Source organism: Equus przewalskii, chromosome 9, assembly GCF_037783145.1.
Source record: "Equus przewalskii isolate Varuska chromosome 9, EquPr2, whole genome shotgun sequence".
NCBI lineage: Eukaryota > Metazoa > Chordata > Mammalia > Perissodactyla > Equidae > Equus > Equus przewalskii.
In genome coordinates, this window is record NC_091839.1 from 27,923,777 (window position 1) to 27,995,622 (window position 71,846).

The 71,846-nt window shown below is 39.9% G+C and overlaps 3 protein-coding genes, 2 long non-coding RNA genes and 1 other non-coding gene across 9 annotated transcripts in view; 2 read left to right on the forward strand and 4 right to left on the reverse strand.

The window, feature by feature from the left end:
• The window catches only part of CGAS (cyclic GMP-AMP synthase), a 24,483-nt gene extending 18,142 nt beyond the window's left edge, over positions 1-6,341 (reverse strand). Inside the window, exon 1 of the mRNA XM_008537321.2 lies at positions 5,632-6,341. Within this exon, the coding sequence (XP_008535543.2) occupies positions 5,632-6,255 (624 nt within the window). The 5' untranslated portion in view covers positions 6,256-6,341. The remainder of the gene's footprint in view (positions 1-5,631) is intronic.
• A 9,996-nt stretch (positions 6,342-16,337) lies between these two features.
• MTO1 (mitochondrial tRNA translation optimization 1) lies at positions 16,338-45,480 on the forward strand. 4 transcript variants are annotated; one of them, XR_011522498.1, is made up of 13 exons: positions 16,338-16,682; positions 21,354-21,553; positions 21,634-21,751; positions 25,251-25,540; positions 27,500-27,612; positions 27,707-27,897; positions 28,123-28,253; positions 28,873-29,077; positions 29,159-29,330; positions 29,822-30,221; positions 32,883-33,001; positions 41,842-42,002; positions 43,329-45,480. XR_011522498.1 is itself a non-coding variant. In XM_070558921.1 (12 exons), the coding sequence occupies exons 1-12, from the start codon at positions 16,466-16,468 to the stop codon at positions 43,485-43,487; spliced, it is 2,076 nt and encodes a 691-aa protein (XP_070415022.1). In that variant the 5' UTR covers positions 16,340-16,465; the 3' UTR covers positions 43,488-45,480. The 4 variants fall into 4 exon arrangements, 1 of the variants encoding a protein (XP_070415022.1); XR_011522499.1 differs by having other exon boundaries at positions 41,871-42,002; XR_011522497.1 differs by lacking the exon at positions 29,822-30,221 and having other exon boundaries at positions 16,339-16,682; positions 41,871-42,002.
• On the reverse strand, positions 19,904-43,420 carry LOC139073596 (uncharacterized). Its single transcript, XR_011522500.1, has 2 exons — positions 43,299-43,420; positions 19,904-20,142 (listed from the first exon to the last, which is right to left on the reverse strand). It is a non-coding gene; the product is annotated as an uncharacterized lncRNA (long non-coding RNA).
• On the reverse strand, positions 28,522-30,017 carry LOC103562293 (uncharacterized). Its single transcript, XR_547651.2, has 2 exons — positions 29,908-30,017; positions 28,522-29,269 (listed from the first exon to the last, which is right to left on the reverse strand). It is a non-coding gene; the product is annotated as an uncharacterized lncRNA (long non-coding RNA).
• On the forward strand, positions 29,900-30,007 carry LOC139073751 (U6 spliceosomal RNA). The gene has a single exon (XR_011522739.1). It is a non-coding gene; the product is annotated as a U6 spliceosomal RNA (small nuclear RNA).
• A 16,324-nt stretch (positions 45,481-61,804) lies between the features above and the next one.
• LOC103562295 (elongation factor 1-alpha 1) lies at positions 61,805-65,600 on the reverse strand. The gene is made up of 8 exons (XM_070558924.1): positions 64,962-65,600; positions 64,138-64,315; positions 63,651-63,830; positions 63,236-63,532; positions 62,999-63,149; positions 62,648-62,904; positions 62,325-62,559; positions 61,805-62,215 (listed from the first exon to the last, which is right to left on the reverse strand). Exons 2-8 carry the CDS (start codon positions 64,279-64,281, stop codon positions 62,091-62,093), a joined length of 1,389 nt encoding a protein of 462 aa, XP_070415025.1. The 5' UTR covers positions 64,282-64,315; positions 64,962-65,600; the 3' UTR covers positions 61,805-62,090.
• Between the last annotated feature and the right edge of the window lie 6,246 nt (positions 65,601-71,846).

Genomic DNA, 71,846 nt, shown 5'->3' on the forward strand with positions numbered 1-71,846 from the left:
AAGAGAACGGATTAGCGGTTACCAGAGGGGAAGGGGCTTGGGGAGTGGGCATAAGGGGCGAAGAGGCACATTTATCTGGTGACTGACAAATAATAATGTACACCAGAAATTTCACAATTTTAGAGACTATCACGCCCTTTAAAAAATGTGAAAAACAAGTTCCACTTTGAAAATCAAAATTCCTAATATTTATACCCTTTGGGAGTGGGACTAATGGAGCTGAGAGAATATTATTGGTTTTACTTTGTAGGATCTATGTTCATTTTTTTTACCATGAGAATGCATTATTTTTATAATTTAATACAATTTTAAATGATAGCATGTAAGCTTTCAAAATCTGTGCCAGTTTTTTTCCGAGTTTAAAGCTTAATAAAATTAAAGACCTTTAAGATGCTATCTTTTATGTCACAAGATACACACTGCAGCCACCCTCCTGTCACAATGGTCTCAAAAATCTGAGTAGTCACCTGCTGGCTAGTTGAGCAAGGGCCATCTCACTTACAGCTACCAGTCCCCACGTGAGTGTGAGCTGCGAGTCGTGGACTACATTAGTGTGTTTGACCCATAGCATTTTAGGAGCTTCAAAGAATCTTTTTCTTCTTCACAATAATAATAATTACAGCAATTATAATAAATGATTATCTTTCCTATATCAAAAATGCCACAAGTTTCATTAGTTAGGAATACGCTTCAAATACAGCCATTGGACTGTAATATTCAGCATGGTACCTAGTGGCCACATATGTCTCTTGATCGGGTGACATGTGGCTAGTCCAAACTGAGACGTACTGTGCTGTGTACTGAACTATTCTCCCAAAATTCTTATGTTGAAGCCCTAACCCCCAGCATGACTGTACTTGGAGATAGGACTTTTAGGAGGCAGTTAAGCTTAAATGAGATCATGAGGTTGGGGTCCTAATCTGATAGGGCTTGTGGCCTTATAAGAAGAAATGAGAGAGAGATCGCTTTCTCTCTGCACACGTGCACCGAGGAACACGGTGAGGACACAGGGAGTAGGTGGCTGTCTACAAGCCATGAAGAGAGCCCACACCAGAATCTAACCATGCTGGCACCCTCATCGTGGACTTCTAGCCTCCAGAACTATGAGAAAATAAATTTCCGTTGTTTAAGCCACTCAGTCTATGGTATTTTTTTGTGGCAGGCCAAGCTGACTAGGACATATTATAAGGGTGATACAAACACTTGGAGTGACGTCAGTGGGAATGAAGAAGACCCTCTGAAAACCCACTCTTTCATAAAAGCAACAAGAACATGGGCAGAAATAGTCAAATCCAACTTTTTCAGATCTCTGTAAATTAACCAAAGTTTTGCAACAATCCAAAGAGGATTTACTCAAGAAAAATGGCTGAATCCTAGCAAGAACAGTGAGCTCTGCAGGCATTCTAAATTGCCCTATTCCCATCCCCAGCAACATAGAAGGTTCTCTCATTTCCACTCCCTGTCAGAACCCCCCACCAAAAATAGCCCCTACCCTGACTTCTAACACCACAGATTAAGTTCGCCTGTTTGGGAAGATCATATAAACTGAATCATATAGTATGTACTCTTTTATATCTGACTTCTTTTGTTCAACATTATCTTTGTGAGATTCATCCATATTATTACAGGTATAGTTTGTTGGTTTTCATTCTCTCTAGCATTCCAAGTTAATGGAATATACCAAAATATATTTAGTTATTCTGTTGTTGAGTGTAGGCTCGTTTCCAGTGTTTAAGTATTACAATTAGTTCTGAGTTTAATTATTACAAAGCTGTTCTGAGCATTCTTCCATATGCCTTTTGTCGGACATGAGCACTCGTTTCTATTGTACATATATCTGGGAGTGGAACTGCTGGACCACAGGATAGGCGTATCTTTAACTTTAGAAGAAATCGTCAATTTTCTAAAGAAGTAGTATCAGTTTATCCTACCATCAATATAAGGGAGTTTCAGTTGTTCCACACCTTCTTCAACACTTGGAATTGTCCAGTCTTTAAAAATTTCAGCTATTCTGGTGGATAGATGTGTGGTATAAGCTCACCATGGTTTTAACTAACATTTTCCTGATGATTAATGACACTGAGAACCTTTCATATGTTAACTGCTATTTGCATTGCATACTAAAGTGTCTGTTCAAGTCCTCTGCCAAATTTTAAATCGATTCGTCTGTCTTTCTCTTACTGATCTGTACTAGTCCTTTGCCAGGTGTACATACTGAAAGCATCTTCTCCCAGTCTGTGGCTTGCATTTTCACTCTCAGTGGTGTCTTCTGATGAAGAGAAGTTCTTCATTCTAATGAAGTCCAATTTATCTGTCTTTTATGGTTAGCAATTTTAGTGTCTTATTTAAGAAATATTTGCACATCCCAAAATTATGAAGATACTCTTCTATGCTTTTTTGCACAAGTTTTATTGTTTTATCTTTCACCTTTAGGTCTATGATATATCTCAAGTTAATTTTTGTGTCCGATGTGTGGTAGGTGTCACGGGTCATGTTTTTTCCCTTATGGATGTGCAATTGCCCAAGCACCGATTATTGAAAGGACCATCCTTTCCTCCACTGAATTACATTACTGCATACATTGTCTACTGTACATTGAATTATAGATGCAGGTCTGTTTCTGGACTTTCTATTCAAGTGGCCTGTCTATCATTGCACCAGTAACAGCTGCTTGATTAGAACAGCTTTATAGTAAGTCTCACTCTTTGCTAGGGTAAATCCTTCAACATTTTTTCTGCTTTAGAATTGCCTTGGATATTTTAATTCCTTTGCATTTCCATATAAGACTTACAATCAGCTTGTCAATTTAAACAAAAAATTGATGGGATTTTGACTGAGATTGCACCGAATCTATAGATCAACTTGAGGAAAACTGAACATGATATGGTTTTCCATTTGTTTAGTCCTTCTTCAAATTTATTCAGTAATGTTTTGAAGTTTTAAACATCTTTTAACAAGATTTATTCCTAAATATTTGTTTTTGATACTATTATAATTGGTATCATAATTTTTAAATTTTCATTGTCACTTGTTTTTTTGCTAGTATATTGAAATTTTTTCATTTATTGACTTTGTATCCAGCAAACTTGCTAAATTCACTGACTTGTACAAAAATGTAATCAAGTCATCTGCACATAAGTTTTATTACTCCTTTTTTGCTCTTATGCATTTTATTTCTTTTCTCTGCTTTGTTGCATTGGCTGTATGTATTCCTTTGCCTTGCCTTTTTTTGTTCAACATTATGTTTGTAAGATTCATTCATGTTGTTGCATGTTGCCGTAGTTTATTCCTTTTCTTTACTGGTTAATGTGCCATTGGCTAATGGCACCACAGGTGATTTCTAGACAACCTTTTCACTCAGTCCAAATCATAACTAGCAAAGTGCATTAACATCTAGGACAAAAAGAACATTATGGGCTGGCAATTTTACAGGGACTTTCTATAAGACATTTTCACCTAGAACTTGATAACATTACAATAAAATATATGAATGGAAATGTGTCAATATAGAACCAAGTAAATAAATTACTGAGAAGTGTGTTTTGTCTATCCTTTTACCAATTATAAAGAGTCTAGAATCCAATTTTGAAATCCAAGTGTATGCATAAAAAGAAAATACACCAAATAAACAGAAACAATATTGTTCTTCTATATGCTTTTCTGAATTTTCCTGGGACATGGACAGGGAACAGGGGCAGATATGGGAGAAGCTGAGGAAAGAAGTAAGGAGGCAAGGTGCCATTGCGCTGTGGGAGCCTGCTGGAGGCACGCAGTGGGTCACCTCTACAATGAACACGTATATATGTTATAATCAGTTAAAAAACAATAAATACATTTTAGATTTTTTAAATTGCATTGAACTTCTTTCCATCAGCATGGAGTGGCTCTGAGGAGACTGTTCTCTAAATGTCTTCTGGTTCTCTAGTTCTAACTAATAACTTTCTTTTTCCTTTGTACCCTCCATGATATTGAACCCTCCATGATATTTATGTAGTAAGAATCACACTCAAGACAGATAGAGTGACGAAAGTTTTGCTCACTTGGCTTCCAAGAAACTGTAGATGGAATTTTATGAGTGGTCTTCAGTGCTAAAAGAGTTACAGATCCAAAGACTGATACATACACTGTCTTTTTGGCAATAAACAAATTTCACTGAGTGTACACCAATGACATGAGTGGTTGTACAGGGTACACAGTTGTGTCTAACATTCCATGAGAATGGGGCTCACAAACTAGGTAGGAAGCCAAAACAAAAATATACGAAAGGTTTAATTTCCACTGAAGGTTACTGGGTTATATACTTACTATGGGAATGAAATCTGAATTTGCTACCCTGAGAAGGCAGGGGTCTTGAGAGAGAGCAACCATCCTTTCTTCTTGAACACATTCATTCATTCATTCATTCACTTGAATGCTTGCTAAGTGTTAAGGCTTAGAGATACAAAAATGCATAACGTTTGGCCTGCTCTCTTAAGAGTTTACAATCCTAAGGTCTGGCCCCGTGGCTAAGTGGTTAAGTTTGCACACTCTGCTGCAAGTGGCCCAGTGTTTCACTGGTTCAAATCCTGGGCACGGGCATGGCACTGCTCCTCAAACCATGCTGAGGCAGCGTCCCACATGCCACAACTAGAAGGACCCACAACAAAGAATATACAACTATGTACTGGGGGGCTTTGGGGAGAAAAAGGAAAAAATAAAATCTTTTTTAAAAAAAGTTTATAACCCTAAAACCTTAAATCTAAAGTTTTAAAATCATCCACCTTCTGGAGGAAAGTAGTTAATTGAATAAAGGCAATATGTAACTCTAAAATAAATTATGATTATCTAATAAAGATATGCCGTCAGCCTCTATATCTGTTCGTGCTACACCCAAGATCTTACACAGAGCAATGGAGGTGCACAGCCCCGCGCTCGGAAAACTAACTAGACCACAAATAACTAAAGAAACCCGCCACGCGTGGGGAAACAGCCTTCAGTAAGGAAGCTGCTCCTAAACCTTCAGTCTATGTTGGAATAATGACTTAAGGACTCAACCGCACACGAGCAAATGGAGCTGTGCAATACAAACTTAATTACATCGGATGCGTATTTAGGAAGTCTGCTTTTTAGTATCTGTAGGAGATTTTCTCTTAATTTGTTTTAACATCACTCACTGTGAGCTTCCAATGACCTCTGTTTAAAAAATTGAGGGGGAGAGAGTGCCTGCGGGGGCTGGGAGGACAGACAAGCTATTTCTCCGAAGGAGTACAGACGTCCTCCGTATAGGAGGATGTTTCTTAGCTATACCGATTTTATGGACTCTTTCGCAGACTACTCCTATTCAAGTCAGAATCCGCCCACGGGGCACCAAGGGCGGCGCTGTTACACAAACACACAGGTCGGCGTGCGTGAACGAATCCATACATCCGAATTCCCTCAAGAGCAGCGCCTTGACTGTAGCTGGCAATCCCTATAGGCTGGCTCTACGTGCACTGGATGCACAGATGAATAAATGAATCCGTGTTCGTCCTTTTAAGTAGAACTATGTCACACATCACAAAAGAACGAGCGCCTAGGCTACTTCGGAAGGGAAGTGGGGGACCGCGACCCGCGGGAGGCGGGAACAGGGGGCGGGGGCGGCCGGGGGCTCACCTTCACGCGCTCGTAGTAGCTCCCGGTGTGCAGCAGCGCGACCCCTCTGAACTCGGACTCGCGGCGCTGCAGCCTCTGCAGCAGGTGGTCCACCACCCTGTTCACCACCTCCGCCGCCGCCGAGACCTCCTGGCGGCTCAGCCTCAGCTTCTCCAGCACCGCCCGAGGCTCCCAGGCGCCGGGCGGCGCTCCCCTCCGGCCAAGACTCGGGGCTGGGACCAGCGCGCCGACGCCGCCGAGCTCCGCGGGCCCGGGCTGGGGCCTCGCCGTCTCCGCGGAGCGCGCGCCCCGCTCGCGGCGAGAGCCTGCCCTGGAAAGGGCCGGCCCCTCCGCCGGACCCGCCGGACCCGCCGGACCCGCCGCGCTCGACGGCTCCTGCCCGGCGCGGGCGCTCTGCGCGCGGCGCGGCGGCCTCTCCCGCGGGCCCGGCGCGCTCTTCTTCCGCAGGGAGCCCGGCGCGCTGGCGGGCTCGCCGCTCTGCGCGCGGGGCCGGGCGGCCGCGGGGACGGCGGGGCACACGTCGGGCTCCGTCAGCGCGCCCCTCCCGCCCTGCGCCGAAGCCTTGGGCGCCGCGGCCCCCGCCTTGGGAGCGGTGCGCGCCGCCGGCCCGCGCCGAGGGTCCATGGCCGGCGCCCCTGGACCTCCGAGAGCAGCCTGGGCTCCGACAGGCCTGCGGGCAGGAGCCGGCGGGCGCGGCGGGAAACGAAAGTGACGAGCCTGGCGGGAGTGACGCCTCGAGGGCCCCGCCCCGGCCCGCCCGCCGCGAGGGGCGCGCGCCGCACCCCGCGAGCCCGAGGGAGGCGAGGTGCGCTCGGCAGCCTGGAGAGCCGGACGCATTTGCTGGCGCACCGCCTAAGATGGTTTTGGACAACCACGAACCTTCTCGCACATTGAAGTTGACAGAGAAACTTCTTCAATGGAAGTTTAAATAAAGGTTATTTTTTTAATTAATGGGAAATTGAAAATGTTCAACTTTTACAAGATGGAATGAAATGAGGATTGATTGCCATTGGAATAAATATTTCATTTTATTTGCCTTTTTAAAAGCACACGTAATCTTCAGTTGTGTAGAGTTCTTACCCGCGAGATGTATCCATTAGTGTTAAAAGGCCATCAAAGAGTGGCGCTCACATTTGTAGTAACTCATGCTGCTTTGGCCGCTGCGATTTCAGAGTATCTCGACAGGGGCTTTCAAATATATATTTCTAAAGCCAAGCCCTTTACAGAAATACCTATTAGACAGGAACGCCCTGGGTTTAGAATGCCCTGGTTACTTTTTTTCTTTTTTTGCTATCCTAACCATTTTTAAGTATACAGTTCAGTGACATTAAATACATTAAGATAGTTGTGCTACCATCGCCACCATCCATCTCCAGAACTCTTCATCTTGCAAAACTGAAACTCACCCATTAAACAATGTCTCCATTCCCACCTCTCCCCAGCCCCTGGCAACCAACATTCTACTTTCCGTCTCTACGAATCTGACTGCTCTAGGGGCCTCATGTCAGTGGAGTCATACAGCATTTGTCCTTATGTGACTGGCCTATTTACTTCGTGTAATGTCCTCGAGGTTCATCCATGTTGTAGCGTGTGTCAGTCTTCCTGTTTCAGGCTGAATAATCCCACCGTATACATACACCACATTTTGTTTGATTACTTTTTTAAAAGGTTTCCCTGAAACTTGATACATCCTTCTCTTGATACAAAGAGGTTTTTTTACACCCCAGGGCAATGAGCCCTAGTTTGAACTGTGATTGGAGAGAGACATATTTTTCTTTCGTAAAAGGGAAGGAGGACTATTGTGTAATCAGGTTTCTTCTTAAGCAGACCAATTTCAGGGAATAGTAAAATGGAAGTTGAAAGGTGGAAATCCATTTCCTTCAAATTGCAAGTGCACTTGGGCAGTCTCCCAGGATGCCCAGGGGTATGCTCACCCCATTCTGAAGACCTCTGCTCTATGGTCCTATTATTTTCCTGCAAGGGCTCCAACTGCTTGTCTTGGAATCCTGTAAATGACTCCACAGCCAGCTGAATGCTGTCTTCCAGCCAAAGTCTTCTAAAGTCCACCAGTGTTTGCTTAACCAAAAACGCGCAAGCAACAATCCGCTGGACCAGGATCAAATGCCTCTGCTGCTGATCTGTCAAAGCAGGAAAACTTGTTCCTTCCTCAATCTTGTCCGGCAACCAGTGTCCAGATAATAGAGGGAATGACTTCTTAGTTGAGTCTTAATATGGATCTGGGACTTTATCATAGGAAAAACCAGGAGGTTTGTTTGTGGGTATATATTTTACCTAGTTGTTTTTGCACCTTATCTTTTATATCTCATGTTTGTGTCAGCAATTCACTTAACAAATATTTGAGTGCCTACTATGTGCCAGGCTCTATTCTAAGCTCTTGGGATATATTGATAAACAAAGATCCTTGCCCTCCTGGAGCTGACATTCTGGCACGGAGAAACAGACAGTAAACATAATACATAAATTATCTTACATAGTAGAAGATAATAAGCTGTACTGAAAAAGGAAAAAACAGTGGAAGAGGGATCAGGAATGAGGAATGGTAGAATACTAAAATACTGAGAGAGTGACCTTTGAGCAAAGATTCAAAGGAGGGGATATCCACAGGAAGAGTGTTTCAAGCAGAAAGAAAAGCTAATACAAGGATCTAAGGTGGCACTATGCCTAGTAGTTCAAACAACAGCAAGTGTGGCTGGAGCTTGCGATGTTAGAGATGATGTGTCAGTTATCAACTTATTGCCTCTCAGCTCCAAATATGCCCTTCAATATATGCTCTCTGATAAACAATAGAATTCCTTAAAACAATGTAATTCTCTTTTAAAGTGCCCACTACATTAGGTTTTCTCAGTAGAGGTTCTGGAGGAACGCTGCAGAGGGAAGAGGTTTCCTGCAATTTCCAGCATAGTGGGAAAAGTGGAAGGAGGCTGACGGGGGAAAGGTCACTTTATGGGTGTAAGAGCATCTGAAAGAGCCTATCCCAGCTACAGGCCCAGAAAGTGGTCCCTCTGGGACCTTGCAACCATGGCCTGGCCATAACCTGTCTACAGCTTACTGGACAGAGAAACTAAGATTCCTGCCTGGCCTACATATAGCTGCATGGGGTCCTGAGGGTCCTGAGGGTCACACACAAGGCAGCTGACCCTTCTGCAAGCCCTGTCTGTAGGACAAGGACTGAGAATATTCATTTCTGTAAATCCAACCTTTCTTCAAAATGGTAGTAAAATTGACTAATTTGTAGTTGACCTTCTTTCTCCTCTGATGCTTGTCCCCTGCCTGAACTGCCTGTGAAACGATATGCCTCTCAGAAACAGAGATTTGACTTCCTACTTTTCTCCTTACTCAACAACTGGTAGAAACTAGTAACTTGAAATTAAGTATAGAAGGAAAAGAAATTTAGTAACAACTAAATTATCTGTTCTTTAAATTTTTTTATAATGCCCCCAAATTCCTGGTGACATGTACTTTATTATTCTTCCAAATTCTCTTTTCTGTAATCATGGTAGTAAAAGAAGGCTTTTACAATCCAGGGCCCTTGAGACTGTGTTTCCAGGTGTCCTGTAATTTTGGTAGATCATTTCTTAACAGAAAAATCAAGCCTGAGGTAAAGATTAAGAATATAAAACAGTCCAACTTAAGACCAGTTATTATTACCTTGACTCTTAAAAAGGGTGTGCAGTAAAGGGTTAACTTAGCACGTTTATGGTGTTCAAACTCTGCACATCCCAAAGAAACAACTGGCCTCTGATAGGCACCTGGGACATAATTTCTAAGCCCTTTGAATCTCCTGCCTGATAAAACTGTCTTTGTATATACCTGGGACTTTGGGCCATGCCAGATACTTTATACAAACAATCTGATTTATGATGAGCCCTGGGGCCATGCTGTATCAGTCTGATCTCTAGAGGGGCTGGAGACTGAGTAACTAAGGTCAGTCATGCAGGCACAGCGTTACGAGACTCCCAATAAAAGCCCTAAATACCAAGGCTTGGGCTAGCTTCCCAGGTTGGCAATACCTTGTCATTGCCAGGAAAGATAAGAACTATCTGTATGACTCCCCTGGGAGGACAACTGGAAGCTCATGCCTGGTGGCTTCTAGACTCTGCCCTATGTGTCTTTTGCCTTTGCTTAATTTAATCTGTATCCTTTCACTGTAGGTAACCACAACCATAAATAAAACAGCTTTTCTGAGTTCTGTGAGCCCTTCTAGCTTATCGTTAAACTGGAGGACAATCTTTGGGATCCCCAACACAAAGGTAAAAGGCTAACTTCATCATAAAGAAGAGCTTTACCATCTTTTACAGCAGAAATCAAGTTAATCATATACCTATCCCTGTCTAAACACCTTATCTTTGGGTCTCATTGAAAAACATGCCACATGAGAGATTAGTGAAATTGAAAATGTAGGCCTCTGGTTCCCTAATTAAAGGCTCAAGCTATTGATTTTCAAATATTTATTAAGGGATGCAGCAAAAGTAGTACTAAGAGGGAACTCTATAGCAAGATAGGCCGACCTCAAGAAACAAGAAAAATCTCAAATAAACAATCTAACATAAGACCTAAAAGAACTATAAAAAGAAGAACAAGTGAAACCAAAGTTAGTACAAGGAAGGAAATAATAAAAATAAGAGCAGAAATAAATGAAATAGAGACTAAAAAGACAATAGAAAAGATCAATGAAACTAAGAGCTGCTTCTTTGAGAAGATAAACAAAATTGACAAACTCTTAGCCTGATTCACTAAGAAAAAAATAGAGAAGGCTCAAATAAATAAAATTAGAACTGAAAGTGGAGAAATTACAATGGATACCACAGAAATACAAAGGATTATAAGAGAATACTATGAAAAACTATATGGCAACAAATTGGATAACCTAGAATAAATGGATACATTCTTAGACTAATACAACCTCCCAAAACGGAATCAAGAAGAAATAGAGAATCTGAATAGACCAAGCACAAGTAAAGAGATTGAAATGGTAATCAAAAACCTCCCAAAAAACAAGAGTCCAGGACCAGACGACTTCTCTGGAGAATTCCATCAAACATTCAAAGAAGCTTATCCTTCTCAAACTATCCCAAAAAATTGAAGACGGAAAGCTTCCTAACTCATTCTACGAGGTCAAACATCACCCTGATACCAAAACCAGACAAGGACAATACAAAGAAGGAAAATTATAGGCCAGTTATCTCTAATGAACATAAATGCAAAAATCCTCAACAAAATATTGGCAAACCAAATAAAGAAAGACATTAAAAGGATCATACACCATGATCAAGTGGGACACAAGGATGGTTCAACATCCACAAATCAATCAACATGATACACCACATTAACAAAATGAGGATCAAAAACCACATGATCATCTCAATAGATGCAGAAAAAGCATCTGACAAGATTCAACATCCATTTATGATAAAAATTCTCAATAAATGGGTATAGAAGGAAAGTACCTCAACATAATAAAGGCCATATAGGACAACCCACATCAGTATCCTTCTTAATGGTCAAAAGCTGAAAGCTATCCTTCTGAGAACAGGAACAAGACAAGGGTGCTCACTCTCACCACTCTTATTCAACATAGTACTGGAGGTCTTGGCCAGAGCAATTAGGCAAGAAAAAGAAATAAAAGTATCCAAATTGGAAAGGAAGAAGTAGAACTCTCGCTGTTTGTGGATGAGATGATCCAACATATAGAAAACTCTAATGAATCCATCAGAAAACTATTAAAAATAATCAACAACTACAGCAAAGTTGCAGGTACAAAATCAACTTACAAAAATCAGTTGCATTTCTATACACTAATAATGAACTAGCAGAAAGAGAAGTCAAGAATATAATCCCATTTACAATTGCAATAAAAAGAATAAAATATCTAGGAATAAATTTAACCATGGAGGTTGAAAAACCTGTACATGGAAAACTATAACACATTATTGAAAGAAATTGAACATGACATTAAGAAGAGGAAAGATATTGTATGCTCATGGATTGGAAGAATAAACATAGTTAAAATGTCCATATTACCTAAAGCAATCTACAGATTCAAGGCAATCCCACTCAGAATCCCAAAGACATTCTTCATGAAAATAGAACAAAGCATCCTAAAAGTATAAGGAACAAGAAAAGACCCCAAATAGCCAAAACAGTCCTGAGAAAAAAGAACAAAGCTGGAAGCATCACACTCCCTGACATCAAAATATACTACAAAACTATAGTAATCAAAACAGCATGGTACTGGTACAAAAACAGACACACAGATCAATGGAAAGTAATTGAAAGCCCAGACATAAAACCACACATCTACGGAGAGCTAATCTTTGACAAAGGAGCCAAGAACATAAAATGCAGAAAGGAAAGTCACTCTAATAAATGGCGTTGGGAAAACTGGACAGCCACATGTAAAAGGGTGAAAGCAGACCATTATCTTACACCATTCACAAAAATTAACTCAAAGTGGATTCAAGACTCGAATGTAAGGCCTGAAACCATAAAGCTCCTAGAAGAAATTATAAGTACTAACTCTTTGACATCAATCTTAGCAGCATCTTTTGAATACTATGTCTACCCATGCACGGGAAACAAAAGAAAAAATAAACAGTTGGGACTACATCCAACTAAAAAGCTTCTGCAAGGCAAAAGAAACCATGAACAAAACAAAAACACAACCCACCAACTGGGAGAAAATATTTGCAAATTATATATCAGACAAGGGGTTAATTTCCAAAATACTTAAAGAACTCATATATCTCCACAACAAAAAAACTAACAACCCGATCAAAAACTGGGCAGAGGATCTGAACAGACATTTTTCTGAAGAAGATATACAGATGGCCAACAGGCACATGAAAAGATGTTCAACATCACTAATCATCAGGGAAATGCAAATCAAAACTACAATGAGATATCACCTGACACCTATTAGAATGGCTGTAATTACCAAGACAAAAAATAACAAATGTTGGAGAGGATGTGGAGAAATGGGAACCCTAATACACTGCTGCGGGAATGCAAACTGGTGCAGCCACTATGGAAAACAGTATGGAGATTTCTCAAAGACTTAAAAAAAGAAGTACCGTACAATCCAGCTATCCTACTACTGAGTATTTATCCAAAGAACTTGAAATCAACAATTCAAAAAGATTTATGCACCCTATGTTCATTGCAGCATTATTCACAATAGCCAAGACATGGATGCATCCTGAGTGCCCATCAACTGATGAATGGATAAAGATGTGGTATATATATACAATGAAATAATACTCAGCTATTAACAAAAGACAAAATCGTCCCATTTGCAACAACATGGATGGACCCTGAGGGTATTATGTTAAGCAAAATAAGCCAGACACAGAAAGACAAACACTGTATGATTTCACTCATATGTGGAAGAGAAACAAACACATGAATAAAGAGAACAGATTATTGGTTACCAGAGGAGATGTAGGTGCACGCATGGCAACTAGACTTTCGGTGGTGTACACAACGCATCCATACAGAAGCCAAATATTATTAATGTATACCTGAAATTTATATAATGTTATAAACCAGTGTGACTGCAACAAAATAAAATATTTATTGGTAAAATAGTGTATTTGGTAGCTCCAGAAAATGACATACATCTGTATTTATTGTCATAGAAAATGACCATGATAATCTATTATGTGAAAAAATAGATTACTAAACAATGTATATAGTATGATCCTATTTTCATTAAAAAATCAAATATATATTTATTGTTAAAACAATTAAAATCCAATGCTGAGTACAGTGTGAAAAAATAATGTTACACACTGTTAGTGCAACATGACACAAAGTTTCTAGAAAGTTACTTTATCACTTATCTATTAAAAATTAAAACCTTGAAGGGGCCAGCCTGGTGGTGCAGCAGTTAAGTGCGCACATTCCGCTTCAGCGGCCCGGGGTTCACCGGTTTGGACCCCAGGTGTGGACATGGCACCGCTTGGCAAGCCATGCTGTGGTAGGTGTCCCACATATAAAGTAGAGGAAGATGGGCATGGATGTTAGCTCAGGGCCAGTTTTCCTCAGCAAGAAAAGAGGATTGGCAGCAGTTAGCTCAGGGCTAACCTTCCTCAAAAAAAAAAAGATTAAGTTAAATTTAAAAGAAAAGTAAAACCTTGAAGAGCTCTTTTGCCCAGTATTTTCACTTATAGAAAGAGTCCCATAAATTTTAAAATATATATATACAATGATGATCATAATAGCAAAAAATTAGAAACAATCCAAATGCCCAGAAATTGGAGTTGATTAAGTAAATTATGGTTTACATACACAATTGAATACTATATAACACTAAAAAGTGAGGTAGACTCATATATACTGGCATTGAAAGAGTCGAAAATACATTGTTAAATGGAATACTACTCAGCCATAAAAAAGACAGAATCGTCCCATTTGCAACAACATGGATGGACTTTGAAAGTATGATGTTTAAGCAAAATAAGGCAGACAGAGAAAGACAAACCCCACATGATTTCACTCACATGTGGAAGACATGTGACACATGGACAAACACACGGATACCAAAGGGGAAGAGGGTTGGGGCGTGGGCATAAGGAGTAAAGGGGCACACATGTGGTGACTGACAATAATGTACAACTGAAGTTTCACTGTTAGAAACTAGTATGACCTCAATAAAAAAAATACAGCTAAAAAAAGAAGCAAAATGAAAAACAAAGGAGTCACAGTATTATATGTCCAAAATAGTAGTAACATGTATGTATACATAACATGTATATGTATAAAAAAGCCTAGGAGGCACCTGCTGTGGTTTAGTGGTTAAACACTCCACTTCGGTAGCCCGGCTTTGCATGTTTCATCCTGGGAGGACCTACACCACTCGTTACCCATGCTATGGCAGCAACACACATACAAAAAACAAAACAAAATAAGAAGATTGGCACAGATGTTAGCTCAGGGCAAATCTTCCTCAGCAAAAGAAGAAGAAGGAAAAAACCCTAGGAGGCACTGTCGACGAAAATAATCCATAACCAATCTATAAATGAAAATTTGGGTGAGTTTATTCTGAGCTTAAATCTGAGTATTATAACCCGGGAAAGTCTTTCCACAAAGGAACAGAGCACTCCAAAGAAGTGGGGGTACATAGGGTGGGTATATACCCTCAAAGAGGGTGTTTCACATATGATTGAAATGTCCCTTTTACAATAGTCACGAGGCTGCTCTGTCAGCACAGCAATTGATGGAAACAGCAGATAGGCCTGCTGTCTCAGTGAACCCCGCAGGCTGGCAGGTCTGTTGCCTCGAGCTGGGCAGTCACAGATGAGCTGAGCGCTGCAATCAGTTCCCAGCCTAAAGAAAGATACTTAATCTTTAAGGAGATGCTAACGTTGGGAGGGGGAGGGAAGTTGCACCTTTATCTCAAAATGTCTAAGCAGATATACAATGCATGCTCAATGGCCACAGTCAGTCCCTTTTGGAAAAAACAAAGTCAGGCCTAATTAGGTTTATACCACATGGCTTCCTCATATACTCCAATATATCCTATTGCTTGCCATTTCAATTTGTCAGCATTAACAACAAAATGCTAGGGGGCAGGACTGCAAGGCATGTGGGAAGTTATGGATTCTTTTAAGGTTTAAATTGTGTATAAAGAACGCTTCTTATTAACGTAATAAGACAAAGTGATGTATTTGATAGATTTTAATAATCAGCACAATCAAACCGCCACACGGGTTGTTCACTATCCAAACAATGGCCTTCTAAGAAAGGCTTTAAAAACATCAATTCCAAAAGGCTGGACATGTGTCAAATAAAAATGGCAAGGAATAGGATATATTGGAGAATATGAGGAAGCCATTTGATATAAACCTAATTCGGCCTGACCTTGTCTTTCCAAAAGGGCCTGACTGGGGCCGTTGAGCATGCATTGTATATCTGCTTTAGATTTTCCCTATGGCAAGAACAAAGGCCCTTCAGGTAAAGGTGCAACTTCCCTCCCCCTCCCAACGTTGGCGTCTCCTTAAGGATTAAGCATCTTTCCTTAGGCTAGAAACTGATTGCTGTGCTCACCTGTGACCGCCCCAGCTGGAGACAATAGACTTGCCTCCTGCTACGCCCACCAAGATAGCAGACACACTACCTGCTGTGTCCATCAAGTGCTGTGCCGACAGGGCAATCTTGTGACTATTGTGGGAGGGACATTTCAATCATATGTGAAACACCCTCTTTGAGGGTATATAACCGCCCTATGTACCCCCACTTCTTTGGAGTGCTCTGTTCCTTTGTGCAAAGACTCTCCCGGGTTATAATCCTAAAATTTAAGCTCGGAATAAACTCACCCAAATTTTCATTTATACATTGGTTATGGATTATTTTCTTCGACACATATAACTTCAACCGCCCGATTCCTCTGGTGAGCCATCATGAATCTGTCACCCACAAATATAGGTATTTGAACTCCTTTCGGATCTATTCCTATCCAGACTCCAGTCTTCATAAACAAGCAGAAGTCAAGGAGATCGTGTACCAGGAAATTCAGTCTGCTAAGCCAAAGTGATCAAAATCATCGCCTGCAGGTGGCCAACTGGCGATCAGGGCTGCAACTCGCCAGAAGACAAAAGATGACCGAGGTGGAGCCGCAGAAAGAGCCCTGCCAGCGGGCCACCGCCCTCTGCCCGAAAAGTCGCGCCCAACCGCCGATAGCGGCGACGCTGGGCGTAGACGTGCTACGCCGTGACGTCAGAGCAAGATGGCGGCGCCCTGAAGACGCTCTCTCGAGCCCAGAGGATTGGGCCTCCGTCCTGTCAGCTGCAGAGGCAGACGCTGCCATTCTCCAGCCATGTTCTCCTTCCGAGGCTGTGGTCGCTGGGTCGCGGCTTCCCTCACCAAACAGCACCCTCCGTCGGCCCGGCTCAGCGGGGAGAACGCCGCGCCCGGGACGCCGCGCTTCGACGTGGTCGTCGTCGGCGGAGGACATGCCGGGGCCGAGGCAGCCGCCGCTGCCGCCCGGTGCGGCTCCCGGACCCTGCTGCTCACGCACCGCGCGGACGCCATCGGTGAGGAGCGCGAGCCGCCGCGTCCCCGCCGCCGCCGCCCCTGCCCGCGCCCGGGCCGAGCGGCATCGCAGGCCCTGGGGCTCTCGCCGGGCGCGCGTCCCCGGGCATGGGGCGCCCGGTAATCGTTTATTAAACGACCATTGTGTTTTTATCAGATTTTGTGAAGCTCTTTTGAAGAATGATGCTACTTTTTGTTGCATTCTATAATAATTCTAATAATGCCATAATTTAAAGCAAGACCGTTTTGTAGCATCATGATAGATGCTAGTGACGTTATCTTGTAAATTATGCGTGCATATGTTTTTCCTCCTGCATTTTTCTTAAGAGTGAAGTTATTGAAATATTAACTGTTCTGTAAAAATTGTGAATAAGTCACTGCTTGTGTACTGAAATACTTTTTAAAAATTACCATTCAGCTTTCAACTGTGGAGAAATATACAGTGCAAACAGCAGTTCTTTGGGGCGACTATATGATTACCCAAGAGATTACACTTTGCTTCTTATACATTTCAGTGTCGTTTACATTTTTAAAAAAATAAAGACCAGGTACTACCTTTCAATAAAAAAAATATAATGAACAGAAAACTATTTTTGAACTAAGATCATTAAAGAGTATAAGTAATGTACTTCTGTCAGAAATAAAGGTTTTTCCCATCAAAACCTATATTCATATTCTTTTACCAACAAAGGAATATGTAAGTTTTCTTTTTAAGAATTTTCAGTGATATTTTAATAACTTTTATAGATAAGCTTACTCAATGACAATTCTATCTTAAAATCAAAGTTCCTAAGGTAATTTGATATGGTGAAGCATCAAGTATTTCTACTTGGTTTCAGCAAAGAAAGATTGCTTTGGCTTAGAAGGTTGAATGAATGTGAGAATACAGAATGCAAGAATTGTCCTCTTGTGGTTCAGTCATATCATCCTCTAGTACTGAAATCGGAGGCAGAAAGTCTTTTTTTTTTTTTTTACTAACCTGGAAAAGAATGCCTTTTGGCAAGCTGTCGTTTGCCTTTCATGACAGAGAGAAAAGCTTTCTGATCCTGTTTATTCTGTGTCATATCACTTAGGCATTTCATGGAGAAAGTTCCCTCTTGAAAAGATTGTTCGATGTTCTGAACTTTAGTCTAACCTCCACTGTGTACTAGCTGTGTGACCTTGGACAGAGGACAGTTTATCCTCAATTTCTTTCTCTATGAAATAGAAATAATAGTACCGACCTCATATGGTTGCTGTAAAGTTTAAGTCAGAAAATACATGCAAATCATCTGGAACAGCGCTTGCCCATATTAAGTGGTCAGATGTTAACTATTGTTTTATCATAAGCCTTTCACATAGCTGACTTCAGTTCTTTAGTAGAGTGAGAAATGGAGTGTACGTTTTTACTGCTGTTGCCCACCCCAAGTACTAGTACCACACTTGGGATGTTAGTAGGCTCTACTTAAGAGCGCAGAGGACCAATAGACTTCGTTATTCCAACTCCAAATGACTGGGAATGAATGTTGGGTCCCGAAGTTCTATGTTGAGAAAGATTTTGAGGGCGAAGCAAAAGAGAGTGCTGTGTTCACCTTTTATGCCTGTGAGAAAAGGGGCTCAACATTGATAAATATAGTTGAGAAAAAGTTTTTAGCAATTTAAAAAGATGAAGATTTCTTGGCACTTGACTTCCACAAATGTGTATTTTCTAAATAGGTATATAATATACACCAATTCAGAAAAGCGCCCAGAAGTTGTTTACTTTAGAGATATAAGGAAGTAGTGGAATTTCAGTAATTTATTCTTAGGGTTTGGGGTGTTTTTTTTTTCTCATATGTATGGGGACACTCGTTTCTGGGGATGAAAGTTTGAGAAAAAGGTCAGAAATTGGATTCAAGATTTAAAAAAAAATTTTTTTTAATTAACGCATATGTAATGAGAGTTAAAGCTATTTTGATGAGTAGCAATATCTAAAACATCACTTTAGATGCTCTAGGAGCCAGACATAATTTAAACATGTGCAGCTAGGTGGATGTCAAACAACATGGAGTAACAATGAGTAGTGAGCTGGAAAATACATTCTCATTCAGTTTTTTTGTTTGTTTATTTTAACGAAAGCTTTTATGTGTACCAAGCAAAACATTGCAGGGAAACAACTGGGTTATGACCTCTGATCTAAAAGTATCTGAAATGTGTCCTTTCCAAAGATGGGAAGAGGAGTATTTAAGAGTAGTACAGAGTAAGAGGAAAAAATCCTAGTTGCTGATGTCATTTCACATTTTAGTTTATATTTTGGTTACTTATTCATTAACAAATAATTCAAATGTTTCAGGTATGATTAAGTTATTGTGTGTGTGTTTTTCCTAAACAAAATGTCCTTGGCTGAAATATTTACAGTTGATATGATGTCTGGGAAAGAGGGAAGTGAGAAGAGGTATAAAAGACATAAGATTGGACCTGCTTCGATAATTGGGAATTCATTACAATGTTCTATTTCTTATTTTTTGTTTCTTTAATAAAATAGCTTAACATTTTTATGTGAAATAATATGTTGAATTAGAAACTCAGGAGTGCAGATTGCTTGCTTTCATGTAAACTCGATAGGATAAATATCCACTATGCTTATGGATTTTATACAAAGTGTCTGGAACACTTCTCTTTTTTTTTTTTTAAAGATTGGCACCTGAGCTAACATCTGTTGCCAATCTTCTTTCTCTTTTTTTTCCCCCTTCTTCACCCCAAAGCCCCCCAAGTATGTAGTTGTATATTCTAGTTGTAGGTCCTTCTAGTTCTGCTCTGTGGGACGCTGCCTCAGCGTGGCTTGATGAGCGGTGCCATGTCCATGCCTGGGATCCGAACCGGTGAAACCCTGGGCCGCTAAAGTGGAGCGCTCGAACTTAGCTACTCGGCCACAGGGCCGGCCCTGGAGCACTTTTCTAAGATATCCATTTAAGGACACTTATGTAAATAGTAATATTTTACAACTTTGAGAAAATAATTAGAAGAATTGTTAAAATGTTGGTGATAAATTATTTATGATTAAAAATGTAAACAAAACTTGAAAGAAATTATGTGATTTTTAAAAAGTGAAGATCAGAAGCAAAGAGTATTTTACACTGACCTGGGAAATAAGTTAAAATACTTATTAGTAAATGTTACTTAGGCTTACTTTGTGCCAGTCACTGTGCTAATAGCTTTATGTACCCTACCTCATTTTACAAATAACAAATCCTTATTCAATGAGTTTAAACAAAAAGGAGAATTTATTACCTAACAAGAAGTCTGCAAGTAGATAAGCTCTAAAGTTGGTTAATTCAGCAGCCCACAACATCCAAGAATTCAGATTCCTTCCATATCTCCATTATGACGCTCTTGGATCATCTTCAAGCTAGCTGTCCTGATGATTGCAAAATGGCTGTTGTAGTTCCAGGTGTCACATCCAGGTGTGACAACTTTCAGCAGAAGTTTTTTCTCCTTGTATCTCTTTAAAGAGAAAAAGAAAAAAAAAATCTTTCCTCATGACTTATTTCCCCGCCTTAAACCAGACACAGGCAAGTAAGAACAGGAACACCGTGACTACTTTAGGTCGATAAAGATTTATCCCTCAACTCAGTTTAGATCACACTCCCCAAACACAGTTTCACAGGGGAGAGTGTTTACCTAAATAAAATTGTGATTCTGTATGAAAGGAAGAAGGAGGGAAGTAATCTACTACAGCTATCATCCCTGTTTTTACAGTGCAGCAACTGAGGTACAGAAAATTAGATGACTTGTGGAAATCACAGAGTCTGTCAGTGGTAGATCTAGGAATTAAGCCAGATCTCTTTCACTCACTCCTAAGCCATGCTCCTAATCACAGCACTCTTCAGCCTCTGGGGACCATAAAAACTTGTGGAGGGCTCGATGGTGGCTGCAGTAGACCTGAAGATGTTAACACAGCTTTCCCACTCCACCTCCCATAAAAACCTTTGAGGTAACCACATTAGTTTAGATCTCCAAAGAAGATTAGGGGAATTTAAAGACACGGTATTAAATCTGGGTTCCTACTTTCAGGAAGTTTATAATTTAATTGTTTCTGCAAAATGAGCAAAAAGAAAACAGCAGATGGCATTTATGGAAGACGTAATTGATTATAGCAGTGAATCAGTGCAAAGGGACCTCTTAAAAGTATGTTTGAGGGCCGGCCGGGTGGTGCAGCCGTTAAGTGCTCACGTTCTGCTTCTTGGTGGCCCAGGGTTCGCTGGTTCAGATCCCAGGTGTGGACATGGCACCACTTGGCAAGCCATGCTGTGGTAGGCGTCCCACATAGAAAGTAGAGGAAGATGGGCACGGGCTCGGGGCCAGTCTTCCCCCAAAACAGACAAACAGAAAGTATGTTTGATTCAGGAAGGTTTTATGAGGTAAGGATTTCAAAACCACACTTTGAAGGAAAAGGCAACCTAATGAAAGAGTAAAATATGCATCAAGGAAAAGATGATCAAAAGAAACTGCACACAGTGGTTTCTCTTCAGAATGCCTTCAGCAACTCTTGCATCCCACTGGGACTTCGGAGTTTTCCTTTCAGTGTGTGTTTCAAGTTTTTTATTTTTTATCATGTGAGATGATTCTAGTCACTTGTACAGACACGTCCCTATTAAACACTCACAATGTGCAAGGTGCTCATATATTTATTTCGTTTATGTCTTTTCTTATAGGTCAGATGTCCTGTAATCCTTCCTTTGGCGGCATCGGAAAGGGCCATTTAATGAGGGAAGTAGATGCCTTGGATGGCCTGTGTTGTCGAATCTGTGACCAGTCTGGTGTACATTACAAAGTATTAAACCGGCGTAAGGGACCAGCTGTTTGGGGTCTGAGAGCTCAAATTGATAGGAAACTCTATAAGCAGAACATGCAGGTAAGAATAGGGCATGAAAACAGGAGAGATTATAGTGGTTGTTTAACTGTTATGTTTCAACTTGGGTTCTTTTTTGACAGAAAGAAATCCTAAACACGCCACTGCTTACTGTTCAGGAGGGAGCTGTAGAAGATCTTATTCTTACAGAGCCAGAGCCTGAGCACACTGGGAAATGCCGTGTCCATGGTGTTGTTTTGGGTGTGTACTGGTTATAGATGATAATAATGTGTCAAACTCCATGTGAGAAATTTATTTTAGAGCAAAGTATGGCGATATTTTGCTTATTCGAGGAAATTGTTGTGTTTTCTCTTTATGGATAAGAAAAATTGTATGAAAAAATCATATTTCTCTTTTCATTTTGATCTTCATGAAGCTCAGTCAAATTCTGAGCTCATCTGTACCATCTTAGTGTAGGATTTTATGGCCTACACAGTTGTGTCTTTTTCTCCTGGTCTTTCTGTTGTAATTTGTATTTTTCCTAGTTATGACTTTAAATTTTTAAAATGTATATTTTATAAGATTATTATATTTTTATTTATGTATTAATTTTTTAATCAAAATAACATATGCATGTAATTTTTTTTAAAAATCAAATAGAATTTAAAAGTTTGTATGGAAAAACAATTCTCTCTCTCTCTAGACTTAACCACTTCAACTTTCTTAGTTGTCACTTTGGATATATAGCTCCCTATTTTTAACAGTATGCTTATGCTTTTACTCCCTAAATTATCAGTCTTGGACATTATCTATTAACTTTTTGTTATGGTAGCTCTTTTTTAATTTCCTACTTTCTTGCCCTCTGTCCTTCCAATAAAATTATACTGTAAATTTCGGTTGATAGTATTTACATTATTATGATTATTTAAGTATTGTTCACTGCAGATCCAAGCAGAATGTTATGTTTGTTTCCTTTCATATACCTCTTTACTTTGTCTTGGGTTAATCATTACTTTATTTTTTTATTTGCTTATTTTACCGGTTCAACTTTTTCATCAGAAAAAACTATTGTTTTCTCAATACTCAAATAATCTATCAATTCTGGTTTTTCCTTTGGTGCTTCCGTCTCACAGACATCACCTTTCACGCCCCTCAGACGCCTGTGCTGTAGTCGGGACAGTTGCTCTCCAGGCCGTCTACACAGGTGTCATTTTGAAATTTCCTTTCACCACGTGGCTGTGTTACGTCCCCCCTTGTCTCCCTGGACTTCAGACTGTTTCTTTCTTATCACCTCATCTTGTTGGAGCACATCTTCCAGTAGCTTCCTAAGATTCATGACAGGTAGATTTTCCGAGTCCCTACATATCTAAAAATGTATTCTTCTCCCATTAGACTTCACTCTTAATTTGGTGAAGAATAGGATTCTAGTTTAAATCCTTTTTTCCTGAGAATTTTGACAGTCTTACTCCACTATCTTTTAGTTTCCAGTTTTGCTGTTAAGAAGCTCAGTGCATACTGATTTAAATTTTTTTGTATATGAGATATTTTTTCTTTCTGAAATCTTCTAGGATCTTGTATTTGTCTCCGGTGTTCTAAAATTTTAAAATGATGTCCCTCAATGTGGTCTTTGTTCATACATCGTGGTAGGGTACCAGGTGTTCGCTTTCAATCTAGAAATCTTTGTCCTTGGTTTCTGGAGTGGTTTCTTCTATTATTTCTGCATGCTCTCTTTCTCTCACTTCTGTCCCTTCTTGGATTGGTCATCTAGGTTTCTTCTATTTTTATTGTTTGTCATGTTGCCATGCTTTCTTAGGAGATTTCCTTAACTTTATTGTCCAAATCCTTATAATGAATTTTTAAAATTTATGTTTTCCTTTATAAACAGTGTCCTTTTTTTCTGATTGTTTATTTTTCTTAGCATCTTGTTCTTGGTTTCTGAATTTGATGTTTTCTCTAATCTGTATAAGGATTGTAATTATCGATTTTGAAGTTTCTTTCTGATCTGTGTATTGTTTTCTCCAGATTTCTTTATTCTGTTGCTTCTTTGGGCTGCTCCCTTTCACGTAGAGGGCTTTCTTCAAGTGTCTGGGGAACTTTGGTTGTCAGTTCAGATTTTAAAATGAGGCCCTAAAACACTGATTGGAAGATTTGTGTGTGCAGTTAGTATTATTGCTTGGCTGACTCTGTGGTCTGGTGATTAGGGATTGAGCTGGCTTTTTGTTGGGGAACTCCCAAATGGCGATGTCTGTTAGTTCTCAGGAGAAGAATCAGCTTTCTGGCTAGGGGACTAATATGGCTGCCTGCGAGCATTCTGGGAACAAAATGGCAAGAGGAGCTGTGCTAAAGAATGTCGCTATTTAAAATACAGATCTTGACCTAATTTCCCTGTTTTAAAGTTAATTTTTGTTATAGATTTGTTAGTTTTTTTGAATGGGGAGTACATACACATGGTAAACAGTTTAAAGGAGACCAAAGAATACAGGGTGAAAACGTGGTTTCTATCTCTTCTTGTCCCCCAGCCAACCAGTTTTCTTTTGCAAGAGCATTTCTAGTTTCTTGTGTAGTCTCTCTACCTATGCATATATATGTGTCTTCAGGTGTACATATCGTATATATATTTTAAATTTTTGTCACATAGTAGTAGTATGTTATGTGCACTGTCCTGTACTTTCCCCCCCCCACTTAATCTGTGTTTGCTTTGCTTTTGGAGCTATGTTTCTTTTTTTAAAGTTTGTGTTTTTGTTCTGGTGATTACGTTATAATAACTATGATTTATATAATATGCTTTATCTTCTGTTTCTTCTGTGTTTATTGACTTCCCTCTACAAACAATAACTAAATTAGTTTTATTTTCATTTCCTTTTCTCTCCAGATTTAATGATTATATTATTGTTATTAATGTAGGCTTTTATACCTTTAAATTACTTATGCTTCTGTTACTTAATTTAGTATCTTTAAATGCTGATTTTTGAACCTGTCTATATCTTATAGGCCCAAAGGTATGATTTTTTTTTTTTTGAGGACAAATAGCCCTGAGCTAACTACTGCCAATCCTCCTCTTTTTGCTGAGGAAGACTGACCCTGAGCTAACATCCATGCCCATCTTCCTCTACTTTATCCATGGGACGCCTACCACAGCATGGCTTTTGCTAAGCCCTGCCATGTCTGCACCCGGGATCCGAACTGGCAAACCCCAGGTCACCGAGAAGCAGAACATGCGAACTTAACCACTGAGCCACCGGGCCAGCCCCTTCTCTTCTGATTCTTGAGTTACCACCACCTCCCCTCTGCTAGATCAGAGTTATCAATCTTCCAACCACTTTCTGTCTTCCAAAAATATTTTGAAATTTCTCATCTTTTGACAGGTTCTTTTCCGTTACTTGTCTCCGTGATTTTATATGTCTTTTGTTCCTTTATTTTATTTTCTTGGAGTTTCAAGAGGGAGAAGAAATCATGTGAGGTAGTCTGTTGTATTTAGCAAGAAGTCTAAAATTAATTAATTAAAAAAATTAACTGACATTAACTTTTCCATGCTGATATGACTTTAGGAACATGTGAATTGGTGCTAACATATTATGTTCTCCCTCCCAGCTTTCTTGAATTCTTGCAATTGATAACATATGGCCTTCTTATTCATTTAAAATTCTTAAGTTTCTAAAGACAAAGTTTTTCTGTAGTTCTAATGTAAAATAGTCACATTCCACTTTGATCTATGGTAACAATTAGAAGACGATTTTACTCTCTTTCCTAAATCGTTTAGTGGATGGAAGCACAGTGTTTGCGGAGAGTGTGATTCTGACTACTGGGACCTTTCTGAGAGGCGTGATGGTCATTGGATTGGAGATGCACCCGGCAGGACGCCTAGGGGATCAGCCTTCCATAGGGTTGGCTCAGACTCTGGAGAGGTTGGGGTTTGTGGTGGGAAGACTGAAGACCGGGACTCCACCCCGAATTGCCAAAGAGTCCATTAATTTCAGCATTCTAAACAAGCAGACACCAGATAATCCACCCACACCGTTCAGCTTTATCCATGAGACAGTGTGGATTAAGGTAAGATAATTTATGATAATCTGCCTTTACAGCTGATATTGGTTGTTCACAGCAACATATAGCCTAACCATTTCTTTCTCTTTTTTTTGGTAGCAATTCTCTTTACATCACTATTGCTTAGGGTCCAAAAAAAGTGATCTTTAAAGGATTAGCTAATTTGGCTAATTTGGTGTTTCCCCATAAGTTCTTAAATTTCATTACTTTGATAACTGCCTATTTGAACTTTTTGAAACAATTTCAGACCTACAGAAGAGTTGCAAGACTATTAAAACAAACTCTTATAAACCATTGAAATTCACCCATTGTTAATATCTTCCCATATTTCTCTCTCTATATAGAGACATATATAGATGTGTATGTTTAGTGTTTGTTTAAAACAGTAATACATTTCTTATTTTTTTCCTGAATCATTTGAGAGTAAGTTGCAGAGATCATGACCCTTTACCTCTAAATATTCAGTGTGTCTCTCAACTAAGCACAAAGACATCCTCCTATATAACCTCAACACAGTGATGAAATTCAGGGAATTTAACACTGATACAGTGCTGTTACCTAATATAGAGTCTATGGTCAGATTTTGCTGATTGTCTCCATATGGTTCTTTTTTTTTTTTGAGGAAGATTAGCCCTGAGCTAACATCTGCTGCCAATCCTCCTCTTTTTACTGAAGAAGACTGGCCCTGAGCTAACATCCGTGCCCATCTTTCTCTGCTTTATATGTGGGACGCCTGCCACAGCATGGCCTGACAAGCAGTGCATAGGTCCACACTCAGGAGCTGAGCTGGCAAACCCTGGGCCACCGAAGTGGAACGTGCGTGCTTAACTGCTGCGCCACCGGGCTGGCCCCCTGATATGGTTCTTAATAGCAACTTGGTTTTTTTCCTATCTAGGATGATATGCTGCATTTAATTGTCATTTCTCTTTAATCTGGAACAGTTCCTCAGTCTTTCATGATACTGATACTTTTGAATAGTACAGGCTACTTGTGCCTATCTTTTGAATTAAAAAAATGTATATTGTGTGTTTAGAATTGAGGACTAATAATTGATGGTCCTAGTTTTCTGCTGAGTGTTATCCTAATGAGTGGCTCTAAATAGTCTGTTATTTTGAGCAAGTCACTTTTATATTTTTGCTTTGGTAAAATGTAAATTGTGATGATATTTTCTTAGTGTGTATATTTTTAGACTTTTTAAAAATAAACTTTCAAATTACAGAAAGTAGAAAAAATGGTCTAATAAATGTGTCCATCACCCAGGTTCAAGAAATAACATTTTTTGGCATTCTTGTTTCATCTTTCCTCAACATTTTCTTCTTGCTGAGTTTTAGAGCAACAATCCCAGACATCACATCATTTCACTTATAAATACTTTGGTATATGTCTTTAACAGATAAGAACTTTGTAAAAAATCAAACACAATACCATTATCACCCAGCAAAACATATTTTCTTAACATTCTCTGATACTCAGTGTTTAGTTTTCCCTAGTTGTTTTTTGCAGTTGTTTTAAAATGTTTATTTAAAATGTTTACAGTTTATTTAAAATGTTTTTTTATAATTGTTTTATTTGAACCAGGAACCAAAATAAGGTCTACACATTGCATTGGATGATGTGTCTTATAACAGTTTTTTTTTTTTTCTGTTTTTGACGTTTATATGTGGAAGAAAACTGAGTCATTTGTTCCCTAGAATTTCCTACATTCTAGATTGGTCTGATTTCATCCGTCTGGTGCCTTAAACATGTTCCTCCATCCTCTATATTTCCTGTAAACTGGTGGATCTAGAGGCTTAAATTTAGATTCATATTTTGGGTTGTTTTGACAATACTTCATAAGTAGTCTTTGGCATTATGCATAGATTTAATGTCTATGAAAGTAAGTGCATATCATGTGTGCAGTTTATTTGACTAAGAGGCAAACTAACAGAGAAGCAAAACAGTTCTGTGACTAGTCCTGTGTCTCAGCCAGAAGATCAGCTGCCGTGTTACTTGACTCACACCAACCCTAGAGTGGATGAGATTGTCCTTCAGAACCTTCACCTTAATAGTCACGTTAAGGAAACTACAAGAGGACCCCGGTAAGGGCAAAATATCAGTGCTTAGTTATTTTAAGGGGTGATGTCAATGCTCTTTTCTTTCATTAATTTTTTTTATTTCAATGTCCTGTTCTAGATACTGTCCCTCCATTGAATCAAAGGTTTTGCGTTTTCCAAACCGTCTGCATCAGGTTTGGTTGGAACCTGAAGGATTGGATTCTGGCCTCATCTACCCACAAGGGTTATCTGTGACGCTACCAGCTGAACTACAAGAGAAAATGATCACATGCATCAGAGGCTTGGAGAAAGCTAAAATGGTGCAGCCAGGTAAAGGGAATCACAGCTGCCTTTCACTGTGAGCTCAGCGTCAGTTCAGCAGACAGGAGGCCTCAGTTACCCTCACGGTTAGAGCTTCCGAAGACAAAGCGCAACATCTGTGCATTTAAAATAGTGTTCATTTTTGAAGAACATTTAATGATAATCTTTGCTTCTCTGCCTTGAAGCAAACCAGCTCTGTTTTTATTTATTCTGCATCATTTATTCTTTGCTCAGGCTATGGTGTTCAATATGATTACTTAGACCCCCGTCAGATCACTCCTTCTCTTGAGACACATTTGGTGCAACGGCTCTTCTTTGCTGGACAGATAAATGGCACTACTGGTTACGAGGAAGCTGCAGCTCAAGTAAGAGGTTGTTCGAATGTTAGAAACAGAAAGGGACTATTGAACTGCTGTACCTCTTAGTGTCTGTTATAGTAACTGATAGATCTTAGGTACAACTCAACTGGAACAGAAGACTTACTTCCCTTTCAAGATCATATGGAAATGGCTACTGTATGCAATAGGATTTAAAAAACACTTGTGGCCTTATTACTCTTTTCTGAACTCATGGATCTAAAAAAATATAGATTTATTGTACTGCCCCTGAAATTAAAAAAAAAAGAAAATGTAGTCCTTTTAACATAACTTTATTGAAAATTATATTATTATTCCTTTTAAGTGGGAAGTTGTGTTATTGTTACATCTAAGTGGGGAAAGGCTAGAAAAGTCTTACAGGTGGATTTTTTAAAAAGATTAGCCCACCTAGGCTTATTGGGAATATCAGATATTGTTGAAAACAAAGTGGTACATTACTCATATTCTGTTTCTGAATAAGGATCACATTTTCTGTCTCTATGCTATCCCTTCTGGGCAGTGCCTGCTCTCTTGGTGCCCCATGCTGTTTTTTCCAGGTAGTGTTCTGAATAAGAAAGCCCTTTGTTTACTTCACAATAGTGCTCTAAACATTTCAGTCTTCTTGTAGGGTGTGATAGCTGGAATCAATGCAAGTCTTCGGGTCAGACGCCAGCCTCCTTTTATCATTAGCCGAACAGAAGGCTACATAGGAGTCTTGATTGACGACCTCACCACACTGGGCACCAATGAACCATACCGTATGTTCACCAGCCGAGCTGAGTTCCGTTTGTCACTGCGCCCCGATAATGCTGACAGCAGGCTCACATTCCGAGGTCAGTCTTCATGAAGTCCGGCAGCCAGGTTTATTCTTCTGTGACACCTCTCTCATTCTGCTCTTTTCCTCCCTCTTCTAGGGTATAAGGAAGCTGGCTGTGTGTCCCAACAAAGATATGAAAGAGCTTCTTGGATGAAGTCTTCTTTAGAAGAAGGCATTTCTGTGCTAAAATCCATTGAGTTTTCAAGTTCTAAATGGAAAAAGTTAATTCCAGAGGCTTCAATAAGTGTTAGTAAAAGTCTGCCTCTCAGGTAGGCATTTTTAATATAAACCTTTCTCACTTTTTACAGAAAATAAGATCATTTCAGAAAGACATTACCTAAAGATGCCCTACTTACACATTTTAAATGAATGTAGCTTACTTTTGGCTTGTTTTCAGAATCCTTTAGATGTAACTTATCTCTTTACACAGTATTAAAAATATATATGATTCTAAATTATTATTTTTATTTTTTATATAATTTCTCTGTGGCCTCCATTGAGTTCTGACTTCCCCAAGATTTAGAGGGTACAAACCAAGAAATATTTCTTTGATCAGCCTGGAGCAATTAGAATGGTCTCATCTTGTCTATGAGCTCCAGCAAGGAAACCTCTTTGGTTAAACAGAGTGTTATAAAGTCTTTGGACTTACTTCAGGAGTACCTTCCTACATTTTAGGGATTTTTTGGTTTTTGTTTTTATCATTCTGGTTATATGGACTTTGAGTCTAAGGGACATTAATGGAGAGCTTTTTGCTTTACAGATATGTTCCTAAGGACCTTGCGTAGTTCAAAATCTGCATATTTCAGCACTGATTTTTCCCATTAAAAAAAAGTAAGCTGTGCTCACCTTGGCCAGCACAGACACTAAAATTGGAACAATACGGAGAAGATTGGCATGGTTCCTGTGCAAGGAAGACTTGCAGATTCATGAAGCATTCCATATTTTTGATGTACACCTGAAATTTATTCAATGTTAAAAATCAATGTTATTTCAATTAAAAAAGGTTTTTTTTTTTTAAGTGTGCCAGTTGAGGGAGGGGAGTTGCTCAGACGGCATCAACCTACACTTGTAGCTTAGAAGCACAGATCTTGCAGCTGTATCTCCCGTGTATATTTCTTTTTTTTAACCTGTTTCCCTTGTGAGGATTTTGTAGATTAAAGGTATACCCATTTTAATGCTGCTTTTTATTATCTAATCTTGCCAAATGCACTCTCCTTAATTAACAGCCTAGCATAATATGTCCTTGTTTTCTTTCATCCATCATGGTGTTTTATTGTTTACAACTTCTGTTCCCAAGTTTTTACTTTCATGGAAATTTCCCAAAGCACTGGCACCACTGTTAGAGGCTATTAAGCAGATTTTTAATGATAGTAACAGTAAGTATTAAAGAACCTGCATAGTAATCACCCAGACTTGGGGACCTCATTCACAGGAATGACAGCCTGATTCACAAATAAGGATGGCGGAGATACTTGTTTACCACCTAAGTGGCCTTGAGAGATAGCAGTAGTATATACATGGTTTATAGTCACTCAATTTTCCAGCTATTTGTTTGTTTTAAATTTAGGAGGGTTCACAGTGTTTCCAACTTCGCACAAAGAATTTATAACATTATGCTTTGTTTTGATCAAATGTTGTACTATTTCAAATTTATTTAATTACAATTTGCATTAAATGTGACTAATTGTATTGAGATCATAGTGAGAGCAGTAGAAGTTTTCAACAAGGTTTTAATGGAATTACTTTGGTAAAAATATAAAACTGAGAGTCTCCTTTTTCATATATTTATGCATTAATTAGCATTTTAGCCATTTTGTGAAGGTGATTTTTTTTTAAGTAATTTGGCCAAATGCTTTCCTTTTTAATTCAGGTACCTTTCCCTTCAAGAGGGAACAGTGTCCCAGTCCCCATATTTGATTACAGCAGAGTATTTACAGTGTAACATTCAGCCTCCCAACATGAACTCACTTTATCAATGCCTAGATATATAAAGCTAAAAAGGTAGAAGATTGGCCAAAATGCATTTATTGCATACATGCCAGGCTCTGTACTAAGCACTAAGTTGAACAAGACTTTGAGCAGGTTTTTTTTTTTTGAAGATTGGCCCTAAGCTAACATCTGTTGCCAGTCTTCCTCTTTTTTTCTTCCTTTTCTCCCCAAAGCCCCAGTACATAGTTGTATATCCTAGTTGTGGGTCATTCTAGCTCCTCTATGTGGGGTGCTGCCACAGCATGGCTTGATGAGCAGCATGTAGGTCCACGCTCAGAATCCAAACTGGTGAACCCCAGGCCACTGAAGCAGAGCACGTGAACTTAACCACTTAGCCACAGGGCTGGCCCCTTGAGCAGGCATTTTAACAAAAGAGATACAGAGTGCATGTGCATGCATTTTCCTTTCAGGATTATAGGGAAATGCATTGATGTGTTAGATGGCTCAGACATTGTCTCTTGTGTTCTGCTGAAGTGTACGGACTTGTCCTTTCTGTGCCAGAGCTCTGGGCTCTGAGGCTTAGGCTTGATTCAAAGCAGGTCTTGAAGTTTGGACCTAAGAACAGCTCCAAGCCTTGTAAATAAATTATTTAAATTTTTTTAAAAGTTAGGTGGTCAAGGGCTGTCTGTGAGGTCACTATCCTCCTGGATTCTAGGGTAACTAGTTAGTTAGTCATTAGAAGGTCTACCCCATTATGTTCTATAATTTCTGAAAGGACAGCCATTTCTGTTTTGGAGCTTAGGGTTATATGGTTTCATTGCAGCTTATCTGATGAAGTCTCTGTAATTAGTTGACCTAATTTGTCTCTTGGAGCACAACAAAGTGACCAGTTCCTTATAGGGAGGGAATTTCTGGACTTCTAGAGCCAGAAAAGATGAGTCAAGCATCTGCAAAGGGTGATAATGCATGACTGTGATAATAGAAGGAGCTATAGAGGTTGCTGGGAGGCCTGGGAAGACTCAGCACTCCTGGATGGGCAGATCTGACTTTCTGTTGAGTTGATAATTAATTGGTTTAATTGATTTTGGGTGGACAGAATTTTTCAAAAAAGCAAGCTATTGTAAGAGGGAAAGATTGGGGCCAGCCTGGTGGCATAGTGGTTGAGTTTGGTGCACTCCACTTCAGTGGCCCAGGTTTGTGGCTTCAGATCCCAGGTGCCAGCCTACACACTGCTCATCAAGCCACACTGTGGCAGTGACCCACATACAAAATAGAGGAAGCCTGGCACAGATGTTAGCTCAGGCACAACCTTCCTAGAGCAAAGAAGGGAAGATTGGCCACAGATATTAGTTCAAGCCAATCTTCCTCACCAAAAAAAAGAAAGATCCAAGTTAGTAAATAAAAATAAAATGAATTAAGGCAGTAAATGTAGGAAAACTATATACATCAGTGAGGCCTTGTGAGACCCAAACAAAATGAGAGGGAAACTGCAGAATATTTTGCAATCTTGAAACAAGCAGGAGATCTCCTTCACAGGACATGGACTTAACATGGCTTAGATGTAAATACTTAAGAGAATTCGATTAAACCCTTGTTATCAGAGGACACTCTGTCTTTACAAGAAAGGGAGGACAAATGGGTTATAGCAATCAAAGCTTTACCAACCACTAGTTTCTCACGATAAAGGAAGGGAGTTGGGGAGAATCACACACTAAGCTCATTGAGGTCCCCCTGTGTTGCAGATGCTGCTGCATTTGCTCATTGGACTTGGAAAGAACTAGGGGTATCTTTTGATATTATTTATTCTGAGATTTAGTATTGTTTCCCAGGAATCTTCTTTTAATTTGCCTTATATGGACCCAAATGTTAATGAAACTTGTGTGTATTTACAGAGCTCTGGATGTTCTGAAGTATGAGGAAGTTGACATGGAGGTGCTGGCCAAGGCTATTCCAGAGCCCTTGAAGAAGTACACTGAATGTAGAGAGCTAGCTAAAAGACTGAAAATAGAAGGTAGGAAATACTTTTTTACTTAAGATGCCTATATGCTCTTATATGTGGACATTACGAATGGACAGCAGATCCAATAAGAGCCCTATGTCAAGAAAAGCCATTATTACCATAGGACCAGCATAGTCTTAGGCTCTGTGCTACTCAAAATGGGGTTCCCAGGCTAACAGCATTGCAACATGTGGGAGCTTGTTAGGAATGCAGAATCTCAGTCTCCACCATGGACCCACTGAGTAAGTATCTGCATTTTAACAAGATCTCCAGGGGATTTGTGTGCACATTTCAAGTTTGGGAAGTGCTACTGGAGAGTTCTCCTTTAGATAAAAAAACTTATTTTTTTCCCTTGAGCTTCCTTTTTACATTTTCCCCATCTAATGTCCTAATAATGAGAAAAATAATACTGTCTTTGGCTTTGACAAAATAGTGGAATACTCTACCATTAACAAATACTCTGTATCAGGCAAAGAAATCCAGAGTCTGTCCCTGTACATTATAACACTTGGTGTGCTCTCATACTCTGGATCAGTGTATTGACCATCAAATCCACAGATGACTTTTGTAGTTGCTCTGCCTTTTTTTAGTTTTTCATTATGAAAAGTCTCAAGCATAAACAAAAAATACTGAGAATAATATCAGCTTCTGCATTTTGACAGATTTTTTCCTGAGGTAGGGAACTATGTGGAGAAAAAGGCAGGGAACAGAATGAGATGGGGAAAAGGGTAGTAAAAGTTGGAAGATGTTGTACTGTTCAAACAGGAAAGGACTTCAGTTCCTTGAGGACCGGTGAAGATGGTAAGAGTGCTGCATTCCTTCTAGAAGCAGCATTTTCTTTGAACTCCAGAGAGGTCTGTCACATTTCTCTGCTTTGGCTGTATATATAGGATGACCCAAGTACTACTTACCATCCCAGAATGCAAGCTAACAAAAGTCTACCAACAAAAGGAACTCACTGAAATCCTAGAATCATTCTTTCAAATGACCAGACACTAGTAGTATGCTAATGTATAAGAAGTAATGTTGACCTTTTATTTCAACATTCTGATTTCTCTGTTGAGTAAAATTTACCTGATTGAACATTTAGGCTGTTAGCCCCTGGGAAAAGGTGATTAAATTCTGTATTTTAAACTTGGTTTGCAATTTTGCTTTGTCTGATAAATCACTAGGTTCAGGTTAGAATAAAGAATAGTTATCTTTAGAGAGTGATGTCAGCATCATGGCAGAGTAAGCTCTTCCCTTAGTCTCTCCCTGCTAAGTTACAATAAAACAGACATTCATTACCAACAGAAGATTCCCTACAAAGCACAGTAGGACATCTGAGAGATCCACACAGCCATACATCTGAAGGTGGGGCTACTTCATCCCCAGGAAACAGTGGAAGGAGGTGAGCAGATCTCCTCCTCAGTAGCAGCAATGAAGGTAACAGGTCCTCACACAGCAGCTGGTGCACAAATGGCAGAAGAGGCAGGGGAGCAGGCAGGCCTGCACATGAATGCTTTTGCTTTCAGAGTGGCAGACCAGCCTGTAGGAATACTCCACACAGAGTGGTATGGCTCAGCCACCATGTGGGCGTCCCCATGAAGTGCAGCAGCCCAGGCAAACGGTCCATCAGCACAGAGTGGACCAGCAAACGTGTGAAAGAAGGCACCCCACCCCTCCCCACCTAGTGAACAACTCACCCAGTCCCCAGCCAAGGCAGCAGATTTGCACCAGAGCACCTCCATGTGCATGTGTGACCCACCAAGTGGCTGCAGCCAGCAGGCAAACACAGACAAGCACTGTCAGCACAACTTCCAGCAGATGCAGCAGCTTCAGAAAACAGCTCCTGCCCCTCCCCACCAGTGGTGGCAGGTGGAATCTGTGGCCTGATAACTACCACTGTGTGCCAGCAAAGGATCACTTCATCAGACACAATGAAGAAATTCATTAATGCTCCAGAGCAGAAGGAAAATGACAAGTCTCCAGAAACCAATCCTGAAGTCACAGAAATTTACAATCTAAATGACAGAGAATTCAAAATAGTTCTCATAAAGAAACTCAACAAGTTTGAAGAAAACTCAGACAGACAGTTCAATGAACTCAGGAATATAACTAATGAGCAGAGGAATTCTTCACCAAAGAGACTGAAAATCTAAAAAAAACCCAACAAATTCAGGGGATGAAGAACACAATGAATAAGATTTTTAAAAATCTAGAAACCTTAAAAAACAGCTGCTGATATGGAGGACAGAATTAGTAATTTAGAGAACAGAAACATAGAAATGCTTCAGGTGGAGAAGGAGAGAGAACTACAACTAAAAAAAATGAAGAAACTCTTTGAGAAATATCCGACTCAGTTAGGAAATGCAACATAAAGATTATACATATTCCAGTGGGAGAAAGAAGCAGAGAGCTTGTTCAATAGAACTCCTCATTACATCACAGCAAAAAGACCTTCTCCAAGGCATATATTAGTAAAACTGACAAAAGTCCATGACAAAGAAAAAATACTAAGGATAGCAAGGCAGAAGAAAATAACCTACAAAGGAACCCCTATCAGGCTCTCAAGTGGATTTCTCAGCAGAAACCTTACAGGCTAGGAGAGAATGGAATGATATTCAAAATTGTGAAAGACAAAAACTTGTGGGCAAGAATACTCTATCCAGGAAAACTATCTTTCAGATATGATGGAGAAATAAAAGCTTTCCCAGATAAACAAAAGTTGAGGGAGTTCCTCACCACTAGACCTCCCTACAAGAAATGATCAAGAATGCCCTCATACCTGAAACTAAAGGGCAAAGATTTACAAAGCCTTGAGCAAGGAGATAAACAGACAGACAAAATAAAAAAATTGCAGCTCTCTATCAGAACAGTTTAGCAAACAATTACATAAAAGGGAAGGAAAACATCAAAAATAACTATAAACATTTTAATCACAACACAAAACAATAATTTTTGACAAAAATAACTTAGAAGGGGAAGAGGAAAGGGATGGAACCTGTTTAGGCTAATGGAGATAAGAGGCTATCAGAAAATGAGCTCTTATTTTTGAGATCTTTTATACAAATGTCATGGTAACCACTAAACAAAAAATCAGACCAGAGACATGAATCATAAATACTGAGAAAACCATCACAGAAAACCACCAAATTGAAATAGCAGTCAGAAATACAAAGGAAGAGAAACAAGCAAAATACAAAACAACCAGAAAACGAACAATAAAATGGCATTATTAAGCCTTCATATATCAGTAATCACTCTAACTGTAAATGTATTGAATTCTCCAATCAAAACACACAGAATGGCTGGATGGATTAAAAAACAAGACCAACAATATGCTGCCTCCAGGAAACACATCTCAGCTCTAAAGACAAACACAGGCTCACAGTGAAGGGAAGAAAGACGGTACTCCAAGCAAATGGCAAACAGAAGAAACCAGGTATAGCTATACTTCTATCACACAAAGCAGGCTTCAAGATAAAAAAGGCAGGGAGAGACCAGGAAGGGCAGTATATAATGATGAAAGGGACATTCCACCAAGAAAACATAACACTTATAAATATATATGCACCTAACACAGGAGCACCCAAGTATATAAAGCAACTATTAACAGACCTAAAGGGAGAAATTAACAGCAACACAATAATAGAAGGGAACCTCAGCACCCCACTTACATCAATGGATAGATCAGACAGACAGAAAGTCAGCAGGGAAATAGTGGACTTAAATGAACCACCTGAGCAGATGGACTTAATAGATATATATATAGAACATTCCATCGAAAAACAGCAGAATACACATTCTTCTCAAGTGCACATGGATCATTCTCAAAGATAGACCATATGTTGGGGAAGAAGGGACGTCTCAATAAACTTAAGAAGATTGAAATCATATCTAGCATCTTTTCTGACCACAATGCTATGAAACTAGAAATCAACTACAGGAAAAAGCCTGGGAAAGTCACAAATATGTGGAGACTAAACAACATGCTACTGAACAGCCATTGGATCAATTAAGAAATCAAAGGAGAAATAAAAAAATACCTGGAGACAAATGAAAATGAGAATACATCATACCAACTCTCATGGGATATAGCAGAAGCAGTTCTAAGAGGGCACTTCATAGTGGAACAGGCCCATCTCAACAAACAAGAATAATCTCAAATAAGTAAAATTTAAACTACACCTAAAAGAACTAGAAAAATAAGAACAAACAAAGCCCAAAGCCAGAAGGAGAGAAATAATAAAAATTACAGCAGAAATAAATGAAATAGAGACCAAAAAAAAACAGTAGAAAGGATCAATGAAACTAAGAGCTGGTTCTTTGAGAAGATAAACAAAACTGAAAAACCCTTAACAAGACTCACTGAGAAAAAAAGAGAGAAGTCTCAAATATATAAAATTAGAAATGAAAGAGAAGTTACAACAGATACCGCAGAAATACAAAGGACTATATCAAAATGCTATGAAAAACTACATGCCCACAAATTGGATAACCTAGAAGAAATGGATAAATTCTTAGACTCATACAATCTCCCAAAACTGAACCAAGAGGAAATATAGAATCTGAATAGACGAATCACAAGACATCAAAACAGTAATGAAAAATCTCCCAAAAAATAAAAGTCCAGGACCAGACAGCTTCTCTGGAGAATTCTACCAAACATTCAAAGAAGATTTAAGACCTACCCTTCTCAAACTATTCCAATGAATTGAAGAAGATGGAATGATCCTAACTCATTCTATGAGGCCAACATCACCCTGATACCAAAACCAGACAAGGACAACACAGAGAAGGAAAATCACAGGCCAATACACTGATGAACATAGATGCAAAAGTTCTCAACAAAATATTGGCAAACTGAATCCAGTAATACATTAAAAGGATCATACACCATATCAAGTGGGATTTATATCAGGGACACAGGGATGGTTCAACATCTGCAAATCAATCAATGTGCTATGTCGCATTAACAAATGGAGGAACAAAAATCACAGATCATCTCAATAGATGGCAGAGAGAGCATTTGAGAAGTTCCAACATCCATGTATGGTAAAAACTCTCAATAGAATGGGTATAGAAGGAAAGCACCTCAACATAATAAAGGCCATATATGACAAACCCATAGCCAACATCATACTCAACCGGGAAACCCTGAAAACCATCCCTCTGAGAACAGGAACAACACAAGGATGCCCTCTCTCACCACTACTATTCAACATAGTACTGGAGGTTTGGGCCAGAGCAATTAGGCAAGAAAAAGAAATAAAAGGAATCCAAACTGGAAAGGAAGAATTGAAACTCTCACTTTGCAAACAACATGATTCTATATATAGAAAACCCTAAAGAATCCACCAGAAAACTATTAGAAATAATCAACAACTACAGCAAAGTTACAGGGTACAAAATCAACTTACAAAAATCAGTTGCATTTATATACAGTAATGACAAACTGGCAGAAAGAGAAGAATACAATCCTATTTACAATCACAACAAAAGAATAAAATATCTAGGAATAAATTTAACCAAAGAGGTAAAAGACCTATACAATGAAAGCTATAAGACATTATTGAAAGAAATCAAAGATGAAATAAAGAAATGGAAAGATACTCCATGCACATAGATTGGAAGAATAAACATAATTAAAATGTCCATATGATCTAAAGCAATCTACAGATTCAGTGCCCTTCCAATCAGAATCCCAGTGACATTCTTCACAGAAATGGAACAAAGAATCCTAAAATTTATATGGAACAACAAAAGACCCCGAATAGCCAAAGCAATCCTGAGAAAAAAGAACACGGCTGGAGGCATCACAATCCCTGAGTTCAAAATATACTACAAAGCTACAGTAATCAAAACAGCATGGTACTAGCACAAAAACAGACACACAGATCAGTGGAATGGAATTGAAAGCCCAGAAATAAACCTACACATTGATGGACAGCTAGTCTTTGACAGAGGAGCCAAGAACATACAATGGAGAAAGGAAAGTCTTTTCAATAAATGGTGTTGGGAAAACTGGACAGCCACATACAAAGGAATGAAAGTAGATCATTCTCTTACACCATGCACAAAAGTTAACTCAAAATGGATGCAAGACTTGAAAGTAAGACCTGAAACCATAAAACTCCTAGAAGAAAACATATGCAGTGCACTCTTTGACATCAGTGATAGCAGCATGTTTTCGAATACCATGTCTTCTCAGGCATGGGAAACAAAAGAAAAACAAAAAATTGGGACTACATCAGACTTCAGAGCTTCTGCAATGCAAAGGAAACCATGAAAAAAACAAAAAGACAACCCACCAACTAGGAGAAAATATTTCCAAATCATATTTCTGACAAGGGGTTAACCAAAATATAGAAAGAACTCTTAGAACTCAACAACAGGAAAACAACCTGATCAAAAAATGGGCAGAGGAGGGGCTGGCCCCGTGGCCCAGTGGTTAAGTTCGCGCGCTCCGCTGCAGGCGGCCCAGTGTTTCGTTGGTTCGAATCCTGGGCGCGGACATGGCACTGCTCATCAGACCACGCTGAGGCAGCGTCCCACATGCCACAACTAGAAGGACCCACAACGAAGAATATACAACTATGTACCGGGGGGCTTTGGGGAGAAAAAGGAAAAAAATAAAATCTTTAAAAAAAAAAAAAATGGGCAGAGGATATAAACAGATATTTTTCCAAAGAAGATGCACAGATGACCAACAGGCACATAAAAAGATGTTCAACATCACTAATTATTAGGGAAATGCAAATCAAAACTACAATGAGATATCACCTCATTCATCAGAATGGCTATAATCACCAAGACTAAAAATAACAAATGTTGGAGAGGATGTGGAGAAATGGGAACCCTCATACACTGCTGGTGGGAGTGCAGACTGGTGCAGCCACTATGGAAAACAGTATGGAGATTTCTCAAAAAATTAGAAATAGAAATACAATACGACTCATCTATCCCACTACTGGGTATTTATCCAAAGAAATTGAAATTAACAATTGAGAGTGACATACTCACCCCTATGTTCACTGCAGCATTATTCACAATAGCCAAGACATGGAAGCAACCCAAGTGCCCATCGACTGATGAATGGATAAAGAAGATGTGATATATACACACAATAGAATATGACTCAGCCTTTAAAAAAAGACAAAATCATCCCGTTTGCAACAACATGGATGGACTCAAGGGTATGATGTTAAGCAAAATAAGGCAGACAGAGATAGACAAACACCATATGATTTCACTCATTTGTGGAAGATAAACACACAGATAAAAAGATTAGTGGTTTCCAGGGTGGAAGGGGGTTGGGGGGTGGGCAAAAGGGGTGAAGGGGCACATATATTGTGATGGACTATTAGTGAGGAGCACAATGCAGTCTATAAAGAAACTGATAAATAATAATGTACAACTGAAATTACACAATGTTATAAACCATTATGACCTCAATAAAATAAATGGGGAAAAAAAGAATTACCGTCTTTAACTTGTTTGTAGGAATCCTTGACTTCAGCCATGGAATAGCTACTTTTTTGCCTTGTTCTTTAAAGACTCTGGCACATATAAAGACTCTAATTTATATTCATGGCTTAAAAGAAATCCCACTAGGTTAAAATACAACACATATCAGTAGTTTTCAAATCACTCTTCCTCTCCTCCTCTGCATTACACATCCACTTCTCGACATGTTTCTCGGGGACAGAAATCAATTTCAGATTCTTCTTTGTATTCTCTCTCATGTTTTGCTATATACATATTTGAAAGATTAAGTAATATACCTTTAACATATACATTATCTCCTCATTTATATTCCATGATCCCCTGAAGAGTCTATGCATGAGTCATAAAATAGTATTACAATTTATTGTCCTAATTTGTTATATTACAGTGTTGTATTAAGCCCTTTACATGCATTATTTCGTTTGAGACTTAGAACTGTCCTGTGTGGCATTATTGTCTTAATTTTACAGATAAGTGGTCACTTGCCCAAGATCACACAATTGGTTAGTGGCAGAGCTGAAACTTAAACCTGCCTGGTCTAACTGCAGGGCCCGTGCACTCCTAATTATCCTTTGTTGCCATAAAGACTATCAGAAGTCATCCGGATCAGCTCGTAAACATCTAGATAAAGAAGCCGAGGCTCAGAAGGAAATGACGTGCTCGTGGTCAGAGGGTAATTTGCTGGGAGAGCCAGGCTCAGAGCTGAGGTTCTTCTGGCTGCCAGTCAAGTGATGGAAGCAGATGCAACCAAAACTTGAGGGAAGGCTTGTTTTCTTGAACGGGACAGAATGCCCACCTCAATTTAGGTTTCAAAATGGGTTCTGAATTTATTTTTCTAAGAACATAATGCTTTAATTACAAAATAATTGCAGAATTATCTAACTTACCTTCTGAGTGAAACTTTAGTTGAATTATTTAAATTATCATCTGAGAAGCTCTGCTTTTTTAAATTATAGCTTTATATAGACACAATTCAGAAAACTTTTCTAGAAGAAACATCCTGTCTTTAGGACTTAACATTCAAACTGACAGCCTATTGAGGGAAATGCTCCACCAAAATTTGCACTGAGGGAAAGCAGTTTCTTTTTTTACCTTTAATTTTCCAGATTTTTGAAATGAAAAAGACATGCAATAAACTACCAGACAGAATGTTGTAGTTAATATGCAAGATACCACCTCTCTTCAATGTTAGCCTCAATTTCCTCATCTGTGGAAGGGAACACCTGCCCCACCTGTCTCATGGTGTTGGGATAAGTGGAAATGATATAAATATGCAAAAGCTCTTTATAAATTGGAAAAAACTATAAAAATATAAGTTGTTAAAATAATCTGAGTATCATAATGTAATTAATTTTGTTCACCAGCCACTTATGAATCAGTATTATTCCATCAGCAACAAGAAATAAAGGAAGTTCAGCGAAATGAAGCTCTCCAACTGCCAGAAGACCTAGATTATTTGACTCTCAGGGATGTGTCTCTGTCCTATGAAGTTCGAGAAAAGCTACAGTTCAGTCGCCCACTGACGGTAAGAAAACAGATAGTGGATAGGAACAGGTTATAAATAAAGAGACAGTGGTTTAATTCTTTAAAGCTGGATTACAGTGGCCACATAACTAACGTTTTATTTCATCATAAAAAACTTAACCTCTTATTTTCATATATCTCTTTGTATCCCACAGATGTTGGCATGTTTTCAAGAGATGAAAAAGCTTAGTCTAAATAAATAACTAGAAGTCAAGAATTGGGTTGATTATAATTATCTTCTCGTCTCAACCATGTGCTGAACCATCAGTGCAGACTAGTGTATATGCATGACTTAAACCACTTTAGGTTAAAATATGATGCATATCAGTGGTTTTCAAATCTCTTCTTGGATCTCTCCCTAGGGGTTCCATTGTGTTGCCTTGGGAGCTACTAAGGGAAAGAGGGGAGCCAAAGAGGTCCCCACTCCATGCTTCAGCCTCAGATTTGTGTGTGTGTGCACATGCACACACGGCACATCTGTAAACATCTGTAAAAACGTTCGTTATATAGTATTGGACTATAATAACAAATATTTAAAGACTGATAAGCTATATTTATTGATTCTGAGATGCACATTTTAACATCTCAAACTAAGTTGTATCTTAAAAATTGATGGTGTATTATAGTTTGGTGGGCAGTGTTTTGTTTGTTTAGTAGTGGTTCATAAAATAAAGGGGCATTTAACAAAAATATGTTTTGTAAAAAATTTTTGAAAAAAATGATTTTTATTAAAAGGAAGAGTGATTTCATCAATATAACATGGTGTTCTTAGCAATAGTCATCATGGAAACCAGGCAAACAGGCCTTAAATTTTATAATTCTCTCTATATATCCTATTCATTTTGGGTTATGTTTTTATGTATAGTCATAGGCTACATTGCCTGACATGATGGCCACTAGCCAAATGTTACCATTTACGTTAATTAAAATTAAATAAAATAAAAATTCAGCTCTTCAGTCATAGCAGCCACATATGGCTAGTGGCTACTGTATTGGACAAGTGCATTATTATAGTGCAAATGTTATAGAAAATTCCATCATCACAGAGAGTTCAATTGGACAGCGCTGGTCATCAGAGTTCATCTGTTAGTTATGTGATCTTGGACAAGTCATTTACATCTCTGAGCCTCAGTTTCCCCAGTTTGCAAAATATTAGTAATAATCACATTTCCTTTATCTACTTTATAGTTATTTTGAAGATACATTGTGATGATAGTTTTGAAAATATTTTATAAACTATAATATATAGATTGTTAATAGGAGGAAAATAGATTTGATTTGATTTGACATAGCTCACTCATGTTTCTCTTGTGGTTTCAATTCTTAGATTGGGGCTGCGAGTCGTATTCCAGGAGTGACACCTGCTGCTCTCATCAATCTGCTCAGATTTGTGAAGACCACTCAGCAAAAACAGGCAGCTGTGAATGAATTGTCCAGAACTGATCAGTGCTTATGTGATACAGACAAACTTGAAGAGAGACAGTAATAGCTTTCTATTCATAGAAGACTTTTAGTCAATACAAGAGTATAGATAGGAGATAAGTATTTATATTTAGCACCCATTAAAATAACCTTATTAGGTTACTGTGGGTTTGTCATGAATTTATGAAGAGGACAGAGATTATAATTGTGCTTTTTTGTGTATCTGAAAAAATAGTTATAAACTCTTACTTCATACTCTTTCTCAGGTGCTCTAATACAGCGAGCCTATTTATATGACTTTGTAAAGTGTTCATCAAAGAGAGATATAGTGGCCGTAAAACTAAACCTGAAAAAAAAAATCTCAGCTTGCAGATTTGCCTGTTCATAAGGACTTTGTCCACTAAATGTACCAAATTAAAAGTTGTATCTTTCAACTCGTTTTGAAAGTTAGGTGTCTTCTGCTTGGTTCTGCTAGGTTAGGAGGCAGTTTCACAGCCCTCAAATTCTTAGGGCTAAAAATCTGAGACTATACAAAATCATCCAGAATTATTCATCAGTGCAGACTTTCTAATACTGATTTCCAATATTAGAAAGTAGTATGTAGGATGAAAGTTGACTTCTAAGATTTCTGCAGGAAATCCTCATCAATAAGTGTCTTTGGACATTAATGAAAACTCTATAAAATCAATAGATTGGAAATCATACTTTCCTATCATCTATAATGTGGAAAACTTTTTGGTACCCTTGTTAAGAGAGAATAAAGGTTGTTACTTTATATCATACAAAATTTTTCTTACGAAACTGTCATGGCCACAATTTCTTAACATTGAAGACAAATCCTGAGTAACTGTTGACTAGTGTTTCCCTGGTTTTGAGTCAGAATTGACAGAAAAAATCAGAAAGGTGCTGGCAGTCCTCTTGCTCTCCCTCGTCAATGAAATTTGGTTACAAGGGTTAGGGTAGGATGACCAGCTGGGCTCCTCAGTCACCTCAACCTTTCTGGATAGACTAGAAGATGAATATGGTCGTGTGTGCCAGAGGGCCCTACTTGTCCCTAGAAATATCAACTTGGATCTCTGGTATCAGCCTAGGGAGAAGCTCCCATGTCAGGTTCAGGCCACAGCTGGTACTTAAGACAATTCCAAAGGCCTCGAAGTCACTTTGGCTACAGATCTATGTGTTAAGCCTGATTATGGGTGTGTGGCAGCCAAATATCTCATTGTTATAATCATATATGGCCATTTGTATGTAGCTCAGTTTTCATGGATTTATTTGAGCTAATTTTAGTCTTTCCATAAAGCAGTCAATATCAGTAGCAAGTAAAAAGTATTTGTAATACTGGATCATTTAGCAGTGATGAATTCTTTTTGATACTTGATTTAGTAATTTCAAAAAGTGGTAACTTTTCTTTTAGTTATTATGGCTATTTCTTGGCAGAATTCTTACTACAGAAGCAATATTGATTACAATACTATATTGTACTTTTAAAAAGAAGGTATTTTGTGCCACCTGCTTAGCACTAGAAAGGAAATCACTGTTTTTTAAACTTTTTTTTTCTTGTTAAATACAGGAGTAAAAGCAGTGAATGGGGTGCTTACTGAATAGAAAAATTTATCTTGAAGCAGAAAGTTCCTAAATGCTTTGGAAGGTTCTTGACAGCTGTGTAATTTGGGCCTAGTGACACTACACATATAAAGAAATTTAAGTTTTATAATGCAATTGCGTTACAACAATAACTGTCTCACTGAAAAATGTTTGATGGAAAACATTCGTTTTAGGTTCTGTCATTTAGTTTAGGATGTGAAACGTCTTTAAATCTACAATTTAAAATATGTTAACTTGGGGCTGGCCTGGTGGTATAGTGGTTGGGTTCGGCCATTCTGCTTTGGCGGCCCAGGGTTTGTGGGTTCAGATCCTGGGCATGGACCTACACACTGTTCAACAAGCCATGCTGTGGTGGCATCCCATATACAAAGCAGAGCGAAGGTTGGCACAGATGTTAGCTCAGGGACAATCTTCCTCACCAAAAAAACATAAAAATAAAAAATAAATATTAACTTATGTGTACATCATTATATTTCAACTTCTGTATAGACTACATCATATTCACAATAGCCAAGACAGGGAAACAACCTAAGTGCCTATCGATGGATGAATGGATAAAGATAGGGTATATATACAAAATGAAATATTACTCAGCCACAAAATGAAAAGATGAAGTCTTGCCATTTGTGACAATATGGATGGACCTCAAAGGTATTATGCTAAGTGAAATAGGTCAGGTGGAGAAAGACAAATGCCGTATGGTTTCATTCATATGTGGAAGATAAACAAACACACTCATGGATACAGAGAATAGATTGGTGGTTACCAAAGGGAAGGCAGGTAGACGGAAAGCAAAATGGATAAAAGGGGTCATTTGTATGGTGATGGATGGCAATTAGACTTTTGGTGGTAAATAAGATGTAGTCTATATAAAAGTCAAAGCTAGGGGCCAGCCCTGTGGCTGAGTGCTTAAGTTTGCGGGCTCTGCTTTGGTGGCCCAGGGTTTCGCAGGTTTGGACCCTGGGTGCTCACTGGCACCGCTTGTCAGGCCACGCTGAGGTGGCGTCCCACATGCCACAACTAGAAGGACCTACAACTAAAAATATACAACTATCTACCCGGGGGCTTTGGGAAGAAAAAGGAAAAAAAAAAAGTCGAAGCTATACACTTAATAGAGGGCCTATTCTTTTGCTTACAATAAATGAAAGTTACTTCAAAATAAATTAATTAAAATATGTTAACTTATGCAAAATTACCTCACTTAGGAGAGTATTTCAAAACAGCCTACCTTTCTGGTGCTGCTAGCCAGAAGTGCTACAGACTATGATGCCCTAGGAAAAAAATATCTAAAAATGGAATCTTGCTCAATCTAATTACTTCATAGAAATCCCCTAACAGTGACAAGAGTCAGCCTCCAACAGAAGTTGGCCACACTTGTAATTTCCTCCACCCACCACAGACCACACTGCCTAGTAGTTAGAAAAGCTTGGTACTAAAGTTCATTTCAACAGGTACACCAAAATAAAAAAAGAGGAAATGGCTAAGAAACACTAAGCATTTGTAAAATCATTGGTTGAGAGAGGGAGAGAGGATAAAGATAGGGACCTATACTAAATTAAATTGGCCTTGAATTACAAAGTTACCTGATAGGCAAGAGTTTGAATTTTATTACTGATTGTTTTAAAATATTTTGTCATTTTTGAGTTTCAACCTAAATTGGAATAGCCATGGCTTTTCCACTTAAGAAATTTCAACTCCTAGAAGAATGCCCTGTCCAGGAGAAGTGGTCAGAAATACCAGGAAGGCTACCAACAGAGACAAGGGCCTCGTTCAGAGCTAGCAGAGCTGCTTATGCTGGAAGGCACACAGTGAAAAGACACACTCCCTCGTAGGCTCCTTCTTCACAATACTTCTGTTATGGCACTTACTTTAGTCCTCCTTAATTTTTAATGTCTATCTTACCTTAGCCTCTTAACAAGATAAAAACCTTGAATGCAGGCAAAGCCATAGTTGTAGACACTCAGGATGTGCTTTATGAATGAATGGACGAAAATTACTAAAAGCAAGAGATGTCAAAACTAAAACAACTGAAAAATGGGATAAAAGTATTTATGACACAAATATTAAGAACCATATGCTTTTGTGTTTGCCTTTCTCTGTCTCCATAACTCTTTTGTGTTCACATTCTTTTCAGCTTCATTTCCTCCCTATCTTCCTGCACTATCCCTGCTTTTCACTGCTCCTGATATGGTATTGAAGCTTATTTTTATGATACTCATTTTACTTATTAAGCAGATTTTTAGTATTTCCTAATTTAAAAGCCAGATAAAAGACAGTCAACAGAGTGAAAAGGTAACTCATGGAAGAAAATATTTGCAAATCATCTATGTGATAAGGGCTTAACATCCAGAATATATAAAAGACTCCTTACAACGCAAGCAAAAAAAACCCCAAAAAACCAAATTAAAAAATGGGCAAAGGAGGGGCTGGCCCCGTGGCCGAGTGGTTAATTTCACGCGCTCCGCTGCAGGCGGCCCAGTGTTTCGTTAGTTCGAATCCTGGGCGCGGACATGGCACTGCTCATCAGACCACGCTGAGGCAGCATCCCACATGCCACAACTAAAAGAACCCACAACGAAGAATACACAACTATGTACTGGGGGGCTTTGGGGAGAAAAAGGAAAAAATAAAATCTTTAAAAAAAAAAAAATGGGCAAAGGACTTGAATAGTTATTTTTCCAAAGAAGATAAACAAATGGTGAATAACCACATGAAAAGATGCTCAACATCACTAGTCATTAGGAAAATGCAAATCAAAACCACAATGAGATAGCATCTCACACCTATTAGGATGGCTATTATCAAATAAACAGAAAATAAGAATTGGTAAGGCTCTTGAGGAATTGGAGCCCTTATGCACTGTTAGTAGAAATGTACAATGGTGCAGCCACTATGCAAAATAGCATGACAGTTCCCTCCCAAAGTTAAAAGTAGAATTACCATATGGTCCAACAATTACTCTCCTAGGTGTATACCCAAAAGATTGAAAGCTGGGTCTCAAAGACCCTGTTCAAGTGTCATGTTCACAATAGCATTATTCACAATAACCAAAAGGTGGAAGCAATGTAAATATCCATCAACGGATACATGGATAAACAAAATGTATATAAATACAGTGGAATATTTTTCAGCCCTTTTTAAAAGGAAGGAAATTCTGACACACTACAGCATGGATGAACTTTGAGGATATTATGCTACATGAAATAAAGCAGTCACAAAAGGACTAATATTGTATGATTCCTTCTGTGAGGTACCTAGAATACTCAAATTCCTAGAGACAGAATGGTGGTTGCAAGGATTTGGGAGGAGGAAGGAATAGGGAGTTATTGTTTAACGGGTACACAGTTTCAGTTTCACTGGAAAGATTTCTGGAGATGGATGGTGGTGATGGTTGTACAACAGTGTGAATGTACTTAATGCCACTTTAGACTTAAATCCAATAGGTTTTTGAGTCTGAGATACATATATACAAATTAATTCATTTGGCTTTTAAAAAAATTTGTGGCAATATACAATGTAAAATTTACCATCTTGTTTTTATTTATTGATAATTTATCCATTTCTAAAAATATACTTGAGACATTTTAAAGAAAACAAAACAGTTCAAAATTAAGAATGAGCTGAGGAAAAGGCAGATTACTCTTGAAAGTAAAGTCCAGCTCTGAGCTTCCTGGCAATGATATAGTTCTTTCTGTCCCTCAAGGGGACAAGGAGAAAACTTTTTCCTGTTATTAAAATCTAAGAGAGGGGGGCTGGCCCCGTGGCCTAGTGGTTAAGTTTGCGTGCTCCACTTTGGTAGCTCAGGGTTTTGCCGGTTCGAATCCTGGGCGCGGACATGGCACCACTCATCATGCCATGCTGAGGCGGTGTCCCACATGCCACATCTAGAAGGACCCACAACTATGTACTGGAGGGCTTTGGGAGAAAAAGGAAAAATAAAATCTACGAGAAATTTATCACATGATCCCTTAGCGAAAACAGTGCTTTCATTAGTGATTTTATAAAAGATAAAAGCTCCTACCTAATAATGTTTACTCTGTGCCAGATATAAAGGTAAGTGCTTCACGTGCATTACCACACTCAACACCTTGATAAAGCTGTTCCCGTTCTAGCGACAACGGAAACAAGACTTGGAGATATTAAGTAACTTGCCTGTGACTAACACTGCTGGTTGTCTTCCCAGTAACCGTATCTGTCCATTGCCCTTTTCTTTGCCAAAAGAACCATGGTTTTGTTCACTCTGTTTCCTTCTGCAGCTCCAGGAGCTAAATCTTCATTAGTTTAAACCAACCTTGGTCATTGCAGTACCCTCAGCATTTGGTCTAAGCCTGAGGCTGGTGAGCAAACTGACCCAACAGATTGTAAAGGGAATCTTGTGGGTGGCTTCCTTGCCCTTAAAAAGGGCACCTCTTGGCAGCAAGGCAGAAGAAAATAACCTACAAAGGAAGCCCCATCAGGCTTCCAGCAGATTTCTCAGCAGACACCTTACAGGCTAGGAGAGAGTGGAATGATATATTCAAAACTCTGAAGGACAAAAACTTGCAGCCAAGAATACTCTATCCAGTGAAAATATCCTTCAAATATGATAGAGAAATAAAAACTTTCCCAGATAAAAAAAGTTAAGGGAGTTATGACCACAAGACATACCCCCACCCAACAACAAATGCTCAGGAAGACCCTCATACCTGAAAAAAAAAAAAAAAAAAGGGGAGGGGGGGTTACAAAACCCAGAGCGAAGGAGATAAGTAGAAGGACAAAATCAGAAAATTGCAGCTCTCCATCAGAACAGGTTAGCAAATGCCAAGTATAGGATTAAAGATAAAAGGAAGGGAAATACCAACAATAAATATAATCTTGTCATTTTAACCACAAACTCACAACACAAGATGGAAGGGGGAAAAAGATATGACAATAACAACCTAGAAGGGGAAGAGGTGAGGGATGGAATGGCTTAATCTAAGGAAACAAGAGGCTATCAGAAAATGATTATCTCATCTATGAGATGTTTTATACAAACCACATGGTAATCACTAAACGAATAACAAGAATAGAGACACAAATTATAAATAAAAAGAAAGCCAATGTAGAAAACTACCTACCTGAATTGATAGTCCAAAAATCTTGGGACATGAAACAAAGGAAATGCAGGAGAACCGGAAAACAAGTGATAAAATGGCAGCATTAGGCCCCCATGTTTCAATAATCACTCTAAATGTAAACGGATTGAACTGTCCAATCAAAAGACACAGAGTGGCTGGATGGATTAAAGGACAAGATCCAACAATATGCTGCCTCCAAGAAACACACCTCAGCCCCAAAGACAAACACAGACTCAGAATGAAGAGATGGAAGACGACACTCCAAGCTAATAGTGAACATAAGAAAGCAGGTGTCGCCATACTTGTATCAGACAAAGTAGACTTCAAAGCAAAACAGGTAGAGACACAAAGAGGGGCAGTTTATAATGATAAAAGGCAAGCTCCACCAAGAAGACATAACACTTATAAATATATACACACTCAACACAGGAGCACCAAAGTACATAAAGCAACTATTAACAAAACTAAAAGGAGACATCAATGACAATACAATAATAGTAGGGGACCTCAACACCCCACTAACACCAATGGATAGATCATCCAGACAGAAAGTCAACAAGGAAATTGCAGAATTAAGTGAAAAACTAGACCAGACGGACATAATATATATATATATGGAACACTCCATTCCAAAACAGCAGGTTACACATTCTTCTCAAGTGCACATGGAACATTCTCAAGGATAGAACATATGTTGCGAAACAAAGCAAGCCTCAACAAATTCAAGAGGACTGAAATAATATCAAGCACTTTTTCCAAACATAATGCTATGAAACTAGAAATCAACTACAAGAATAAAGCTGGGAAAGGGGCAAAAATGTGGAGATTAAACAACAAGCTACTGAACAACCAATAGATCATTGAAGGAGAAATCAAACATTATCTGGAGACAAATGAAAATGAAAACACACCATACTAACTCATTTGGGATGCAGCAAAACCACTGCTAAGGGGAAATTCATTGCAATATAGACTCACCTCAATAAACAAGAAAAATCTCAGATAAGCAATCTCAAACTACACCTAACAGAATTAGAAAAAGAAGAACAAACAAAGCCCAAAGTCAGTAGAAGGAGGGAAATAATAAAAATTATAGCAGAAATAAATGAAATTGAAACAAAAAAGACAGTAGAAAGGATCAATGAAACAAAGAATTGGTTCTTTGAGAAAATAAACAAAATTGACAAACTCTTAGCCAGGCTCACGAAGAAAAAAGAGAGAAGACTCAAATAAATAAAATTAGAAATGAAAGAGGAGAAATCACAACAGATACCACAGAAATACAAAAGATTATAAGAGAATACTATGAAAAACTATATGCCAACAAATTGGACAAACTGGAAGAAATGGATACATTCTTAGACTCTGATAACCTCCTAAAACTGAATCAGGAAGCAATAGAGAATCTGAATAGACCAATCACAAGTAAAGAGATTGAAACAGTAATCAAAAACCTCCCCCAAAATAAAAGTCCAGGACCAGATGACTTCTCTGGAGAATTCTACCAAACATTCAAAGAAGATTTAATACCTATCCTTCTCAAACTATTCCAGAAAATTGAGGAAGATGGAGCACATCCTAATACATTCTATGAGGCCAACATCACCCTGATCCCAAAACCAGACAAGGACAACACAAAGAAGGAAAACTACAGGCCAGTGTCACTGATGAACATAGATGCAAAAATCCTCAACAAAATTCTGGCAAACTGAATACAGTAATATATTAAAAACATCATACACCATGATCAAGTGGGATTTATACCAGGGACACAGAGATGGTTCAACATCTGCAAGTCAATCACCGTGATACACCACATTAACAAAATGAGAAACAAAAACCACATGATCATCTCAATAGAAGCAGAGAAAGCATTCAACAAGATCCAACACCGATTTACAATAAAAACTCTTAATAAAATGGGTATAGAAGGAAAGTACCTCAACATAATACAGCCCATATATGACAAAGCCACAGCCAACATCATACTCAATGGGCAAAAACTGAAAGCCATCCCTCGGAGAAGAAGAACAACACAAGGGTGTCCACTCTTATTCGAAATAGTACTGGAGGTTTTGGCCAGAGCAATTAGGAAAAAGAAATGAAAGGAATCCAAATATGCACTGAAGAAGTGAAACTCTCGCTGTTTGCAGACAACATAATCTTATATATAGAAACCCCCAAAGAATCCACTGGAAAACTATTAGAAATAATCAACAGCTACAGCAAAGTTGCAGGGTATAAAATCAACATATATAAATCAGTAGCATTTCTATACTCTAACAACCAACTAACAGAAAAAGAACTCAAGAACACAATACCATTCACAATTGCAACAAAAAGAATAAAATACCTTGGGATAAATTTAACCAAGGAAGTGAAAGACCTATACAACGAAAACTACAAGACTTTCCTGAAAGAAATGGATGACGACATAAAGAGATGGAAAGATATTCCATGCACATGGATTGGAAGAATAAACATAGTTAAAATGTCCATTCTACCTAAAGCAATCTACAGACTCGATGCTATCCCAATCAGAATCCCAACAACATTCTTTACAGAAATAGAACAAAGAATCCTAAAATTCACATGGGGCAACAAAAGACCCCAAATTGCTAAAGCAATCCTGAGAAAGAAGAACAAAGCTGGAGGCATCACAATCCCTAACTTCAAAACATACCACAAAGCTACAGTAATCAAAACAGCATGGTACTGGTACAAAAACAGGGGCACAGATCAATGGAACAGAATTGAAAGCCCAGAAATAAAACCACACATCTATGGACAGCTTATCTTTGACAAAGGAGCTGAAGGCCTACAATGGAGAAAAGAAAGTCTCTCCAACAAATGGTGCTGGGAAAACTGGAAAGCCACATGGAAAAGAATGAAAAATCGACCATTCTTTTTCACCATTCACTAAAATAAACTCAAAATGGATCAAAGACCTAAAGATTAGGCCTGAAACAATAAGTCTTCTAGAAGAGAATATACGTAGTACACTCTTTGACATCAGTATCAAAAGGATCTTTTCAGACACCATGTCTTCTCAGACAAGGGAAACAATAGAAAGAATAAATAAATGGGACTTCATCAGACTAAAGAGCTTCTTCAAGGCAAGAGAAAACAGGATTGAAACAAAGAAAACAACCCACCAATTGGGAAAAAATATTTGCAAGTCATATATCTGACAAAGGGTTAATCTCCATAATATATAAAGAACTCACACAACTCAACGACAAAAAATCAAACAATCCGATCAAAAAATGGGCAGGGGACATGAACAGACATTTCTCCAAAGAAGATATACGGATGGTCAACAGGCACATGAAAAGATGCTCATCATCACTGATCATCAGTGAAATGCAAATCAAAACTACACTAAGATATCCCCTTACACCCATTAGAATGGAAAAATAACCAAAACAAAAAGTAACAAATGTTGGAGAGGTTGTGGAGAAAAAGGAACCCTCATACACTGCTGGTGGGAATGCAAACTGGTGCAGCCACTATGGAAAACAATATAGAGATTTCTCAAAAAATTAAAAATAGAAATACCATATGACCCAGCTATCCCACTACTGGGCATCTATCCAAAGAACTTGAAATCAGCAATTCCAAAAGTCCCATGCACCCCTATGTTCATTGCAGCATTATTTACAACAGCCAAGACATGGAAGCAACCTAAGTACCCATCAATGGATGATTGGATAAAGAAGATATGGTGCATATATATACATACATACATACACACACACACACACACACACAATAGAATACTACTCAGCCATAAAAAAGGATAAAATCGTCCCATTCACAACAACATGGATGGACCTTGAGGGTATTATGTTAAGTGAAATAAGCCAGATAGAGAAAGACAATCTCTGTATGACTCCACTCAGGTGTGGAAGTTAAACATGTAGACAAAGAGAACAGATTAGTGGTTACCAGGTAAAGGGGGGTGGGGGTGGGCAGAAAGGGTTAAGTGGTGCACCTACAACACGACTGACAATAATGTACAAGTGAAATTTCACAAGGTTGTAAACTATCATAATCTCAATAAAAAGTTTTTTAAAAAGGGCACCTCTTTTTAAGATGATGAAAATCTTCTGAAATGAGATCATCGTGATGGTTGCATAATTGTACGAAGATATTAAAGACCATCGAATTGTACACTTTAAAAGAGTGAATTTTATAGTATTGACAAAGCAATAAAGCTGTTATTAAAAAAAAACTAAAGAAATGTATGATTGGCAAGCCCAGGAGCAATGATTCCTACACCTGGTTGGACATCAGAATTCCCATAGAGCTTGTAAAAGTAGATGGCCAAGCCTTATCACAAGCAGCTCTGATCCAGTTGGCCCAGAAAGGTCTTAGCATCTATGTTTAACAGCTCCATAGGTTATTCTGATGCCCAGCCAACTCTTAAAACCAACTGGCTTGCCTCCATAAATACCCATCATCTCAGAAACTAGACTGCAATTAATTTTACAGTGTGTGCTGGCTCAAGAACCTAGGATACAAATAATCTGTACTGTTGATTGAAGTACCAGAGCAGTTCAGTTATGCAGAAAACTGAACTCACATTCTATTACAGAAATTCAAGTCTAAAAGAAAGCCATTCCACCTTCCAGTGAGAGGTGGGCTATTATGATTTGTGGGTAAGTCCAGCTTTTTTTCAAATGCAAGCATTGGGCTTGCTTCAATGCCCGCCTGGACAAGTATAGGTTGAGACCCTATGCTTTGATACCATAGAGAGAGGATGCAATTATTTTGATCTAGAACCTCATTTTTTACTGTGACTGACCTAAATCAACATTTTTCAAACTGCTGACTGCAATTCATTATCAGATCATGAAATTAATTTTTTCTCATTGGTAGTAAATACTACTCTCTGAAACTTTTGTTTCAATATTTCATATACAATTTGCCAATTTTAGGATGCATTTTTTCCATTTATCTCTAAATTGGTGCATGCCCTATAATCAATAGTCTCTGGCAATTATAATGGCAGCATGTGTGGCTTCCAATTGAAAATGTCTTAGATGCAATGAAATACAGTGTGTGTTTATACTTTTTTGCCAAAGAAAATGTATTTCTTACCGTGGATCCTAGTCAAAGAGTTTGAAAAAGACTAATCTGTTTGAATAGCACTATTCCTTGATGGGAAAACACCAACACATTAGGATCCTTTTACATCTGTGTATTTCTCAAAGCACTTTTCTAGAAGGCTTTAAAAAACAAGTCTTACTGATCTCTTCCTATGCTTTAGCCTGATTAAGTGATGTGATTAAAGTGTAACTGCAAGTTGATGTTGAGCATACATTGTGGGTATTCTGACTTGACAATACCTTTCTGCCACTTTCAGTGGGTTTTTTCCTCCAAAGGACCAGAGCATCCTCCACTGGATAAAAAGTTTCTCCAAAAATATTTGCAAATCTGCGGCCAGCCCCATGGCTGAGCAGTTAAGTTCCTGCACTCCACTTTGGTGACCCAGGGTTTCACTGGTTTGAATCCTGGGTGCGGACACAGCACCACTCATCAATCCATGCTGAGGCAGCATCCCACATGCCACAACTAGAAGGACCCACAACTAAAAATATACAACTATGTACCAGGGGGCTTTGGGGAGAAAAAGGACAAATAAAATCTTTAAAATAAAAAAATTTGCAAATCATATATCTGATAAGGGGTTAATCTCCAGAATATATAAAGAACTCATATAACAACAACAAAAAAACCTGATCAAAAAGTGGGCAGAAGATATGAACATTTTTCCAAAGAAGATACACAGATGGCCAACAGGCACATGAAAAGATGTTCGACATCACTAGTTATTAGAGAAATGCAAATCAAAACTACAGTGAGAATATCACCTTACACTTGTCAGAATGGCTATAGTTACCAAGACAAAAATAACAAATGTCAGAGAGGATGTAGAGAAAAGGGAACCCTCATACATAGAAATATCCTATGAACCAGCTATCCTACTAATGAGTATTTATCCAAAGAACTTGAAATCAATAATTCAAAGTGACATACACACCCCTAAGTTCATTGCAGCACTATTTACAATAGCCAAGGTGTGGAAGCAACCTAAGTGCCCATCGACTGAGGAATGGAAGATGATGTGGGGTGTATTTGCGTGTGTGTATATATATACACACACATATATACATACACAATGGAATACTACTCAGCCATAAAAAAGACAAAATGTTGCCATTTGCAACAACACAGATGGACCTCGAGGGTATGATGTTAAACAAAATAAGGCAGACAGAGAAAGACAAACACTGCATGATTTCACTCATGTGGAAGATGAAACACATGGATAAAGAGAACAGATTAATGGTTACCAGAGGGGAAGGGGGTTGGGGGTTGGGCAAAAGGGGTACATGTATACAGTGACAGATAAAAATTATTGGTGCCGAGCACGATGCAGTCTATACAGAATACTGATAAATAATAATGTACACCTAAAATTTCACAGTTATAAATCATTATGACCTCAATAATTTTTTTAAAAAAGAATGAATCAATCAGGGGGAAAAAGTTTCTCCATCCCTCCTAAACAACCTAGGATGGAAGTCTGTTTCTCTTGGTTTAACCTTCAATTCCGACTCCCACCCTTTGTAGTATATTTCATGCTGGAGTTGCCATGCTTAATGAGCCATTACAGCACTCAGTCTAATTTAAATGTTATCCCAGTTTAGAGGCTGTAGGGGAATTTAGAGTGTGAATTTCACTTTGAACAACATCTTCTGCAGACTTAAAATACTCTTTGTATACTTGAAAACAATAATAGATTTCTAGTGTTCACTGGACTAAACTATTTTTTAAATCCAGTGCCTTATAACTAATTCATTTTTAGTCTTTACTTACGTTAGTTGCTCTTTGAATTCTCTTCTAGACTTGGTCTACACCCTTTTAAAATATGGACAATCCGAATTTAAAACAGCACATTAAGATACATAAAGAACACATTGCCTTAATTTAAAAGGAAACGTTTCTAGACTATACTGTATTTAATACGAGACTGTGGGCATGTGTGTATGTGGTGTGTATGCACACATGCACACACGGTGTTTCAAACAATGAAAGGAAACTTACTAAACTTTCTCTATTTCCCATTTCACACAGGACAACCTCAAGCAGAGGGGAGTTAAACTTCAGAGCCAGGTATCCGAGCTTTGAAGAAACACACCCATGATCAGTTATACAAAATATGACAAATTTAGTTTCAAAAGATGCATTCCCTCAGTATGAAGACTCAGCTATGATAAAATGTTCTCTGTGCCCAACCATAACAATAAAAACTACATTTCTCATTAGACATTTACTGAGTTGCCAGATCTCTGCAGAATCCTGCAGGAGGCTCAGCAGAGAAGTCCAAAGGGTCTATCAGGAAGATATGACAATAAAGCAAGGTACTAAAGGTCAAGCCTGGGTTAGGCCCTTTCTTGGTTGCAATGACATAGCTGCACCCCTCACACCCAAATAGTTACAACCCAAGCCTCAGAAAATGCTGCAGAGGCCTCACCAGGAGGCTGAGAGAACCACTTCCTCAGCTTGGGTGGTTCCAGACAGTCCTGGAATTCAAATTACTTATGTGGCAAACTTACAGTTTATCACAACACCAACTAGGATATTTCCACAATCACAGGATTTTACTGAAATTTAACCAAGTGGAATATTTTGGTTTTTCTTTTGACACTAGCATTGCCGTTTAACCTCTGGAAACCACACTGGGAGGATAACACCACACTATCTTCTGTTGGCTTTTGCTGCCAGTTACTCTCACTAGAATAAACAAAACTACCTACTTTTGACTATTTTTAAAAAGATCTCTTCTGCTTCATACAAGCAATAACCTACATTTTTAAGTCTTAAAAGAGATCGTGTTAAAGGCAATATCCAGGCTGCATATGTTGTTCCTTTGATGTGTTTCCAAGTGTAAAGTTTGAGAAAAAGCCCAAACTACCTGAACTCTTTCAGGGAAACCATGATTGGTTAAAATAAAACTTAAAATACCTAGTACAATGATTTTACTCCCACCTTGACCTTAATAAGTGGCAGAACAAACTATTTTTGTCTGCCCAAAAAGAAAAAATAAATTTAAAGCTATCCCTCCCACTTCACCTTGCTTTTACCAAACATTTGATAAGATTTCCATCACGATTACCTTGTGATTAAAATGGTGAAATATGACTTACAGGTTTTTTTTTTTTTCCTGAGGAAGATTAGCCCTGAGCTAACATCCGCTGCCAATCCTCCTTTCGTGCTGAGGGTGACAGACCCTGAGCTATCATCCGTGCCCATCTTCCTCTAGTTTATATGTGGGATGCCTGCCACAGCATAGCTTGATGAGCGGCGCCATGTCCACACCCGGGATCTGAACCAGCAAACCCCAGGCTTCCAAAGCAGAACGTGCACACTTAACTGCTGTGCCACCGGACCAGCCGGGCCCCAAAGTAATGTATCTACAATAGTTAGGCTTCGATTATAGTTTTAACTAGTCGTGGAAGCTCCCACACCTGCAAATAATGGAGGTGACTTCGGTGCTACCTGGGTGAGAGAGAACCTACGGGTTTTGAAATGAAAAAATAGAGGTTGAGACAAGCAAAACCAGAACAGTAAAGAAAACCTCAGGAAAGAAAACAGAACAAAGGGAAAAAATGTCTTAGTACTCCTCCCTCTCCCCACGGCAGGACCTGAAACTCATGCTGTTCACTCCCTTCAGGACATGGATCCTAACTCCAAGATGCAACTTTCTTAACTGACCAGATTTATTTCTGAAGCATTTCATGACGACACATGAACTTGCATTTAAGTGTCAATCTAAAACATGTTAAGTCCATCTTGACACACAGGATATTAGTTGTCACCCTTTTTCTAGAATTGTCCATTTCAGGAATTGAGATTACTACAGCCAAGAATAGCTTGCTTGGCACGAGCTCAGTGCTAACCTCAGCAGAAAAGGTTACCAAGGTAAATAAGTTTTAAGAAAAACAAAATCCAGAGCCCTGGTAAGTCTTCAGGATTTTTATACCCCATACTGAAAACCACCATTTATACAGTCAACAACAGCCTTTATAGTACAGAACTAGAACTCAAATAACCAGATGAATACCCACCCACATTTCTGAGAAAATTGTTTCTACCCTCCCAATCTTGCAACATCAAACCTCAAATTTAACCTACTTTAGCAATTCATCATTATTGACACTTTCTTACAGAATTTGTAAGTTGTGGTCAACTTACATTTTTTATTCTAAATAAATATTCTAAAAATACCAAATATTTTAAAAACAAAGTGATTTTACTTGTTTCTGGGGCCTTCAGGGAAGTCAGCAGTTTCAACATCTGTAAACAATCCAGTCAGAGCCAGGCCTATTTAAAAATCAAGATCTCTGGTTGAATACCTTTGGACCCACCACAGTAAGATATAAATGGTAAATCACTAAAATCCCAAGTTTCAAATGTTGTCGTCAAAGTAACGTTGGCAGATAACCCAACGCTAATATTCTGCCCTGTTCACAGAAGTCAACGTTTTTCACGGACAAAGAAATGAGACTGGGTTGAATGATGGTGGTAGTTCAGAAGAGTCTCACTAGACTACGTTCTTGATGCAGATAGCTGCGCTCTTGACACATCCAGATCTGGAAGGTAAATTATCAATAGGATTAACTATGGGAAGGGCATAAAATAATTGACTTCTGATGTGGCCAAAACCCAGTTACTCTGGACTATTTTGGGCACAGTATGAGTAATCAAAATAGTTTAAGAAAATCAGATATGCCTTACTGACAGTCTGTTTAATTCCTGAGCCAGAGTGCCTTTCCCATTTCCTTTCAAATTCTGAAATCACACCTGAATTCCTCAGGACAAATTTCAACAAGACCCCATCTGAGATTCTTAACAAACAGGTAATTCAACAGCTGGCCAATTTAAAATATGGCTTAACGTCAAGCACCAGTCTGATATTCTAGTTTTATAAATCCACTGTAAAATATTTGGCTTTTTTAACCAACTCAAATGCAAGGAAATGCTATCAGTGTGGAAAACTCACTGGAGAAGAGATGAAACACTACTTTTTTAATCCAGAATTTAGAAATTTGTTTAAAACCAATTTACACAGACCACCAGCAGGTGGTGCTCGAACCAGTTGTCTCAAGTGTCCAGGTACCGTGTCCTACGGAAAGCCTATTACACTGAACCTTCCCTGTGTTCTTGTTCGGATGGCTTTCCTTTCTATTTTTCTATATGGTGGTAGTGATTTTCTGCAGTTCAATCCTTTTGTGGGGGTGGAACAATCTCTTCTAGCAGTTTTATAGCTTTGGCAGATTTACTTTTATATCACGTACCATTTACTGATCAGCTGTCCTTAAGAACCCTATCTTGTCTAATCATCACAAGCAAAAAAGCACCATACTTGTAAACACCATCCAATAGGTGCTTCATGGAGCTGTGAATAAATTTCTAGTCATGACGTAATGCCTCAGGTGGTACTGTTAAATGAGCATTTTACCTAGTTTAGCATTGAGATGAGAGCACTTTCAAATGGCAGTCAATCATTCCACGGCATTTTAGGGCTACATTCCACTTACCATGACTTTGCCTCCCAGAATCCAAGATGCCCTGCTACTCTGCCATGCTTTCAGGTGTATTAAAAACGTTCCTTTCATATGCAAAGAAAGCCTACTTAGGTTATCAAATACCACCACACAGAATTACCATTAATTTCTCAGATTCATGCCATGTTTTTCAAATGCATGTGTTCCCAGAGACCAACTATCAAACACCAATCACTATCAACTTACAACCCTTTGTGACCAATCACTGCATGTAATCTACAAGTTACCAAATTAGACCTGTAAATTCTAGTGGGATATTCACTTCCATCCTATCCAACTCTCAAATTTTTAACTTCAAATTATAATCTTCCAGTATGTCATCAGGTAACGGCACTTTTGAAAATTTCCTTAAAAAGTTTACCCCACAGTCCATCCAGTCCCAAATGGGCTCCACCCTTCACTTAGGCTAAATATTTCTCACTGTACCTCTATGAACTTGGCATCCTCTCCAGTGTGACAATGTTCCCTCTTCACCCGAACTTGTTCTTTAGATGAAAATTCCTATTGGAAGTGAATTTTCCTCACTAAAGTGACAGGCAACACTCAATTTAGTGTCTTTTTCTGCCTAGAGTCTGGACAGTTAACTCTAGCAGAGCAGTTCTGAGTTACTTAAGCCTTACACTTTACATTTGTAAATATGAAGCTAATTCCAGTAAGTGCAGAAACAAATGACCTATTAAGTTTACTCAACATTGATATAAGTGGACAAAGTTTTATATGCAACACAACTTTGGTACTGGAAAATCTCTTATCAACTAGCTTACACATCAACAAAATTAAGTGTTCTTCTGTCCTGAATGAAATGTTGCACTAACAGACCCCATCTCACAGGTTTTCACTATGTACATCAACAGATGCTTCTTCCACTCAAGGTGAAAAAACTCCAGGGTTGCCGCCCCAAACAAATTAAACCAAATTATCCAATTCTGCAGTTTCAGCAAATGCAACATCAGAAATGGGTCAGGGGTAACTCCTACTGAAGTTTTCTATCTAGGTGAGTTCTGTAGCACCTTCCAGTGTTGCCCAAAAGAAGACACAGGTTTCTCATTAAACTTTGTTTTAATGGGTCTCAAAATTCTGTGACAGATTTTTGGTCAAGTTGTTTCCATTAAAAAGTACTGATTTTAAAAACTAATAACTTAAAACTGCCACACAAAAAACCAAATGGTCCACAAAACATTCTCCTTTCCTTCTGAAGGTTTTACGATGCATTGTTATCATTAACCAGTCTTTTACTATTAAACTTAAATGGCCAATTAAGACAAAAAGTTCTGAGACCGTTCCACCACTGATTAAGACTGGGGTGGCAGGTATTGGGGATACTATTCATTTAGCCTTCTGAGCCTTCTGGGCAGACTTGGTGACCTTGCCAGCTCCAGCTGCTTTCTTGTCCACTGCTTTGATGACACCCACAGCAACCGTCTGTCTCATGTCACGAACAGCAAAACGGCCTATTAAAACAAATTTTGTATTACTGTTAGAAACACTTGGTAAACAAAACCAATTATTTTACAGCTTTAATAAACTTTCCAATTGCGCTGAATAGTCAGTCATCCTTACCCAGAGGAGGATAGTCAGAAAAGCTCTCAACACACATGGGCTTGCCAGGAACCATATCAACGATGGCAGCATCACCAGATTTCAAGAATTTGGGGCCATCTTCCAGCTTCTTTCCAGAACGACGATCAATCTTCTCCTTCAGCTCAGCAAACTTGCAAGCAATGTGAGCTGTGTGACAATCCAGCACAGGTGCATACCCAGCACTGATTTGGCCTGGATGGTTCAGGATAATCACCTTGGAGAACAGATTTGCATTTAAGTGAGTCTCAAGTACACTTAAAGCTCCAGCATGAAATAAGAAAAGGTTCACTTTTAAGTGTTACCTGAGCTGTGAAGCCAGCTGCTTCCATTGGTGGATCATTTTTGCTGTCACCAGCCACATTGCCACGGCGAACATCTTTGACGGACACGTTCTTGACATTGAAGCCCACGTTGTCCCCAGGAAGAGCTTCGCTCAAAGCTTCATGATGCATTTCAACAGACTTTACTTCAGTTGTAACATTGACTGGAGCAAAGGTGACCACCATGCCAGGTTTCAAAACACCAGTCTCCACTCGGCCCACAGGGACAGTACCAATACCTAGTGTTCACAGCATAGTGTCAAACATCTTATGCAAAGACAGAAGGCAGTGCAGCAACGCATGCAGGCACGTTGATAATAATGTTCAACTTACCACCAATTTTGTAGACGTCCTGGAGGGGCAGACGCAAGGGCTTATCAGTTGGACGAGTTGGTGGCAGGATGCAATCCAGAGCTTCAAGCAGCGTAGTTCCACTGGCATTGCCATCTTTACGGGTGACTTTCCATCCCTTGAACCAAGGCATCTGAAAACATAAGATTGCCCATTAGTGTTACCATCAAACTTGCCCCTGTTAAGAGCCCTTTTCCAACTGTCTTGAATGTCACTTACATTAGCACTTGGCTCCAGCATGTTGTCACCATTCCAACCAGAAATTGGCACAAATGCAACTGTGTCTGGGTTGTAACCAATTTTCTTAATGTAGGTGCTGACTTCCTTAACGATTTCCTCATATCTCTTCTGGCTGTAAGGTGGCTCAGTGGAATCCATTTTGTTAACACCAACAATTAGTTGTTTCACACCCAGTGTGTAAGCCAGAAGGGCATGCTCACGGGTCTGCCCATTCTTGGAGATACCTGCTTCAAATTCACCAACACCAGCAGCGACAATGAGGACAGCACAGTCAGCCTTTAAAAAACACAAGAGCATACCTCATTAAACAAAGCTCTTTAAAGAGGAACCATCGCGTTTTCCACTGTACTAAGACAAACCCACGGTTATTTCCAGTAATTATTAAACTACAAACCTGAGACGTGCCTGTAATCATGTTTTTGATGAAGTCTCTGTGTCCGGGGGCATCAATGATGGTCACATAATACTTGCTGGTCTCGAATTTCCACAGGGAGATATCAATGGTGATACCACGCTCACGTTCAGCTTTCAGTTTATCCAAGACCCAGGCATACTTGAAGGAGCCCTTTCCCATCTGCAGGGATTGGATTAGGAATGGTTACTTGGTAACTAAGACATGACCCAACTCCAGCTTGAAATTCCTCACCCCACTTACTTGGCAGAAAGGCTCGACTGACTGTACAATGGCAAAACCTAAGCGGCCTTCCCTTATTCTCAAAACACGGTTACAAACCTACGTAATTCAACAGCCAATGTTCGATCACGTCCCTCCGACTAGCACGACATTCAGATCTCGACTAAAAGAACGAGCACTTCCTGAAAATTACCACTCAACGTGTTCGCTGCCAGACGTCTTATTCAAGCCTCTTCTTTCCACCTACCTCAGCAGCCTCCTTCTCGAATTTCTCGATGGTTCTTTTGTCGATCCCACCGCACTTGTAGATCAGGTGGCCAGTCGTGGTGGACTTGCCCGAATCGACGTGCCCAATGACGACGATGTTGATATGAGTCTTTTCCTTCCCCATTTTGGCTTAGATTTTGCGGTGGTTTTCACGACACCTAAATTCAGTGGAAAAACCACCTTTAAACCACCGCCCCACAAACTTGAAAAAAAGAAAAGCTACCATCCAAACTCAAAAAGAAAATTCCAGGGCGCGAGGCTGGGCCCCTCGCCGGGCGCCGGCTCGGCCGCGGCGGGAGCGCGAGCGCGAGCGGGCCCGGCGCGGCCCTTTGTGTGGCTCAGGCCGGCCGCAGCCTCCATTTTGAGCTCCGCCGGCGGGCCGAGCGGCCATCTTTCCGCGCACGCCGCTGGGGCGGCGCGGCCGGCGCGCGGGGGCGGCCCTCGCCGGGCGGGCTCCCTCTACCTCGGCCCCGCGCGCGGCCGACACGCGCCGCCCGACGACGGCCGCGGTGGCGTCTGCCCGCCGCCGCCAGGCCGCCCGGGCAGCCGCGGCGCTCTGGGGACTCGGCCGGCCGAAGGCCCCACCCGGCGCAGGGCGGGCCCACGCGGCGGCCGCGGGCGCAGGCCGGCCTCGCCCAGGCACGAGGCGGGGGCTGCCGCCGCGGCCGGGGCCTTGAGCCCCCACCGACGGCCCGCGCTGGAGCTGAGGAACCTCGGGGCGGCTCCGCGGCACGGCGGCCGGCACAGGCCCGCGAGGCCGGGCCCACCGGGGAGGCCGGGCCCGCAGGCCACGCCCGCACTCACCTGTGTTCTGGCGGCAAACCCGTTGCGAAAAAGAACGTTCAGGGTGACTACGGCACTTATATACGGTTCTCCCCGCCTCGGGGAGAGGGCGGGGCCAGCACACGACACGCTTTCCCAGCTTACCCCGCGCCGCCGGCCCCAGCGCCCTCGCCGGCCCCTCCCCCCACTTCTCGGGGACCGTGGGCGATGTGCGCTCAGCCCACTGAAGAGCGCTCGTCGTTTCGCGCATGCTCCTCTGGCCCCCGATGACGCCAAGAGCGAGCGGGTCGGGGGCGGGGACGCACGCGCCCTCGGTTCTAGGTTAGCGGGAGTTTAACGACGGTCCCTGGGATTCCCCAGGGCAGAGGCGAGTCCTTCTTTTGTATGAATTACTCTCTGCGCCAGCCGGGGGAGGGGCGGCGGGGACGGCCGGCGGGGGCTCCAGAACCTTCCGTGGGCCGTGCCTTGCTCGCCTGCGAAGGTGGTATCGGTATTGGGGCGTCCCTTCACCCTGCAGTACACCTCCTTTCCTCGGTGCCGCCCGCTCGAGGGTCCGGGACGGACGCCTCGAGCCGCTTCCTCCGCGCCGCCCGCCGCCCCTCCCGGCCGGAGGCGAGTGGGCCGGGGCCCCCAGCGGACCGGGGCCCCGAGTTCCCGGCCGGCCTCGTGGCCGCCGCTCCGAGGCCAATGCTTCTACCGAAGGCCGCGTCACGCGTTCGCCCCGTGTGGTGCGCCCGACGTCCAGAGTTTCCGTTCATAGCAGATCAGTCCTGCAGTTTGCTTTACTTCCAACTAGTTTTATTACAAAAGACACCCGGAGTGTGTGTGTCTACCCTGGTGGTGCATTTTTTCCAGCGTACACTCATTTGATTGCAAGCATGAGAAACCCAGAAAGAATTTTTCAAATTCAGTCTTTCCACATGATGTCATGTAGAGCCTGAAAGCTTCAGCATCAGCAAGCTTCTCCATCCGGTTTCCCGTCTCCAACACTTGCTGCGAAATCACTGCTTCTCAAAAACGACCTATCCTATTCAAATAAATGGCTTCATTTTCGGTCCTATTGATTGTAACGGAATTTTAGCATAAATCTAGGGCGAAATCTGATGAGGCCTTTTTGGTTGACTATCAGGGCAGACTGAGAAATACTCCTCTGAAGAAATGAGAGCCTCTATTCTTAATGAGCTAATTACAAGATCGTGTCTCTTCTTCCACGTGTAGAACATCACTGCAACTTCTGGAGGCAATCTAACTATTTGAGAACCTACTAAGTGTCTAGTGCTAAAGCAAAGCTCCGTGGCATGTGCAAAAGAAATAATTCCTTTTGGAGAGGAACCCACAATCAAATTGGAAGAGGAAGACAAACAATTGGGAAGCAGTTATGGACAAACTTGTATGGTGCTTACTTTCTATTTCATTGTAGAATATATAGTTCTTTCAGTTCTCACACTCTAAATGCCTTTTTTTCTTTTTAAATGAAAGAAGTCTTCTGGAATAGCCTTCCTTTATCTCCTTTTACCACTCTTTGTAGATACCAATTTCTAAAAATCAGTTTTTTCCATTTCTTCATTAGGAAGTTTCTAGCCTTCTCATTTTAACTTTAAGATAGTTTCCATGAAAGTAACTATGCCACCATATAAAGTTTCCCTAGAAATACATATAACTAATGTTTTTCTAGCAACAAAAGTCTTTTCTGTAATGTTTATATTTCGATTTCTCTTTTTTCACAAATTCTTTTTTCACATTGCATTTTCCTAGTGCCCTTAGCCAATTATATACACGTATAATAAAATTATCTTGCTATGCTACTACATGTTTGTAATAAAGACGTAAGAGGTACCAATGAAAATCAATCCCTAGCAATAGACCAGTGCAAACACCCCTGCTCTGTTTCCTTAGAAATGCTGGTTAATGACTATTCTCTTTGGAGCTAGATTCCTACATGGGCCATATTTGTATATCGCCTTAATATTAACTGGACACTGTTACTACAGATTAAGATCAGGGTGCCAGACTTAGTATTTTTCTTGCCTTCTTTAGCAGTGCATATATCAAATGATTTAGGTTTGTACATTGTTGCAGATAATACTAGGGCATATAAATATGTTAACAGGAATGGCAGAATTTTAAAAATGTAGAGAAATGGTTATCTAGTGACACGAGGGAAAGAAGCAAAGACTAAAGACCAAAAGTTGAATATTTGAAAGTTTTACATGGACTCCAGAATTGCAGGTAACATCTAAGAGAGAAAAGTCAAAATGAAAGTGGATGTTGGTAAGAGGGAAAAGTGTCAAATTTCAGTTTAGTAAAAGAAAAGTGACCTCTGTGAAATATGCACAATTTATTAAAATGTGATATTGCAAAATTCTAATACTAAAATTGTGATAATTGGAGAGAGGCTTTCAGGTGAATTATTTTGTTTGAAAATATGGACCTACTATAGTAATTTTTATAGGTTTATGTGTGTATTCAGCACTATGTTGGACACTGGAATTCTTTGAGAGATGACCACAAACATTTCCACGGGAGCTTATAAAAACTACAGCTCCTGATTCAAATCTCACCTTTTCATTTTTCCTAGTACTGCAACTTTACTGCTTTGTATGGTGAAAAAAAATCCAACATCCCAAAGATAATTAAAGTAATGAAATGATCCGAAAGTTTTCCGGGAGCAAATAATGGCAGCCGAATTTTCATTATTATGCCCAGAAAGAAAGAAGGAAAATTGAAGTAGTATGACTCCAAAGCTATCCCAGATTACAGGCAAGTTTTCCCCAAGGCCCTGTGACTGAAGGTAAGGGTATACGCTTTATAAATACCTTATAGAGAATTCTTTTTTAAAATTGCATCTAAGGAAGAGCAAAATTATACACAGTCCTTGATTTCTGTCTCAGTGACCGGGCTCCCGGCCGGGGCGCGGGGGGCCGGGCTGCAGCCGCGTGGCGAGCGCTGCGGGCTCCGACCCGGCCCGGCCCGACCCCCCGGCCGCCCTGCCCGCGCGCCGACCCGCCCCGAGGCCGCTCCCCGCGCTCCTCTGCCTGCGGAAGGAAGCGCCCGGGAGGAGACGGAAACCCACGTGGCTCGGGGTGGGGTCGGCTTCGTCACCGCGGCGTAGCCTCTAAAGGACTGGAGGAAATGCTGTGTTCTGTTTAAAAAGCTCTTTTCCCCAGACCGTGTGTTTGGAACATAACCCTAGCGCATTTTGTCCCACGACTCTACAGCAGATACAGTATGCCTTTTGCTAACTTGGATGTTAAAACGGCAACAGCAACATTGTTGAGACTTGTAAATGTCTTTTGGGGTCATAATCTAAGGTTGTATTTTGCTTAAGATATTCCTTAAAGTTGCTCATACAATTTAGAGTAGCAAACTCTAAAAAAGGATTTTAGTTATTAATTTACTTAGTAAAAAGGTCAACAGTAATAGTTCTTTGATGTCTCTAATTCTGATTCACCAAGCATCTTTCAGTATTGGCTAATCACTCTGCCATTGGGCCTACTTTAAAGCAGCTTTAAGTAATTACATTTTGCTGTGGCTTGCCGCAGTTTTCATCTTGCCTGTGCCAATTGGAAATAATTATTTAGGGGCGGCCTAGTGGCCGACTGGTTAAGTTCCCGGCGTCCGCCTTCACGGCAGGGGATTTCACTGGTTCGGATCCTGGGAGCAGGGATGGGACGGCTCATCAAGCCACGCTGAGGCGGCCTCCCACATGCCACAACTAGAAGGACCCACAACTAAGATATGCGACTACATACTAAGGGGATGGGGTAGGGGAGAAGAAGATTGGCAGCAGTTGTTAGTTCAGGTGCCAATCTTTAAATAAATTAAATGATTATTTAAAGGATATTTTAAAATATGATTAAGCCAAGGAATTATTTGGACAGAATCCAAGTAAAATGGTGCTTTGGTGTGGCAAGCACTGTTCTAATATTTGTAATATTTAATGTAATCCCACCACTGATATTTTACGGATGGAGAACCTGTAGGTGATTGATAATTTATGCATAATAAGCAACTGCAGACATATGCTTTTTTAAAGTTTCACTTTTTTGCACAAAATGGTAAAATACTATATATCACCTTGCTTTTGTCACTTAATGTATCTTGGAGATCTTTTCTTGGGAGTACACTAGTGCCCAGCTGAGCAGCATTGGAACCTAAGTAATCTGACCAGAGGGCTAGTCTTAACTTTTTTTTAGAGGAAGATTAGCCCTGAGCTGACTGCCGCCAATCCTCTTTTTGCTGAGGAAGACTGGCCCTGAGCTAACATCTGTGCCCATCTTCCCCTACTTCTCATGTGGGATGCCTACCACAGCATGGCTTGCCAAGCGGTGCCCTGTCTGCACCTGGGATCCGAACCAGCGAACCCCAGGCCGCAGAAGCAGAATGTGCACAGTTAACCACTGCGCCACTGGGCTGGCCCCTAGTCTTAACTTTTACTGGCAGGTCTAGGCAGCCTGGCATAATGAAAACAGCAGTGGGATTGCAGACAGAAAGTCAGGGACTCAGTTCTTGCTCTGCTACTTATGGATCTGCGACAGCCAGCAGTTCTTGGCTTGTCAATGCATTTGTAGCATAGGTCTGTTCATTATCATACTTAGCACCTACCTTACAATTCTAATACAATGGTATGAAACGATAGAGACACTCTATCTAGTTTGTTTGCTTTTTTTTTTAAAGATTTTATTTTTCCCTTTTTCTCCCCCAAATCCCCCAGTACATAGTTGTATATTCTTGGTTGTGGGTCCTTCTAGTTGTGGCATGTGGGACGCTGCCTCAGCGTGGTCTGATGAGCAGTGCCATGTCTGCACCCAGGATTCGAACCAACAAAACACTGGGCTACCTGCAGGGGAGCGTGCGAACTTAACCACTCAGCCACGGGGCCAGCCCTGTTTGCTTATTTAATGAATGAGTTTATTTATTTCTTGCTGAGGAAGATTTGCCCTGAGCTAACATCTAGTGCCAATACTCCTCTTTTTTTTTTTTTTGCTGAGGAAAGTTAGCCTTGAGCTAACATCTGTGCCAGTCTTCCTCTATTTTGTATGTGGGTCACCACCATAGCATGGCTGATGAGTGATGTAGGTCCGTGCCCAGGATCCAAACCCACAAACCTGGGCCACTGAAGCAGAACATGCACCACTGAGCCACAGGGCCGGCCCCTCAATTATCTAGTTAAAACTACATTTCTACAGGCTTTTGGGAGGCTGCCCTCAGTTGATATGCCATGTGACACTAACTTGACTCAGTAGAGAAAATATATTCATTGGTATCTTTTTACTTATAAAAATTTTGAAATAGGTAATACACGTACATAGTAAAAAATTATACAGAGGTTATACAGTGAAATGTTGCTCTCTTTTAGCAATTTAGAGAAGGTCCGAAGAACATGCCAGGAAGATTAAGGAAACAAAGATGTTTCCACTACTGCTCTCATGATTTCAAATCCAGCGCCCGCCAGGGTGGGTGCTCTCTCATCTGGCGTGAAGGAAAGGATGGTCTTTCCTTGCTATTGTTTGTGAATCTACATTTTATAGACAATTTTCATTTTGAGTATTTCTGTGTCTTCGTAGGTAACATAGTGGAAAGAACACTGGACTAGGAGAAGAGCTGGAGTCTAACCCAGCAGTTTTATGGATTAGCTGTGTGACCTTGAATAGATCACCACTGGGCTCATTATCCTACTGTAAAATATCTAGTAACTCCTGTTTCACAGGACTGATCATAAGGATTAAATGAGATAATGTACCTGAAGATGCAGACCAGTTTTACAAACGTTAGTGCTCATATTTAGAAAAATAATCATTAGCTCTTTCAAAAACAAGAAAAATCTGCTCAAAACATAGAGAAATTTACTCTACCAATTGTCATTGTTCATGCTGATAATGAGTACTATTTGTTCCGTTTCTTTTAAGTATTAGAACTATGGATTTACCGATACACATGGCCCTGTGAGGGTATGTGTTCTGTAAGTGGCAGGGACTTTTGAGCTACAGCATTCAGTGTCTGTTGGTAGTTGTGCAGGACTTCAGAGGTGAGTCTTTATCCATCCATCCATCAAACACTCATTGAGCAGCCACTTTGTGCCAGGCCCTTAGCTAGACACTGAGGACACAAAGAGCAATTGCTGCTGGATGGTGTATGTGGCAGAGCCCTGGAGAGGTCGGGAGAGAGAACACCAAGCAAACAGATGCCTCCAGGGGAGCGTGAGTGCTGGACTCTGGTAAGCCAAGGGTACTTTTGAGCGCTCAGGAGGGCCTCTGACTCGGGGAGGAGATGAGGGCAGCAGCAGGGAAGGCTTCTCAGAGTAGGAGGGTCTGAACCTGGTTGGGTAGGAGCTGTGGGAGTCAGCTAGTAGAAGGAGGCCACGAAGGGTGTTTTAGATGACTGGCCTAGAAAAGAAGGTGAGAGGGAGAGTTTGCTCCTCCACACATGGGAACAGAGGGCAAGATCTGTCTGTCTGGGGGATTCCCTGAGCCCCCCAAGGCGCCTGTGAAGAACACTGGGGCTTCAAAGACAGACCCACCTGGATCCAAGTCTCGCATCCCTCACTGACTGATGGTGTGTGTCTGGGAAAGTCATTTGGCCTTTTAAGCTTCAACTCTCTCATCTATAAAGAAAGGATGAAGACCTACCCTGTAAGACTGCTATGGAAATTAGATGAGAAAAGTGTCTCAAGCACTGAGCACAGGTTTTTGCCCCCAAGTTGGAACAATAATTGGAGAGAGTTTTTTGTTTTTCCTTTTGTTTGTTTTGCCCATTGTGTTTATGATCTAGTGCTTCCAGAGTCAGGCAGCTCTGCAGTCAGAAAGCCTCCATCCAGATCCCTCTTGGCTCTACCACAGCGGGTGACTGAATGCTTGGCAAGTGACTCCACCTCTCTAAGCCTCAGTTTTCATATCTATAAAGTGC

What these genes read in the sequence shown, in the direction of transcription:
- MTO1 (XM_070558921.1), top strand. Translation starts at nt 16,466, where the DNA reads ATGTTCTCCTTCCGAGGCTGTGGTCGCTGGGTCGCGGCTTCCCTCACC. An exon ending in AGCTAAAATGGTGCAGCCAG is followed by an intron (nt 27,898 to 28,122) that starts GTAAAGGGAATC and finishes TTCTTTGCTCAG; the next exon opens with GCTATGGTGTTCAATATGAT. An exon ending in ACGAGGAAGCTGCAGCTCAA is followed by an intron (nt 28,254 to 28,872) that starts GTAAGAGGTTGT and finishes GTCTTCTTGTAG; the next exon opens with GGTGTGATAGCTGGAATCAA.
- LOC103562295 (XM_070558924.1), bottom strand. Translation starts at nt 64,281, where the DNA reads ATGGGGAAGGAAAAGACTCATATCAACATCGTCGTCATTGGGCACGTC. An exon ending in TCGAGAAGGAGGCTGCTGAG is followed by an intron (nt 63,831 to 64,137) that starts GTAGGTGGAAAG and finishes CAATCCCTGCAG; the next exon opens with ATGGGAAAGGGCTCCTTCAA. An exon ending in TGATTACAGGCACGTCTCAG is followed by an intron (nt 63,533 to 63,650) that starts GTTTGTAGTTTA and finishes TGTTTTTTAAAG; the next exon opens with GCTGACTGTGCTGTCCTCAT.